We start from the raw sequence: 72089 nt of genomic DNA, 5'->3' as shown, positions 1-72089 counted from the left end.
GTAAACGAGTACCAGAATCTAGATGGCCACTGCCATTCATTGATCAGGGCCTAGCTCAGGTACATGGTTCAAATGTATTTACCACATTAGATCTCACCTCTGGATATTGGTGCGTGCCATTGGCAGAGGAGATACATTTATTTTCCTTTACATTTGACAGGACTCAATACGCCTGGCTTAGAGCTCCGTTCGGCTACATCAATAGTGGGAGTGAATTTGGCATATTTTTGAGAAAGGCCATGCCGGATGCAGCGGAAAGAGGAACAATAGTTTACGTGGATGATGTCCTGATAAAAAATGAAAGCCTGAAAAGCCATTTTGATGAAATAAGACATGTGCTTGGCCAATTGCAGAAAGCAGGCGCCAAAGTATCTTTGCAAAAAGCACAATGTTGCAAGAAAAAAAGTGAACTTTCTAGGGCATGAAGTGACTGAAAATGGGCTAAATCCACAAAAGAAGAAAATACAGGCCATACAAAGATTAAAAGATCCTAAAAATGTGAAAGGAGTAAAAAGTTTATTAGGGATGACAGGCTATAACAGAAAGTTCATTGAAAATTATGCAGAAATCACTCAACCATTGACTAAACTGCTTAAACTGAATACTCCCTGGAATTGGGAAAAAGAGCAGTCTGATGCAGTGGCTAAATTAAAGGAATGTCTTGTAAAGGCACCATGTTTAGCATACCCCATAAAGGACAGGGATTTCTTTATAGAAATAGGTTTTTCTGAACATTGTATGTCAGCAGTGTTATCACAAAAACACAATTTGAATCACAAAACCATTGCCTATGCAAGTAAGGCATTTTCCCGAGTTGAAATGAAATTTAATGAATGTGAAAAGGCCCTATTAACCACTGTGTGGGCGCTACAACATTTCCGCCCCATTGTTCAGGGAGAAAAGGTGATTATTGAAACAAATGATCAACCTTTGCAATTTTTAGAGAGTAAAAGAATTAGATCAGGTAATCTAGCGCAGTCCAGAATCACTTCATGGACGCTGGCATTACAAGGTTTTCCCGTAGAAGTGAGATATGGACAAAATAAAAAGAACCCAATTGCTCAAGGGTTAGCTGACTTACATGACTGCGCAGCTGAACAAATACCAAATGAAATGGAAGTGGAAACTAGTTTGCAGGAATTTGAACAATCACCACACAAAGCTTTTGATGAAAAAACATGCAAGGATTTGCCAACTGTATATATGGATGGTTGTGCTTTTCACATTGAAAATGACAGTAATAAACAATTAGTGGCAGGAATAGGAAATGTCTGGTTGAAATGTGAAGGCGTCCCCAGTATAGGGATGAGGATTGGAGCTAGGAGCAGTCAGGTGGCGGAATTGCGGCCATTTATAAAGCAATTGCTACTGCAGTTGATAAAAAGTTCAGTTATATTGTCCTGGTGACTGATTCTGACTATGCACGGAATAGCTTTGTGGAGTATTTGCCTGGTTGGAAAGCAAGAGGCATGGTTACATACAACAAAAAGCCACTTAAACATGGAAAAATGATACAAGCCATAGACAAATTGGTGTCAGAGAATAATTTAACAATATACTGGAGAAAAATTCGTGGGCATTTAAAAACACCAGGAGAGGATAAGGAGGGAAATGATAAGGCAGACCACCTGGCTAAGATTGGGGCTGTGATGGGAGAATTGCTACCTATTGATTATTTAATGGGTGAAATACAAATTGATGCAGTAACACGTTCTAAAGCACCAAAGGAGGTAGATCAACCAGTGGTACAGTGGAGACATGACACGCCAGACCAAGATTTGATTGAGGCACAAAAGAATGATCGAATTTTGGGAATCTATTATAATCATTTGATAGATCCTGAACAAAATTCTTTAACAGAAAATGATTGTATGGGAAAAGAAGAGTTGAGGGTGCTATTAAAGAACAAAACACGAATTAGATTACAGGATGGACTCATGATTAGAGAGTCCATAACAGGACAAATACAGTGGGTAGTACCCCTTTCATTCAGAGGGCTAATGCTACACCATGCACATGATGCCATAACTGCAGGCCATAGAGGTTCACAAAAAACATTAGAAATACTAAACGATTATGCTTACTGGCCACATATGTCCCAAGATGTGGAATTATATACTAGAGGATGTCTAGTATGCGCCCAATTTAAACCTGCTTGACCAATGCATAGAGCACCATTGATGAAAAGAGGCCTAACTCTCCCATGGTCAGATTTGCAAATAGACTATGTAGGTCCTTTAAAAAGGTCGAGCAGGGGAAACCGTTATATTTTAAGTGTGGTATGTTTGATGTCGAAGTGGATTGAATGCATTCCTGCACCAGATTGTAGTGCGCAAACAGCAGCCACATTTCTGGTGAACCATGTGTTCTCAAGGTTTGGGTTGCCACAAAGAATTGAGTCAGACAGAGGAAGTCATTTCACAAGTACTCTAATGAGTAAGGTATGGCAAATACTAGGTGTGAAAAGGAAACTACATATCGCATATCGGGCAGCGTCTTCAGGTACAGTTGAAAGGAGCAATAGGTCTGTTGTGAATATTTTAAAGAAATTTGTGGCAGAAGCAGGTTCCAGCTGGGATTTACGTTTACCGTTGGTTTTGATGGCAATCAGATCAACTCCTGCCAAAGCAACAGGTGTTAGCCCCCATGAGGTCGTGACAGGTAGGAAAATGGTGTTACCACAACACCTACTATACAGAACACATGAGCAGACACTTGTGAGTGCATCCACAGTTCATGAATATATTGATGAACTGAGGCGGCATTTGCAACATGCATTTGCTTTTGTGCAGAGAAATCTGGAAAGAGCTGCTGACAGTGCAAAGTCTTATTATGACATAAGACATCAGTAAAGGAATACAGTGTAGGGGATCAGGTGTACAAGTTTCATTTTGGAAAAAGTAAACAGAAAAAATCTAAATTTCTAGCAGCCTGGCAGGGGCCATTTCGAATTATAGATAAGGTCTCTCCTGTAGTTTATAAAATTTTGAAAAATGAAGGCGAAACGGCAATAGAGCAGTTCGTCCATGTAAATCAAATCAAACCATGCCATGCCAGACATGACATCAGGCAGCTTGAGCATGTAGAAACAGATAAAGTCCCTTGAACACAAAAAGAGAAAATAAATGGGTACAATCAGGAGGCAGTGACAGAGAAGTTAAAAAGTTGATTGTTACAATGGCACATAAACACTGTAATATATGTAAAAATATATAATATAAAATAAGTAAATAAATAAATAAATAAATAAATATATATAATGGAAGCTCATGGTTGATGTGCAGAGAGAAAATGTATTAAATATTGAATGCTGTTTTATATATGCTTGTTTTCTTTTTAACTTGTGTTTAATTTCAGAAAAAAAAAAAAAAAACGAAATGTTATTACCAAGCATGTTTTTTTTTTGGCAAAAGGGTGAAGTTAGTATTGTGCTATGTACTTAATTTGTTTCTTTTCTATTTGATTTAGAAAATTAACATTATTTGGTCGGAGGTTCCGGGATCAGAGCCCACGGTAGACGATGGAGTCCTGGAGCCCACGTGGACGGATTCCGGGAAAGCCCCAAAGAGGGGTGAAGACCAAGGCTGCAAAGCGATCAGCATTGAAGATGATACCGATGATATGGTTAATGATGATGATATTTGGAGGGATCTTCAAGAATTCAGAAGCACAGGTTGTCATTGAACCTGGACCAGCATCTGGTATCGCGGTGGAAGAGGCACCAGGATTCATCATGAGTGATAGAAGGATGATTTTCCAAAATATATACATACCATTGAATCCTGAGATTTTGATTGAAAAACATTTGAACAATACCGGAATTAAGATTGAACAGACTAAAGAGTGGCTGGAAATAAGAAAAGAGGACACTAAGCAGTCAATAAGAGATATATTAATGCAGTTGGAAAAAACATTTGTGAATTCAGCAGACATTAAGAAGAGGAGAGGAAAGAGAGGTGCGGTGATGCTCGCGATATCATTGGTAATGTCTATAGTTGGAGCCATAATAGGTACCACAATATCAACAGCCACTTCTATTTCGGTAGGAACACTGAGTACTAAAGCGCAACAACTGAGTATTGACCTAGAAATAATACAAAAAACATTAGATGGAATTAGAGGGGGACTGGATGAACAAGTAAGATTCATAAATGAAACTGCAATCATTCTAAATGAACAAGCGGATGTAATGCAACGGGCGACTAAAATAATACTTAAGCATGACAGAACTTTAAATGAAATATTGAACATAATGAGTCCTGTTGATAGACTATTAACGAATTATATGAGAGAAGTTCAAACTGCAGTTTCACAATTGATTCAAGGACATATCCCCTTGCATTTTGTTTCGTAGGATATTATTCGTCAAATGATAGAAAGATTGACCAGGAGGGAAATTGATATAATACAGGTAAAAATTGCATTCGAAATGGGTAATGCAATGCCGTTATATGTGGACTTGGAAAGACTAGAGATCGGATTTTTGCTATGCATCCCATATGTAGCCCCTGAACTTATTTATCAAACGAAGTGGGTACACAACGTGGGATTTTGGCAAGAGGACACATTTATTAAGATTAAGACTCCAGAAGTGGTGGCATTTCAGTCATGGGAATCTGAAGTTTATTTAATACCAAACCTGGAAACATGTTTCAAATTTAAAGAACAAAATTATATGTGTCCAGGTAAACCGTTTGTTCCTGGTGCCACAGATGCTATTTGTGGTTTGAAATCTGACCCAAGTATATCAGAAGGATGTGAAGTGATTATTATCAATATGGGGAGTGAAGAACTGGCACAGGCTAAGATGGTCAGAGGTAAATGGTTGGTCAGCACCTGTTTAAAGAACATGACGGTAGTACATTTAAACCATGGAACATACGTGGTTAAACAGGTGAAATATAATGTTTTTATTTACAGGTTCCAAAGGATACAATTGTGTCAATTGGGGGGTTAACATTGTTTCATGTAACAAATGATGTTTGGGAAAGCCAAGTGGAAAATATCGATTTTTTTCAAAGGGATACTTTTCCAATAGATCCGGATGTGGAATATTTATTGAATCACAAAGAAAGACATGTTATAAAATTGAATTTGAGAAAAAACAATATTACAATTAGTAATCTGGGGATAATAGAAGTGGAAAGATTTAATTGGGGAACCTGGGGGCAACGCTCAATAGTGGGTTTGGCTGTCCTGGTGCTAATCATGGGTGGATGGTTGATTGTGCTATCAGTAAAAATGAAAATGTTACTGATTTTAGTAGCTACGTCAGGAAGAGAAAGATATCCCAATACACATGCATTTTAAAAGAAAAAAAAAGAACAAGTTGTTTTTAGGAATTGGCTTGGATCGTAGCCAAGTTCTAAAAACAAAAGGAGGGTATGTAAGGATATTTGGCATGTTACAGCACAGAGTACAGCACTACTGCACAGGTAGCAATTTTTTTTTGATGCAGCACCACCACATGGGTGTGGTGCATTGCTATATGTGTTGCCAGAGTAACATGGACATATAAGTAAAGACAGGCTATTCAGTCAAAAACGATTTTTACATATAAGATGCAAATCTATTTTTACAGTTAAAAGCACACATGTGCACATTCAAAAATGCACATTATTTTTCACCTGAAATGCCTATGTTGCAAGAGTCACATTTTAAAATTAATAACTAACCTTATTAATAGCTAACCTGACTAATAAAACTTCATTTAACATAACCCACTAATAAAAATGTGTCTCCACTGCAGAATTAGGCCTACTCTGAAAGTGAACTTTTAAACGCACATTCATTTTTTTTTCTCTGCTGCCCTGTCCACATAACTACAGGAAGCAAATAGCTCGAAGGAACAGGAAATCAGTTTGTTACAATTTTTACTGTAGAAATGAGCCATTGTGTAGTGAGGGAGGAGATGACTTGATTGATTCTGATTGGAGCAGCGTCATAGCAAGTATCATGCTAGAGGCTTTGATTAGAGTTTTGCTGGGGAAGCTTGAGGAGAGGGGGAGACCAATCGAGATCTTGCAGAGCTGGGAGAAGGACCTGTTTCCTGGCTGAAGCATTCCTGCTGCAAAAGCTGAGAATTCCAGGCAATAACCCCGGTTTGAGAACGGCAGACGCTTGTTTTCACTGGGGTTAATCTTCAAGGGAGCCAAATTCAGAAAGAGAATAGCTGGAGAAAACTCATGCTGAACAGATAAGGTAATTACAGAAGTGTGGGAGCTGTGCGAAAGTGTGCGAAACTGTTCAGTCAGTGTATTCGAGGGAGTCCCAGTCCCTTATCAGCATATTTAATGTTACCAATTGAATATATTCTCGCAGTTCTCTGTTCATTTTATCACAAATAATGTTGTACTATTTCATTTATTTCTGTAAAAAAGGGTTAAACTGTGTTTAAAGGAAATTTCTATAATACAAAAATATCTGAAAACAGATAGCTAGTGTGTATTATTTCTCTCTTTCATTTTGCATGGGAAAAGGTTTAAACGTGGGTAGATTTTTAAACAGTGCAATTGTCATTTTAAAACAGATGTGTGCATGATTATATTCAGTATGGACAGTTGTGAGTGACTGTTTGTAGCATAGCTTGCTGGAGGTACATGAGCCAACGGGAAGAGAGACTCTCTGGACATAGTTCCATACCGTATATAAGGTAGTGGAAATTACCACAAAAATACCACAATAGCCCATGGTGGCACACAACACTAACACTGAAAATGTGGTATCTCTAAAATGTAGGCCTGAGGTCTCTCTAGTGATCAAGAACAATCTAGATAAAAAACAAGGGATGTTGGATATTGGGGCCACAAATAAACCAACCACTATACCAACCAACCACGCAAATTATCGCGCACATTATCTAAATAGGTCTGAATTCTGAAATAATGCAATGTATTATTGTTATGTGTGATCCAATATGAATACAGAGAGTGATTATTGCTAAAGGTATTTTGGCTGTAAGAAAATACCGCAAAGCCCCAAATATCCACAAAATACCCAACAGATTTATGGTGCGTTGGCCGGGAAAGTGATCATAGAGTACCTACTGGCCGTGGCAAGCGTGTCTGACACTGCAATTTGCACATTAAAGGGAACCCATTTTATAATAGCAGTGTGCCACTAAAAACAAATTTTAGAATGTCACAAAGGGAAACCACATTTTCAGACATAGTGCAATATTTAGAGGCAAAGTTGTTTGCACATGGGACGTGGTCGTTGAACAGCACCTTAGAATGGCGTGACCGCATACAGGGTGAGGTGCAGAAAGAAAAACTAGACAATATTTTTGCAGAAGGCAGCATAATTCAGGTCTGCCTTACAAGATTATTGAATGCAGCCGATAAAAGTGCAGAGAAAGACTGTTTAATACAGCTATGCGGCAAAATATGGTTTATTTTGAATAAGTCCCTGCGAATGCAGGAGAATGATACCCAGCTAATTAACAGATTAAAGACTGAATTAGATGGGGCAAGTAAAAATCAGGAAATGTTAAGAGCAGAATTGGATGTATGCCAAAAAGACATGCAATTAAAATGCAGAGACTTTGATGCTCAGTTATCCAAAAGCAAGAAACAATTTGAGGATAGTGAGCAAGAATTGGTACACTTAAAAGCCTTAGTGGACCACATTAGACAGGATAAAGATGAGGTTGTTTCAGAAATGCAGATTTTACAAAACGAACATTGTGAAAAAGAATGTGATCTCCAGAGTGCAGAACAAGAAATGATTAAAATGATTCAAGAAAGAGACAAGAGAAATAAAGAGTTCAATGAATGCCAAATGCAAATGTGCGACATGCAGGAGGTGATTAATAAGATGAGTGATGAAAACAACTATTTGCAAAATGAAGCAAACAGACTCCTTAAAAAGTGTAAGGACTTAGAACAGCAAATGTGCATTCCCAGGTTCCAGGAGAGGCGGCAGGGTACCACATTCAATGGAGTGGAGGTGAATTCTAGCTCTGCCCAAAGAGCTAGTGCTCCAGTGACTGGGCCGGTGACTGAACTTGGTTGCAGCGCCCTTGGGGGATTTGATACTCCCATTGGGGGCAGCCACCAATCTCATACACCTGAAAACAGGATTGAATCACAAAATAGTGCAATTCCATGCATTGCAACATGTAGCCCCATAAAAATAATGAAATCCATTAAAGCCCTGATCAAACCATTTAAAAAGGGAGGTGAATGCTGCATTGAGGATCACTTAGAAGCGGTGCATGACATTTTTAAAGCACTCCAGATACCTAAGGAACAGTACAGACAATATTTTCATTTAACTTTAGATGCCCCGACGGCCAGCATCATAAGGGGATTAAATGAACAGCAGAATATGACCTGGTTGGAGTTTGGAAAAGAAATTAGGCGTCATTTTTCTCCTTTTCAGTCATTGCAGGAGGCAAAGAAAGTCGCTTACACAATTACTGCTGGACCCAATACATCCCCTAGCCAATTTTTACAAGACTTAAAAAGAGCATTTTCTCGCTTTGATGTATCTTTTGACCCAAATTCCAATGAGTTTAAAACTGCATACTTCTATGGGCTACAGAAAGACATCATATCCCAATTGGTCCGTGAATTTGACCGTGACAAGTCCCTTGAATGGATTGTACATCAAAGCACAAAAATATATGAGGTACTCTATTGTCAGGGTAGAGAAAGTGATAAAATGAAAGATACTAGACCTAAATCTAAAGAACCCTCAGCCACAGTAATGGAAATCAGGTCAGCCAATATGTCCCTTGAGTCTGCTCAAAGCCAAGGTAAAAATAATGTGACACCTGAACAAAGGGGTAATCAACAAAGATCGCCATTCCTGTACCAATGTTCCAATCACATGATCCTAGTAATAGAGAGAGCTACATCAGCCCTAGGAATTTAGGGGACAGACCCCGGGTAGGATATCGGCCTGATATGGCAGGTATGAACAATAACCAGAGACAAAATCAAATCAAAGAAATGATGGTCCCTACCAGTCATTAGGGACACAGAGCAGATTTGATCCCAACACCATGATATATGGTAATCAGGATAGACCCCGATATGTGGATCGATTTACTGATAATGGAAATCAACATAGGGGCCAGTACCCACAATCTGAGAGACAGGACATGAGACAAAACTTGAACTACAATCCACGTCAGTACAATGATTCCCCACCAGGGGACTATAATCAAAGGATGGGTGCAACCCGCTCCCCTCCACAAATGAATCAAGAGTTCAGAAACCATCCCAACTGACATCAATCACCTGAGAGGTATCAGAATAGATCCAATCAGGGGGAAAACAACCAATATCGACCTAGGCCACAGAAAGAGGATCCTAGAGAGATGGAAAGGTTCCAGTGCCTTGAGGCCCAAGTGAAAATGTTAGCTGAGCAAATAGGAAAGCTCTATACAGCGCAAAAACAACCTTCCAAAGAGGGGGCTGATGGCCATAGCAATGACCGGGGGGCTTCCGAAAAGTGACTAAGTACTCATGATAACTGCAGTGCCAAAATGACAGATTGCTCTGATATAATTTTGCATAACGACTCTGAGATGCCTAATGGATTGAAAATGAAAGTGCCAGTAAATGAACTTGTGACAGAAAGTGCAAATACTTCTAAAAAGAGGTACGGTTTAACCTAGAGCTAAATAAAACAGTAAAGATTTGCACAAATGAAAAAGAAACATTAGGAATTCCAAAAGAACAAAGGGACAGATTTAAGAGAAATGACTCATGCATGGTGAATACCAGTGAACAGGGAGTAAGTGGGGATGCTATAGCTCCTTCCCTGGGCAAGCAAAACAATGACCAAACACAGACAGAAAAAGGAAATACTCAAAAGGAGGGTACAAGTCAATCACCTGAAGAATTCTTTGAGCCACATATTTTTGAAGAGGCTGAAAGGGCTGGTATCACACTAAATGATCACAAATGCACAAAATTAAAAAATGACAAATTGCTGAATGATGTTGTTACACATGTTCAGTTGGAAGGTTGTAATGTGGTCTCTGATGTTACCCAGATGGATGGGAGAACAGTGGCCACACTCCAAAAAACCTCTGATCATGGAGAAATGAATAAAGTCTCTCGCGCAGAAATGGGTAAAAAGGAGGGAAAAATGTCTTTCCATTTACCAATGTGCTTAGCCAAAAGTGAAAAAGACCTGAGAAAGGTGAGCCCTGAAATCAGTAAGAATTCACACTTCTTATGTGTATTAGAGGAAGTTGAGGACAGATATTATGCACCCATCACTGTAGAAGAAAAATGCTACACCTTTGCTATGATTGACACTGGCGCACAGGCCACAATTATGTCCAAGGAGCTGGTAAAGAGTATCAATGAAGGGAGACCCCCACAGAGTCAGATCACAGTGAAGGAAAATCAAGGTCCAGTGCATAACTTTAATGGGGAGGAGGTGCCCATCATAGGTGTAACTGAGGTTGACATAAAAATAGGAAAGTACAGAATGAAACAAGAGGTATTGATTACATCTATTTGTGAAATTCCATTTCTGATGGGGACAGATTGCCTGAAAAGATTGTCTCCTCTCATAGATGGGGTGAATGGAGTGCTGTGGTCCTTAACCAAAAAACCATTGAGGCCTAAGAAACTAAAATCACAAAACAGCAATATAAATAAATGTCACACCGTTGCCAAAACAAATGATGCTGTGGAGGTATATCTCCAGAATAGCTGCATACCTAGTGTCACTGTTATATTAATGTGTCAAGACAAAATGCAGAGCGACAATGAAAAACTACCTGTACAAATATACTTGGACCCAAGGAAAAATTGGCAGACTGCCATATATGAGCACACATTACGTTTTTATTTAAAAGAGAAAACATGCAAACATAATATTGCTCCTAAAACAGATTCAGAAAAACACATTACCACTCTGGCAGAAATACACATGGAAGATGAGCAACCATGGGTTTATGTTGGTATAAATGACTATTTTAAAACAATAAAAGCCACTTTAGCGCTTGGACATGAAAGGAGTTTCATTAATGAGAAATTGTTGCAAAAAATAATGGAGAGGGAAGAAATCCCGAAATTTAGGATTAAAAACCAATATGTTTCTGGGTTGGACAGTCCAGACTTTGAAAACCGAATTGCAGGCAGATGCATGCTTAAAATTAGCATTGGGCAGAAAACAATTTACCATAATGTATGGATAGTGAGTGGAGCACAAAATGAATTTTACAATGGCAATGACATCATGCACAGAATGTGTATGGTGTTAGATTTCCTTAATCAAAAAATATGGTCATGCCTAGGTGGTCTGGCACCTGAATTTGAAGACAAAATAAGGGCTTATCATTGTGCACAACTGGTTCCTTATGCAATCGAATTACAAATGAGGAAAGATACTATTATTCCTGCATTTACAAAACAGTTTGCAATAACACTGAAATGCAAAAATGGACAGCAGATGAAAGGCTCTAATGCATTTGTATGCCTGAATGAATCCATAAAACAGCAAGGCCTGTAGTATGAATACATACCATTGGTAGACATTGGTGAAGGATCTGTAAAAATGATGGTAAATAATAAAGGTTGTCAGGATATTCATTTAGAGGAAAACTCCCCATTAGGAATGGCCATACAAAAATCACATTATACGGCAGATTTAAATAACATGGTGATTGGAAATATCCCTGAAAAGTATGTAGATGCCAAGAGTGAGTTGTCAGAACACCTTGATTCTCAGCCCAAAGGAATATTTAAAATTCATTCTGTGTATCCTTATGATTCAAATGAGACAGTGTGCTGCCATCAAGAGGATTGCATAATATTTAATTTAAATGAAAATGAAACAGAAAATCAGCCCATTGAAGTGGAAGCTAATATGCCAAAATATTTAAAAGTGGCAGCTTTACAAAAAGACACAGCCACACAGTTAGAGGAAAGCGCCGAGATTCCCTTACCAGAAGATTTTCCAGAATTTTCCAAAATGGTAGAAGAGCAGATCTCCTTAGCGGATGCGTGTGAAAGCAATGAGGATAGGGACAATCTGAGGGAGATATTTATCGAGTTTAAGGATGTATTTGCAAAAGATGCTTATGATTGTGGTTTAACTGATTTACATGTGGCCACACTACCAGAAGGGTGTAGCAGAAATCCAGTGTTTGTACGCCAGTATAGACTACCGCTGGCATGTTTAGAATCATTGGCAGAGATTATTAAAAATTTGGAATCGTGGGGAATCATCAGGCCCATTCATAGCACATCCAATACACCTATTTTAGGTGTGTTAAAGCCAAATGGTCAATGGCGGCTATGTGCAGACTTGAGAGAGTTAAATAAACGAGTACCAGTATCTAGATGGCCACTGCCATTCATTGATCAGGGCTTAGCTCAGGTACATGGTTCAAATGTATTTACCACATTAGATCTCACCTCTGGATATTGGTGCGTGCCATTGGCAGAGGAGATACATTTATTTTCCTTTACATTTGACAGGACCCAATACGCCTGGCTTAGAGCTCCGTTCGGCTACATCAATAGTGGGAGTGAATTTGGCATATTTTTGAGAAAGGCCATGCCGGATGCAGCGGAAAGAGGAACAATAGTTTACGTGGACGATGTCCTGATAAAAAATGAAAGCCTGAAAAGCCATTTTGATGAAATAAGACATGTGCTTGGTCAATTGCAGAAAGCAGGCGCCAAAGTATCTTTGCAAAAAGCACAATGGTGCAAGAAAAAAGTGAACTTTCTAGGGCATGAAGTTACTGAACATGGGCAAAATCCACAAAAGAAGAAAATAGAGGCCATACAAAGATTAAAAGATCCTAAAAATGTGAAAGGAGTAAAAAGTTTATTAGGGATGACAGGCTATAACAGAAAGTTCATTGAAAATTATGCAGAAATCACTCAACCATTGACTAAACTGCTTAAACTGAATACTCCCTGGAAATGGGAAAAGAGCAGTCTGATGCAGTGGCTAAATTAAAGGAATGTCTTGTAAAGGCACCATGTTTAGCATACCCCATAAAGGACAGGGATTTCTTTATAGAAATAGGTTTTTCTGAACATTGTATGTCAGCAGTGTTATCACAAAAACACGATTTGAATCACAAAACCATTGCCTATGCAAGTAAGGCATTTTCCCAAGTTGAAATGAAATTTAATGAATGTGAAAAGGCCCTATTAACCACTGTGTGGGCGCTACAACATTTCCACCCCATTGTTCAGGGAGAAAGGTGATTATTGAAACAAATCATCAACCTTTGCAATTTTTAGAGAGTAAAAGAATTAGATCAGGTAATCTAGCGCAGTCCAGAATCACTTCATGGACGCTGGCATTACAAGGTTTTCCCGTAGAAGTGAGATATGGACAAAATAAAAAGAACCCAATTGCTCAAGGGTTAGCTGACTTACATGACTGCGCAGCTGAACAAATACCAAATGAAATGGAAGTGGAAACTAGTTTGCAGGAATTTGAACAATCACCACACAAAGCTTTTGATGAAAAAACATGCAAGGATTTGCCAACTGTATATGTGGATGGTTGTGCTTTTCACATTGAAAATGACAGTAATAAACAATTAGTGGCAGGAATAGGAAATGTCTGGTTGAAATGTGAAGGCGTCCCCAGTATAGGGATGAGGATTGGAGCTAGGAGCAGTCAGGTGGCGGAATTGGCACCCATTTATAAAGCAATTGCTACTGCAGTTGATAAAAAGTTCAGTGAAATTGTCCTGGTGACTGATTCTGACTATGCACGGAATAGCTTTGTGGAGTATTTGCCTGGTTGGAAAGCAAGAGGCATGGTTACATACAACAAAAAGCCACTTAAACATGGAAAAATGATACAAGCCATAGACAAATTGGTGTCAGAGAATAATTTAACAATATACTGGAGAAAAATTCGTGGGCATTTAAAAACACCAGGAGAGGATAAGGAGGGAAATGATAAGGCAGACCACCTGGCTAAGATTGGGGCTGTGATGGGAGAATTGCTACCTATTGATTATTTAATGGGTGAAATACAAATTGATGCAGTAACACGTTCTAAAGCACCAAAGGAGGTAGATCAACCAGTGGTACAGTGGAGTCATGACACGCCAGACCAAGATTTGATTGAGGCACAAAAGAATGATCGAATTTTGGGAATCTATTATAATCATTTGATAGATCCTGAACAAAATTCTTTAACAGAAAATGATTGTATGGGAAAAGAAGAGTTGAGGGTGCTATTAAAGAACAAAACACGAATTAGATTACAGGATGGACTCATGATTAGAGAGTCCATAACAGGACAAATACAGTGGGTAGTACCCCTTTCATTCAGAGGGCTAATGCTACACCATGCACATGATGCCATAACTGCAGGCCATAGAGGTTCACAAAAAACATTAGAAATACTAAAAGATTATGCTTACTGGCCACATATGTCCCAAGATGTGGAATTATATACTAGAGGATGTCTAGTATGCGCCCAATTTAAACCTGCTTCACCAATGCATAGAGCACCATTGATGAAAAGAGGCCTAACTCTCCCATGGTCAGATTTGCAAATAGACTATGTAGGTCCTTTAAAAAGGTCGAGCAGGGGAAACCGTTATATTTTAAGTGTGGTATGTTTGATGTCGAAGTGGATTGAATGCATTCCTGCACCAGATTGTAGTGCGCAAACAGCAGCCACATTGCTGGTGAACCATGTGTTCTCAAGGTTTGGGTTGCCACAAAGAATTGAGTCAGACAGAGGAAGTCATTTCACAAGTACTCTAATGAGTAAGGTATGGCAAATACTAGGTGTGAAAAGGAAACTACATATCGCATATCGGGCAGCGTCTTCAGGTACAGTTGAAAGGAGCAATAGGTCTGTTGTGGATATTTTAAAGAAATTTGTGGCAGAAGCAGGTTCCAGCTGGGATTTACGTTTACCGTTGGTTTTGATGGCAATCAGATCAACTCCTGCCACAGCAACAGGTGTTAGCCCCCATGAGGTCTTGACAGGTAGGAAAATGGTGTTACCACAACACCTACTATACAGAACACATGAGCAGACACTTGTGAGTGCATCCACAGTTCATGAATATATTGATGAACTGAGGAGGCATTTGCAACATGCATTTGCTTTTGTGCAGAGAAATCTGGAAAGAGCTGCTGACAGTGCAAAGTCTTATTATGACAAAAAGACATCAGTAAAGGAATACAGTGTAGGGGATCAGGTGTGCAAGTTTCATTTTGGAAAAAGTAAACAGAAAAATTCTTAATTTCTAGCAGCCTAGCTTGGGCCATTTCGAATTATAGATAAGGTCTCTCCTGTAGTTTATAAAATTTTGAAAAATGAAGGTGAAACGGCAATAGAGCAGTTCGTCCAGGTAAATCAAATCAAACCATGCCATCCCAGACATGACATCAGGCAGCTTGAGCATGTAGAAACAGTTAAAGTCCCTTGAACACAAAAAGAGAAAATAAATGGGTACAATCAGGAGGCAGTGACAGAGAAGTTAAAAAGTTGATTGTTATAATGGCACATAAACACTGTAATACATGTAAAAATATATAATATAAAATAAGTAAATAAATAAATAAATAAATATATATAATGGAAGCTCATGGTTGATGTGCAGAGAGAAAATGTATTAAATATTGAATGCTGTTTTATATATGCTTGTTTTCTTTTTAACTTGTGTTTAATTTCAGGAAAAAAAAAAAAAAAAATGTTATTACCAAGCATGTTTTTTTTGGCAAAAGGGTGAAGTTAGTATTGTGCTATGTACTTAATTTGTTTCTTTTCTATTTGATTTAGAAAATGAACATTGTTTGGTCGGAGGTTCCGGGATCAGAGCCCACGGGAGACGATGGAGTCCTGGAGCCCACGTGGACGGATTCCGGGAAAGCCCCAAAGAGGGGTGAAGACCAAGGCTGCAAAGCGATCAGCATTGAAGATGATACCGATGATATGGTTAATGATGATGATATTTGGAGGGATCTTCAAGAATTCAGAAGCACAGGTTGTCATTGAACCTGGACCAGCATCTGGTATCGCGGTGGAAGAGGCACCAGGATTCATCATGAGTGATAGAAGGATGATTTTCCAAAATATATACATACCATTGAATCCTGAGATTTTGATTGAAAAACATTTGAACAATACCGGAATTAAGATTGAACAGACTAAAGAGTGGCTGGAAATAAGAAAAGAGGACACTAAGCAGTCAATAAGAGATATATTAATGCAGTTGGAAAAAACATTCGTGAATTCAGCAGACATTAAGAAGAGGAGAGGAAAGAGAGATGCGGTGATGCTCGCGATATCATTGGTAATGTCTATAGTTGGAGCCATAATAGGTACCACAATATCAACAGCCAATTCTATTTCGGTAGGAACACTGAGTACTAAAGCGCAACAACTGAGTATTGACCTAGAAATAATACAAAAAACATTAGATGGAATTAGAGGGGGACTGGATGAACAAGTAAGATTCATAAATGAAACTGCAATCATTCTAAATGAACAAGCGGATGTAATGCAACGGGCGACTAAAATAATACTTAAGCATGACAGAACTTTAAATGAAATATTGAACATAATGAGTCCTGTTGATAGACTATTAACGAATTATATGAGAGAAGTTCAAACTGCAGTTTCACAATTGATTCAAGGACATATCCCCTTGCATTTTGTTTCGCAGGATATTATTCGTCAAATGATAGAAAGATTGACCAGGAGGGAAATTGATATAATACAGGTAAAAATTGCATTCGAAATGGGTAATGCAATGCCGTTATATGTGGACTTGGAAAGACTAGAGATCGGATTTTTGCTATGCATCCCATATGTAGCCCCTGAACTTATTTATCAAACGAAGTGGGTACACAACGTGGGATTTTGGCAAGAGGACACATTTATTAAGACTAAGACTCCAGAAGTGGTGGCATTTCAGTCATGGGAACCTGAAGTTTATTTAATACCAAACCTAGAAACATATGTCAAATTTAAAGAACAAAATTATATGTGTCCAGGTAAACCGTTTGTTCCTGATGCCACAGATGCTATTTGTGGTTTGAAATCTGACCCAAGTATATCAGAAGGATGTGAAGTGATTATTAGTAATATGGGGAGTGAAGAACTGGCACAGGCTAAGATGGTCAGAGGTAAATGGTTGGTCAGCACCTGTTTAAAGAACATGACGGTAGTACATTTAAACCATGGAACATACGTGGTTAAACAGGTGAAATATAATGTTTTTTATTTACAGGTTCCAAAGGATACAATTGTGTCAATTGGGGGGTTAACATTGTTTCATGTAACAAATGATGTTTGGGAAAGCCAAGTGGAAAATATCGATTTTTTTCAAAGGGATACTTTTCCAATAGATCCGGATGTGGAATATTTATTGAATCACAAAGAAAGACATGTTATAAAAATCAATTTGAGAAAAAAACAATATTACAATTAGTAATCTGGGGATAATAGAAGTGGAAAGATTTAATTGGGGAACCTGGGGGGAACGCTCAATAGTGGGTTTGGCTGTCCTGGTGCTAATCATGGGTGGATGGTTGATTGTGCTATCAGTAAAAATGAAAATGTTACTGATTTTAGTAGCTACGTCAGGAAGAGAAAGATATCCCAATACACATGCATTTTAAAAGAAAAAAAAGAACAAGTTGTTTTTAGGAATTGGCTTGGATCGTAGCCAAGTTCTAAAAACAAAAGGAGGGTATGTAAGGATATTTGGCGTGTTACAGCACAGAGTACAGCACTACTGCACAGGTAGCAATTTTCTTTTGATGCAGCACCCAAAATTCATGTGTGTGGTGCATTGCTATATGTGTTGCCAGAGTAACATGGACATATAAGTAAAGACAGGCTATTCAGTCAAAAACGATTTTTACATATAAGATGCAAATCTATTTTTACAGTTAAAAGCACACATGTGCACATTCAAAAATGCACACTATTTTTCACCTGAAATGCCTATGTTGCAAGAGACACATTTGAAAATTAATAACTAACCTTATTAATAGCTAACCTGACTAATAAAACTTCATTTAACATAGCCCACTAATAAAAATGTGTCTCCACTGCAGAATTAGGCCTACTCTGAAAGTGAACTTTTAAACGCACATTCATTTTTTTTTATCTGCTGCCCTGTCCACATAACTACAGGAAGCAAAGAGCTCGAAGGAACAGGAAATCAGTTTGTTACAATTTTTACTGTAGAAATGAGCCATTGTGTAGTGAGGGAGGAGATGACATGATTGATTCTGATTGGAGCAGCGTCATAGCAAGTATCATGCTAGAGGCTTTCATTAGAGTTTTGCTGGGGAAGCTTGAGGAGAGGGGGAGAACAATCGAGATCTTGCAGAGCTGGGAGAAGGACCTGTTTCCTGGCTGAAGCATTCCTGCTGCAAAAGCTGAGAATTCCAGGCAATAACCCCGGTTTGAGAACGGCAGACGCTTGTTTTCACTGGGGTTAATCTTCAAGGGAGCCAAATTCAGAAAGAGAATAGCCGGAGAAAACTCATGCTGAACAGATAAGGTAATTACAGAAGTGTGGGAGCTGTGCGAAAGTGTGCGAAACTGTTCAGTCAGTGTATTCGAGGGAGTCCCAGTCCCTTATCAGCATATTTAATGTTACCAATTGAATATATTCTCGCAGATCTCTGTTCATTTTATCACAAATAATGTTGTACCATTTCATTTATTTCTGTAAAAAAGGGTTAAACTGTGTTTAAAGGAAATTTCTATAATACAAAAATATCTGAAAACAGATAGCTAGTGTGTATTATTTCTCTCTTTCATTTTGCATGGGAAAAGGTTTAAAAGTGGGTAGATTTTTAAACAGTGCAATTGTCATTTTAAAACAGATGTGTGCATGATTATATTCAGTATGGACAGTTCTGAGTGACTGTTTGTAGCATAGCTTGTTGGAGGTACATGAGCCAACGGGAAGAGAGACTCTCTGGACATAGTTCCATACCGTATATAAGGTAGTGGAAATTACCACAAAAATACCACAATAGCCCATGGTGGCACACAACACTAACACTGAAAATGTGGTATCCCTAAAATGTAGGCCTGAGGTCTCTCTAGTGATCAAGAACAATCTAGATAAAAAACAAGGGATGTTGGATATTGGGGCCACAAATAAACCATCCACTATACCAACCAACCACGCAAATTATCGCGCACATTATCTAAATAGGTCTGAATTCTGAAATAATGCAATGTATTATTGTTATGTGTGATCCAATATGAATACAGAGAGTGATTATTGCTAAAGGTATTTTGGCAGTAAAAAAATACCGCAAAGCCCCAAATATCCACAAAATAACCAACAGGCCCATTGAACTTGTGCACTGTGGTATGAAATATCAACGGTAAAACACATTTCGCTTTGACAGTTCAAGCCGACCCAGGAGCGCTCCCTGATCTGCAACAAGCATCTGAGGGAGCGCTCTGTTTTTTCACTGACTGGCTCGGCTCCTTCATGATGGCTGACAGTATGGACAGGCCATTATGGACGAGCCTCCCCTGTCTAGCCCTTAATTGCGAGTGTTAATAGGGAACATTCGGAATGTAGTGAATAAGGCTGCCTTGTCAGTTATCACTTTGCACAAGTAAATCGTAAAGGAAAATATGCATGCATAAATATTTCTTCTATTTTGTTCACAATGCATGATTTAGGAAGTTTAAAGAATCCATGCTGCCAAATGCATTTAACAGCAAGCAGAAACTGCACTCTTACCACATTTCACTGTAGCATAAAAACGCATTTGTATTCACTCATCCATAATAGCAAGGTCCATTTCACTACCTTGCTTAGTGCTGAATAGGTTTATGATATACAACATTTGCTACAGAATAAATAATGATTGCTGACTAAGAGCATTCTGTGAGGATTTGGAATCACTTCAGCTCTAGGGCCTTCGATAGCTCAGTTGGTAGAGCGGAGGACTGTAGTGGAAATTCGGATATCCTTAGGTCGCTGGTTCAAATCCGGCTCGAAGGACATTTTGTACTTTTTTCTTTTTTAATGAATCTGAATTTTAAACATGGATGATATTCAAACTCATGGGAGCAATTGTACTTCCAACCGCTGCCCGGTCTGCGCAGTATTGTGGCATGAGCTTGAGCTACTGCGGGTGGCAGGGTGAGCCATACGAGATCTTTTATGGGCCATAAGAGATCGAAGCATCGTCAAAAGCTTGTAGAGATAGACACGGATGTAAATAAATTGCCGTGAATTGTGACTAGGGGAAGTGATGGTCGGGTAGTGAGAGAACCCGAAGAGGGATAAGTATCCGCATTCGAACCTGGCCGCCATCTTAGAATGGGGTGTATTATTTCTACTCAATGGAACTCTGTCCGTAACAAACGCAGGTGTACAAAACAGCTGGCGCTATCGATAACCCAGGCTTGATACTGGAAATACAAATCACACACGTTATTTTGTATTCGTATTCTTTGAAAGCTAATGTCAATTTTCATTTCTGAGATAATTATTAACCCTGTCAAAATGTGTCTTACTGCCGAGCCTGATTTATTCGTACACAGAGCCTGATTTATTCGTACACAGAAACAAACTGTTTTCTGCGCTGACTCTGGGCTTTGAAATGCTGAAGACACAGCTCTGAGGTGAAGAACTTTCATTATTAGTCCGCATTCACGCACCTTCTCCTGGAATAAAACACGGTACGGCGTGGCTACCTGGTCCACCATCATCACGCAGCCCTGTGCATTTAAGGACTGGACTGACTGAAGTGAGATTCAGACAGGCGATCCTAACTGGTACAATAATAAGAACGTTCGTTGTAGGAGATTGATGTATTGTACTGTGAGAAGTCCCAGCCTCTAAGCAATTTTTTTTATATCCTAAATGGATTATACACAGAGTGCTCCATGACCTAATCACAAAAGTATACACCAATCACACTGATGTGGAGTACCTCGGAACCGTATATCAGTTCTATAGTCATGCTTTGTTTCCTATCTGCGGTATGTAGCTCAGTGGTAGAGGTCATGCTTTGCATGTATGAGGCCCCGGGTTCAATCCCCGGCATCTCCATGGGATATTTTTATTTATGCTTTCTGGTCTCAAAATGTACACCTATTGGACACTTCACAATTCGGCATTTCTACGCTGTATTCTTTGCACATGTAAGACTCGTGCTCCCACATAAGGTTTCATTATACCAAACTTTCTGCTGAACTCCATGTGCAAAGGCTTTAAATAAGTAGTAAAGGTGGAGCTCCAAAACTTGTGCTCTCCCATACCTTTCATTTGTGTTGTACAAACTAATTTTGTGCAAACATACTTCACATTTTGATATCCCTGTGGCCTAAATGTTCCTGTATCCAGGTATAATATTTATTTTAACATTTTTATGTATAGTGCTTTATGTGGGACCCCGCTGCTCTTAACATAGTTGGTGTTACCACAAAATGTAATAGCACTTAATTTATTAACCTCAGAAGGATGAAGGGCTGATATAGCCCTGCTGAAATGTGAACTTTGAAATTCCAGGTTGGCACATGTCTGAGTTGGGTTTTTACCTTGCTGAGCTGTGACAAGTATACTGTTTAAATCAACTGTGCAGTTAAAAAGAAACATATATTAGGATACTTGCCCACTAGCATCTGCTGTCCTTCAAGTGCTTTTATTAAAAACAACATAACCATACTATTGTCATGTCTAGTAGTGGCCCATGACATATTCCTCCTGCTTCTAAGCACTGTATTAAGTGTTATATGAATAAGAAATGGACCCAGATCCAATGCATTAACGCATGCTCTACTTTGCAAAGCATATTGTCAGGCCTAGTACGATAGTCGCTTGTTTTGTTCCTCCCCTACCTTTCTGCACCCCTCTCCCTCACCTTTTGTTTTCTCCAGCTCTACCAGGAATGTCGTCAAGCCTAGTATTGCAGTCGCCTGTCTGTTTCCGTTTCCTTACCACTCCCCCCCTTCCTTCCTTATCTATGTCTTAGCTCTTGCACTATCTGAAATGCCGTCAGGCCGAGTACGATAGTTAATTTCACATCCTTACTGTTCATGGCCTGTAAGAAAGTCATTGGATTTTCCCTTGTTCCCTCCCTTTCCTTGAAGCGCTTTGAAACACATTGTCTATAGGCGCTATATAAAAAACTATCATATCATGTCACATTGAAGGATAATTTGCTGGTAAAATAGCTCAGAGGGTTTAGTGCTCACTGCTGGAATCTATGTATGATCTGCACAGGTTTGAATCCTGGCCAGGTTTACTCAAACTTTAATTCTTCTGAGGTCAACAAAAAAGTATTAATTTCAGTTGCCATGTAAGTATTTCACAACCAAGTGTTTCGTTGCTTCCTTGAGATATGTGTTGATCTTATTTATATCGGCAGCTGTGAAGCTGCATTAAAATGGGTTTTGAATGCATTGTTAAAGAGGTGGTGGCACCTGCACACAACTCGCTGGAGACAAATATAAAGGACCTTTCTTCTCTGACTACTTGTAGTAGCTCAGATTTGCCAACCATATCTTTAATAGTGGATACCTGCACAATCTAATTTCCTGCCTTTTCCATTTAATTGGCTAATCAGATATTTGCAGATCTCAGAGCTATACATTGAGACACCATACTCCCTTAGCTTTGCATCTTGTCATGATTTTGCTAGTGACAGGCACAGGTATATTTAAAAAGAAAGTGTAAATTGTGGGTTTATTTTATGGCTACCCCTGTGCAAGCTGTATCAGGGCCACAGGTTAGTGGGTGTGGTGAGGGACACAAACATCTATTCATGATTTTCTTAATCAGTAGTTTTCCTCTTTCTGCTGACTTCCCCTTGATTCGTTTTTGTGCACGTTCCCGAGAATAGAAAAAATTAGTTTGCTCCCCCTGCGCCTACCGCATGACGACCCTGCTGCTGGAAAACACACAATATTGGAACGCTCTGCCCGGGGCTAGTTGGTCATAGTTAGGCAGACCGTCGGATTTCCAAAGCCATAGATATCACAGGCTCTGGATCTCCTGGAGAGAAAGAAACGAGGAGAGCAGGTCTAGTGGTAGGCGGCTGCCTTGGGCCTCGCTCTCCTAGAGGCCTTGCAGTACCTACTGACTTCTAAAACCGTGAATAGGGGAATTTTGAGTTTCCGTAAAGCCACTTCCCCCAAAGCTTGTATCGCAGCCATGCAAATCCTGTTTACATTCTCCAGACCATGTCCATGAAACCCTGTGAGACAGGTTAGGTGGAGAGGGTGTTGGGAGTGTGGAGGCAAGGTGCGCAATGGGAGACGGGTTGCGTGGAAGGGGAGACCAGCCCCAAAATAGACAGGTGGAAGGGAGAGTGCATAAGACTGACCCTGCTGGGGTAGGCCTTCACGGCTGCCTTCTGCAAAGTCAGTCTTATGTCTGCGGTTTTAGACGTAGACCAGCAAATCACTTAAAATGTCTCTGCACATTGAAAGGGCAGCTCTTGTTCTTTTGTGAATGGAAGCAACTCCTCTAATTCAGCATTAACCAGTGCTTTCAGTGGGAGGATGATTTGAGGGCTGCTCAGTTAAGGTTGCGTGGCCTAAGTGGCGGTGGTGGTTAGGCAAACTTGCTTGGCAGTGGGGGTACCCAGCAAGGCCCTGGCTCGGGAGTACTTTTTGGAGACAGCCACGGCTCTACCCCAGCTAATCTTGGTGGTGTATCAGAATAAAGAAGCTGGAACTTCTTGGTAAGCAGTACGGTACTTTATTCTACTTAAACAATGACCCTGTGCTCCCTTCGACATCCGACGTACACTCTCAACCGTCTCTCACTACTCACACCCATTTCACACCAGGCATCATACATTCCACAACACTATGCACTCACCATTCCAACCACCACTCACGCGGGAGGGAGCACAGATGAGAGCACTACACACAACCCTTTCCCCAACAAAAAACAAGCTTAGAACAATATGATCAGAACACACAAAACATGAACACAATTTACATTGTTGTAAACTAAAAAGAAACAACAGTGTTGATGCGAAATCTCATGGAAAAGTTCCTAGCTCCTCAGTTCATCACGTAGTTTTCGGACCACACCGGAGGTTTCCTCATTCTTCCTCTCGACTCAATGCCTTGGCTGGTCGTAAAAAATCTCTTGCTCATCTCTCGAATTGGTAACTCTCTCGTCTGCAATCCTGTTAGCCTCCTTTGCAACATCCACATCACACAACCCATTTCTATCATTGACTTCACTGTCAAATTCTTCACAACCCTCACATGCCTTCCCATCTTCATCTACTTACTCGATTAATGTTCCAAATGGAACCATCCTGCATCCTGACAGCATTGTGAAACACTTCCTTTACTCTCAAAGGCCTGGAATACTTAGATTCTCCCTTTCTCACCAACCTTCCCTTCTTTATCCTCACTAAATCACCAGGCACTACTCGAGCCTGTCCAAAACCGCCACTCATTTCCTCACAGAAATTGGCACTTAGGTTTCTCCTGGCACTCTGCTCTCTCCTCATCTTCCTCACATTCACCCATACAGGATTCAAGGTTGAGTTGGGTTCTCTGCCTCTCATCAACAAAAATGTAGACTTCCCAGAGTCAGCCCGAACAGATGTCCTAACGGTCCATCATTTTTCCTGTATTGCCTTTTCTACTGACATGTTGTTTCTGATGGCCTGTTCCACAGTTTCAACAACAACAACAACTCTATTACACCTCTCCACAGGCCCATTGGTTTGTGGATGATAGTAAGCTGAACATTTCCATTGAATGGGGAGGCAGATTCATGTATCATGATATTATAAGAAAACATGTTCACGCTGGCTCTGCCAATATATGGCAGTATCCTTCTGTAATCATGATTTCAAGTATTGTAATGATGCATTCTCATCCTTATGTTTACAACTATGCCTCATCCATGGTCCAACAATATGGACAGGTCCACCATTGATCAATCTCTTGGACTGTATAAAACATAATAGCAAAAATTGTAAGGAGGTAAACGCAACTTAATTCTTTGCAACCATGTTCCAATCATATCCTGATAATATAGATGTGCTTGTGCATAGCACATAACTACCTTCAGGTATACCCCAAAAAAGGTACAACTATTAAAGGCTTTTTATCTTTTGTTTACCCCATACGCACATCTAATTTTCTACATGCATCCCGAAGCACCAAAACAAACAAAATGGTGGCCGGCGCGTGATGGCATCATTACATCATTGTAAAAGCCTCAAAGGCATAACAAATTACTATCTCTATATATGAGACATTCTCAAAATGTCCTTCCAGAAGACTGTGCAATTCTAACCCAGTCAAAATCTTCAAGCTTAGTATCCTTCTGCCAGGACAAACTCCTGTTGACTTTGCCTTTAAAAATGCCATGCTGCAATGCGAACATCAATCCAAACAGGCTGTACAATGTAAGCCAGTCTAGACACTTAATAACACTTATGTTTGATTTACCCCTGATTCCCAGAATAAAATGACATGCCACAGTAAGAAATGGATAGACCTGCTGCCAAGAAATGGCAGTCTAGCCACGTAATAACAGATCATCCTTTATTTTGACAACCAGATTCTTTACTGGGTGTCTATGATAGGTGCCATGAAAGAAATGCTGTTATTGCCGTACCCTGCATTCACTATCTTTCACACACAGCATTCACTTACTCATTCACAAGTGCACCCATACATCATAGTAAACTCACTCATTCACACACTCATTTTATAATTCATAGTGAATGTAAATCTTACCCGCTCAAAGCCCCGGTCTGGGCTCCGCTCTGCTGCTGCCTCCAGAAAGCCCTCTGGCTTCTGTGCAGCACAAACATGAACCAGGAAGCAAAGAGCACTTCCTGATTCCTGCACATGCACGCAGGAGCTGAAGACCTCCATTGAGAGCGCTCTGATCCGTTTGGATGTGCAGAGAGACGCAGGTCCGGCCCCTCGCAATTTCAAACATGCGGTACCAGTGACTGCATCCCCAATGGGCCATTAAAGGCTGGGGAAGCAAAATGCTGCAGTCTTGCATGGCCCATTGAACTTGTGCACTGTGGTATGAAATATCAATGGTAAAACACATTTCGCTTTGACAGTTCAAGCCGACCCAGGAGCGCTCCCTGAGCTGCAACAAGCATCTGAGGGAGCGCTCTGTTTTTTCACTGACTGGCTCGGCTCCTTCATGATGGCTGACAGTATGGACAGGTCAGCGCCCCATCGCCCATTATGGACGAGCCTCCCCTGTCTAGCCCTTAATTGCGAGTGTTAATAGGGAACATTCGGAATGTAGTGAATAAGGCTGCCTTGTCAGTTATCACTTTGCACAAGTAAATCGTAAAGGAAAATATGCATGCATAAATATTTCTTCTATTTTGTTCACAATGCATGATTTAGGAAGTTTAAAGAATTCATGCTGCCAAATGCATTTAACAGCAAGCAGAAACTGCACTCTTACTTGTTTTAAACCACATTTCACTGTAGCATAAAAATGCATTTGTATTCACTCATCCATAATAGCAAGGTTCATTTCACTACCTTGCTTAGTGCTGAATGGGTTTATGATATACAACATTTGCTACAGAATAAATATTGATCGCTGACTAAGAGCATTCTGTGAGGATTTAGAATCACTTCAGCCCTAGGGCCTTCGATAGCTCAGTTGGTAGAGTGGAGGACTGTAGTGGAAATTTAGATATCCTTAGGTCGCTGGTTCAAATCCGGCTCGAAGGACATTTTGTACTTTTTTCTTTTTTAACACATTTTAAAAATGGATGATATTCAAACTCATGGGAGCAATTGTACTTCCAACCCCTGCCCGGTCTGCGCAGTATTGTGGCATGTGTGATGTTACGAGCGGGGGCGGTGTGGTGAGAAAACCGGCCCTCGCCGCTCGCAACGTTCGGGCCTTCTTCCGGCACCTCGAACTCGCGGGCGCACAGAAGGACGCGACCACCAGGTATGGATTCTAATCCCGGACTGGTGCCGTGACGCCAGTTCCGGTTCTAACTTTATTTCCTGCTTCCGTGTCACATGACCTCCGTCTCACGGGGCACGTGACACCACATTCCTCCCCAAATTGGAGGTGCCTGCACGGCTGGCAAACTATACATTTTAACTGGTATTTAACACTAGGGTCAAAATTTCAGTTACAAACATGCACCGTAACATTTCGGTCAAAACTTGCGGATGTATTCAGGGTTCGCCTCGGCGTGATCTTGGCTGGCCTATTCTGTCCACCACGTATCCTTTGAGGCGGGATGACGGCTGGGGCATCTCCCTCAGATGATATTGTGTGTTTTTTTTTTCGGGTACTCCTGTTGTGGGGGACAGGGTCTCGTCCCCTCCTGTTTGCTGATGTGAACTGTCTGATGTTCCTGGGGTGTCTGTGTTCCTTGGCACCGCTTGGTCGGAGGGTGAGGGCGGTGTTTCTGTTTCTTCTCTCGGAGGTGTCGACCGTTCTTCCCACTGTTCTGGGGGTACTTTCCTGAAGTGCGACACGTTTCTCGTCACTGTCTCTCCTCCTCGAGTGGCTGTGACCATGCTGTGGTTTGCGGTGCGCACTGTCCATGGTTGGAGTTCGAAGTTGAGGGACCTGGTTCCTGACGATGACGGTGTCCCCTGGTACCAGCTCTCTGTGGCGGGCTCGCCTGGCGATGCTTTCTTGCTCATTTCGCCTCTGCCGCCTGGCGTCTTTGGCGGGGATGTCGGGTTCCGGTGCTATCCATCGGGGGTGTATGGGCAGCTCCGCCTGTATGGGTACGCCTAGCATGAGGGCTGCCGGGCTGATGCCTGTGGAGGAGTGTGGGGTTTGTCTGTGTGTTCTCAGGAACCGGTAAACTGTTTTCAGCCTCGGGCGTCCTTGTTCTTTTGCGATCCTGATGACTTTGTTGAGCGACCCCATGAATCTTTCGGCGTCTCCATTCGCTTGGGGCCACCTTGGGGTGATTCGCTGGTGTTTGACGTTTACTTCTTTGAAATATTCGCGTAATTCTTGACTGGTGAATGATGGTCCGTTGTCACTTCTCACTTTTCTCGGTATCCCGTGAGTGGCAAATATTTTTTCGAGTGCGAGGATGGTGGTCTCTACATTGGTGGATGCTACGTGCTCCACCTCCGGGTATCGGCTGAACTCATCGATCACCACGAGGAGGTATCCCTCCCCGGCAATCGTGCAGTGGTCCATGCTGACCGCGTCCCAGCGTTTGCAGCTCCTTGGGGCACTGCTGATGGGTTCGGGATTTTCCGGTCTCCTGGATGCTTGGCAGGCTGCGCAAGCATCTACTAACTCTACCACTTTTTGTTGCATGTTCGGCATCCACATCCTGGACTTCAGATAGGCGTTGGTCTTAACCATACCTTGGTGTCCACTGTGTGCTAGGAGGAGGGCCCTTTCTTCTAGTGACTCGGGCACTATGATCCTGTGTCCCTTGAGCAGGACACCTTCCGGGGCTACCGAGAGTTCATGTCGAATTCCAAACAGGGCTCTGAGTTTGGCTTGGGCTGGCGCGGTGCGCTGGGCCATTGACGTGAGAAAGGTCTTCCAGTTTCCTGATCGGATGGTATCGGCAGTATGTTGAAGGATGGTGTCTGCTTCTGTTTCGGTGGCTACTTCGTGCAGGGTCAGGGCCCTTGACCTTGCGCAGGTGACTATGTGGCAGACGTGCTCGTCGGTTTCTTTCGCTTGACGCCTCTCGCTGTCGGTAGCAGGCCGCGGGTGGCGGGATAAGTAGTCTGCTGGGTTGTCAGTTCCAGGGCGGTATTCCACCTCAATGTTGTAGGGTTGCAACTGCAGCATCCATTTCTCTATGCGCGCCGGTGGGTGGGGAGCAGACCCCCGGAATATTGGGATCAGCGGTTTGTGGTCTGTAAGGACTTTTGCTCGTTTGCCTAGCAGGTACACTTTGAAGTGTCAGCATCCCCATAGAATGGCTAGGGCTTCCTTTTCTATGTGGGCATAGTTTTGTTCAGGTTTCGTGAGAGCTCTGCTGGCAAACGCCACGGGGAACACGTTTCCTTCGTTGTCGGTCTGTGTTAAGACTGCTCCGAGGCCGACAGGGCTGGCGTCGACCATAAGTTCGGTTTGCCGGTCGGTGTTGAAGAACGCCATGGTGGTGGACGCCGAAAGGGTGTCTTTAATCTGTTGGAACGCCTTCTGGTGAGTTTCGGTCCATGCCCACGTTTGGTCTTTCTTCGTGAGTTCCCTGAGCGGGCTTGCTGTGCTGGCGAGGTCGGGGATGAAACGTGCACAATATGCTGCCATTCCCATGAAGCTTCGGACTTCGGAGGCTGATTGAGGTGCTTTGGTGTCTTTTATGTCCTGTACCTTGGATGGGTCTGGGGACACGCCCTTGGCGCTGAAAATATGTCCGAAGAAGCATATCTCCTCTTTGTTGAACTCGCACTTTTCTGCGTTAAGCGTCAGGCCTGATTCTTCTAATCTTGATAGGACTGCTTCCAGTCGTTTGCGGTGATCTCTTTTGTTCGACGCGTACACAAGGATGTCGTCACTGATGTTGGTAGTGCCTTCTAGCCCTGTGATGACCTTGCGGATTTCATGCTGGAACACTTCCTCAGCGGATGATATTCCAAAGTTGAGGCGTTTGTACCTCATCAGGCCGAGGTGAGAGGAGAATGTAGTGATATATCTCGACTCTCTGGCCAGTCTCAGTTGGTGGTAGCCTGATCTGAGGTCGAGTTTGCTGAAGATGGTGGCTCCGGTAAGGTCTACGATGAGCTTGTCTATCGTGGGCGTTACATGACGTTCCCTCCCAATGGCTGCGTTGGGAAGCCTCATGTCGATACAAATTCTTACCGCGTCTGGTTGTTTGGGCTTCTGGGCTACTACCACGGGCGAGACCCACGGGGTGGGTCCTGACGTTCTTTCAATGATCCCTTCATCTTCTAGCTTGGTTAGTTCTTTCTCTACGGCTCCCCTCAAGTGGAACGGGATTCGACGATGCCTTACTGCCTTGGGTTCGATGGTGGGGTCTATGTGGAGCTTGATGGTTCGCCCTTTTAGGCACCCGATGCCTTGGAACAATTTCTTGTGTTTTTCTAACAGGTTGTCAAGATTGTCATGTTGGAGTCCGAAGGCGAAGTGGATCAGCTCTAGCTTTTCTGCTGTCCTGCAGCTCATCAGTGTTTCGCAGCCGGCGTCTACTACGTAGATGCGTGCTCTGCAGTTAGTGTTTTTGTGAGTGAAGTCTGACTTGAATGATCCTCGTACGGGCAATGGCTTCTTGCTCCCGTAGGCATATAGCTGAACTTTTCTCCTCTGGAGCGTAGGCTTCGGGCAGAGTTTGTTGAATGCCGTCTCCGGCATGACGTTCACGGTTGCGCCGGTGTCTATGACTACCTTCAGGGGTGCTCCGTTGGAAAGAACTGTGCACGATGGTCTTTTCCTTTTTCGTGTTCGATGAGGTTCAATTGCTGAGATGAGGTGTACCCTGTGAATCCGCCTGCTCCCCTTCTTCCGTCTAGGTTTGTCTCTCCTCTCTGGGGACGAGTCGTCATCGCTGTTGACGCTGCTGCACGTGTCAGGGGATCTCTGGAGGTCGTCGACGGCTCTTGCTTGACCTTTCCGTTCTTGTTGGCGGGATGATCTCTAGGCGCAAACTTTTTCCTGCGATCTTGCGAGGGCTGTTGCGTTGCGTCATGTTTGTTCGGTGGATTCAGGCAGACTGCAGCATAGTGGTTAAGGCGATTGCACTTCCTGCACGTGGAACCCCATGCTGGGCACAAATCACTTTTGTGCCATGGGCCTCCGCACCACTTGCAGTTTCTGTCTCGCCCTTGTGTCGTGGTGGGCCTTTGGCTCTGTTTCGTGCGACTGTTCTGATGCTTGGAAATGGCTGCAACGTCTTCTGTGGGTTTGGGGTTGTCTAGCAGCATTCTTTGGATGGCGGCTTCCATGATCGCTACTTGATCATCTGTTTGCTCGCAGAGACGCGCCATTTCTAGGATGCGAGAGAGACGGATGTTTTTCTCGGACAGGATGGCCCGTCTCAGTTTTTCTGAGGATATCCCGTTGATGATCTGGAGACGGATGGCGAACTCTTCATCCGGGAACTCGCATCCTACTGCCATTTCTCGTAGGCGAGCATGGAATTTGTCTACGGTCTCTTTCTCGCGCTGCCTCGCCATGCAGAAATGAAAGCGTTCATAGTCCGGGTTGAGGTCAGGTTTGAACATGTTCGTAAGTGCGGCTTTGGCTGCGTCATAGTTGTTGTCGTTGCCCCGGTTCGGGGTGGCGTTGAACAGACGTAAGGTGGCTGCTCCAATGTTGAGTAGGAGGAAAATGCGCCTCTTTTTCGCTATGGTAATGTCTCTCGCATCCAGGTGCATCTCAAATTGTTGTAGCCAGATCTCCCACCTTATGGCTGCACCCGTGGTAAAAGGGTCAAAAGGTGGCATAAACGTCGTTTGTGTTGGGTCCGGGGGGTCCAGGGTGAGGCTCCTTCTGGATGACGCGCCTATGCTGGCTCTCGTGGGACTGGTGTTTGGGCTGGACATGTTTTGGAACGCCTCTTGCCGTATTGTATGTTTGCTTCTCCCTTGCCACTGTACTCCTTACTTGGTTTTAGGGTGTGGTACCTCTCACTGCGCGGTGGGCCTTGTGTTCTTGGTCCTCTGCACGTGGAGTGTTTGGAGGTGTTGGGGGGCGAGATGCTCGCTGCGCTTCGGCTTGTTGGGTGCCTCCCACTGTTTTCACGGAGGCAGAGGATTTCTCTGGAGCGGTTGTGTGGATCTTTTTTTTTTTTTTCTCTGCTTGCACGTCGTGGGCGGGTTGATGCTCCCCGGCTCCGCGTGTGTTTCAGGGTGCGGGCCGATCCCGCTTCGTCGCCAGTGTGATGTTACGAGCGGGGGCGGTGTGGTGAGAAAACCGGCCCTCGCCGCTCGCAACGTTCGGGCCTTCTTCCGGCCCTGGGGCGCTGCGCGCAACACCTCGAACTCGCGGGCGCACAGAAGGACGCGACCACCAGGTATGGATTCTAATCCCGGACTGGCGCCGTGACACCTCTCACTGCGCGGTGGGCCTTGTGTTCTTGGTCCTCTGCACGTGGAGTGTTTGGAGGTGTTGGGGGGCGAGATGCTCGCTGCGCTTCGGCTTGTTGGGTGCCTCCCACTGTTTTCACGGAGGCAGAGGATTTCTCTGGAGCGGTTGTGTGGATCTTTTTTTTTTTTTTTTCTCTGCTTGCACGTCGTGGGCGGGTTGATGCTCCCCGGCTCCGCGTGTGTTTCAGGGTGCGGGCCGATCCCGCTTCGTCGCCAGTGTGATGTTACGAGCGGGGGCGGTGTGGTGAGAAAACCGGCCCTCGCCGCTCGCAACGTTCGGGCCTTCTTCCGGCCCTGGGGCGCTGCGCGCAACACCTCAAACTCGCGGGCGCACAGAAGGACGCGACCACCAGGTATGGATTCTAATCCCGGACTGGCGCCGTGACGCCAGTTCCGGTTCTAACTTTATTTCCTGCTTCCGTGTCACGTGACCTCCGTCTCACGGGGCACGTGACACCACATTATGAGCTTGAGCTACTGCGGGTGGCAGGGTGAGCCATACGAGATCTTTTATGGGCCATAAGAGATCGAAGCATCGTCAAAAGCTTGTAGAGATAGACACGGATGCAAATAAATTGCCGTGAATTGTGACTAGGGGAAGTGATGGTCGGGTAGTGAGAGAACCCGAAGAGGGATAAGTATCCGCATTCGAACCTGGCCGCCATCTTAGAATGGGGTGTATTATTTCTACTCAATGGAACTCTGTCTGTAACACACGCAGGTGTACAAAACAGCTGGCGCTATCGATAAGCCAGGCTTGATCCTGGAAATACAAATCACACACGTTATTTTGTATTCGTATTCTTTGAAAGCTAATGTCAATTTTCATTTTTGAGATAATTATTAACCCTGTCAAAATGTGTCTTACTGCCGAGCCTGATTTATTCGTACACAGAAACAAACTGTTTTCTGCGCTGACTCTGGGCTTTGAAATGCTGAAGACACAGCTCTGAGGTGAAGAACTTTCATTATTAGTCCGCATTCACGCACCTTCTCCTGGAATAAAACACGGTACGGCGTGGCAACCTGGTCCACCATCATCACGCAGCCCTGTGCATTTAAGGACTGGACTGACTGAAGTGAGATTCAGACAGGCGATCCTAACTGGTACAATAATAAGAACGTTCGTTGTAGGAGATTGATGTATTGTACTGTGAGAAGTCCCAGCCTCTAAGCAATTTTTTTTATATCCTAAATGGATTATACACAGAGTGCTCCATGACCTAATCACAAAAGTATACACCAATCACACTGATGTACAATACCTTGGAACCGTATATCAGTTCTATAGTCATGGGTTGTGATGTATCTAGGGGATGTAGCTCAGTGGTAGAGCGCATGCTTTGCATGTATGAGGCCCCGGGTTCAATCCCCGGCATCTCCAGGGGAAATTTTTATTTATGCTTTCTGGTCTCAAAATGTACACCTATTGGACACTTCACAATTCGGCATTTCTACGCTGTATTCTTTGCACATGTAAGACTCGTGCTCCCACATAAGGTTTCATTATACCAAACTTTCTGCTGAACAGGGCTGTCACAGGTTTTTGTGAGGCCCTCTTGCAATTTTTTTGCACTGTCAGCAGCGGCACCACCAATAGGAAACGTGAATACTATCCCATTGAGTTTGTGTGGAGGGCATAGCTATGATGATGAGGCTTCTGGATGCTGCTGGGCTAAACTAAAATCTTTCTGTTGATCAATTGCACTTACAATCAAAGCGATTTCTAAGGTAAATCTCGAGAATAAACACACTGAAAATCTTGCAAAGATCATGTCACAGTCGCCCAACATATGTCACCTTCCACCAGTATGGAGGGTCATGAACCATGAGTCTACATGTACCATCTAGTCACATGAACTCTGTGCACATCACTGCTAATGTGAGCTTCAGTATGGCATTTCCACCACCCCTGCAAGAAGCATTCCAAATTTCATATGTGTTTTTGGCCTTGGCTTATTTGCTATATTCACAAAGGTACAACTGGAGTGCAGCGTTTTTCTCTGAATGCCAGTCAGACTGGATTCCAAGATCCAGACCTTATTGAGAGTCAAATTGATTGGTTTATGTTTCTGATGCCTGTCATTTAGTGCAAACAGAGTTTAAGAAGAGGGCTCCTGGAGGATCAATCCCATTCTACCCAGGGGGGAATTAGTTTGTACAACACAAATGAAAGGGTTGGGAGAGCAAAAGTTTTGGAGCTCCACCTTTACTACTTATTTAAAGCCTTCGCACATGGAATGTACAGATAGACACAGAAAAACAAACACCTCGGTTTCAAAAACAAAGAGCATTTTATAAATAGTTTTTGATGTCTTTCTATAGTTTTGACATAATGCTGAACATCATTCGTTTACAAGGAACATAAACAACAACAGTTTGTGTCATGAGGCAAACAGACAACGAACAAGTTAGTATTCTTGTTCAACCATTCGAAAACAGTAGACAATAATACACAAGCTACTGTCGCGCTCCCAGAAGGGGTGCGACAGGGGTCAAAATTAGGTGGACAAGTAAGAAAGCAAGTCTCTAGTACATGCGTTTGCATTCAACAGTCAAAGTTGATAACACTGTGCTTTGAGGGAGAGGGTGTCTACACCTGGTGTTTCGGCCGCGAAAGGGGGCTCTGATGAGCCTATTGATGTTGGGGCCTTGCTGTGTCTATCTGTACATTCCATGTGCAAAGGCTTTAAATAAGTAGTAAAGGTGGAGCTCCAAAACTTGTGCTCTCCCATACCTTTCATTTGTGTTGTACAAACTAATTTTGTGCAAACATACTTCACATTTTGATATCCCTGTGGCCTAAATGTTCCTGTATCCAGGTATAATATTTATTTTAACATTTTTATGTATAGTGCTTTATGTGGGACCCCGCTGCTCTAAACAAAGTTGGTGTTACCACAAAATGTAATAGTACTTAATTTATTAACCTCAGAAGGATGAAGGACTGATATAGCCCTGCTGAAATGTGAACTTTGAAATTCCAGGTTGGCACATGTCTGAGTTGGGTTTTTACCTTGCTGAGCTGTGACAAGTATACTGTTTAAATCAACTGTGCAGTTAAAAAGAAACATATATTAGGATACTTGCCCACTAGCATCTGCTGTCCTTCAAGTGCTTTTATTAAAAATAATGTAACCATACTATTGTCATGTCTAGTAGTGGCCCATGACATATTCCTCCTGCTTCTAAGCACTGTATTAAGTGTTATATGATTAAGAAATGGACCCAGATCCAATGCATTACCGCATGCTCTACTTTGCAAAGCATATTGTCAGGCCTAGTACGATAGTCGCTTGTTTTGTTCCTCCCCTACCTTTCTGCACCCCTCTCCCTCACCTTTTGTTTTCTACAGCTCTACCAGGAATGTCGTCAGGCCTAGTATTGCAGTCGCCTGTCTGTTTCCGTTTCCTTACCACTCCCCCCTTCCTTCCTTATCTATGTCTTAGCTCTTGCACTATCTGAAATGCCGTCAGGCCGAGTACGATAGTTAATTTCACATCCTTACTGTTCATGGCCTGTAAGAAAGTCATTGGATTTTCCCTTGTTCCCTCCCTTTCCTTGAAGCGCTTTAAAACACATTGTCTATAGGCGCTACATAAATAAACTATCATATCATGTCACATTGAAGGATAATTTGCTGGTAAAATAGCTCAGAGGGTTTAGTGCTCACTGCTGGAATCTATGTATGATCTGCACAGGTTTGAATCCTGGCCAGGTTTACTCAAACTTTAATTCTTCTGAGGTCAACAAAAAAGTATTAATTTCAGTTGCCATGTAAGTATTTCACAACCAAGTGTTTCGTTGCTTCCTTGAGATATGTGTTGATCTTATTTATATCGGCATCTGTGAAGCTGCATTAAAATGGTTTTTGAATGCATTGTTAAAGAGGTGATGGCACCTGCACACAGCTAGCTGGAGACAAATATAAAGGACCTTTCTTCTCTGACTACTTGTAGTAGCTCAGATTTGCCGACCATATCTTTAGTAGTGGATACCTGCACAATCTAATTTCCTGCCTTTTCCATTTAATTGGCTAATCAGATATTTGCAGATCTCAGAGCTATACATTGAGACACCATACACCCTTAGCTTTGCATCTTGACAGGCATAGGTATATTTAAAAAGAAAGTGTAAATTGTGGGTTTATTTTATGGCTACCCCTGTGCAAGCTGTATCAGGGCCACAGGTTAGTGGGTGTGGTGAGGGACACAAACATCTAGTCATGATTTTCTTAATCAGTAGTTTTCCTCTTTCTGCTGACTTCCCCTTGATTCGTTTTGTGCACGTTCCCGAGAATAGAAAAAAAGTAGTTTGCTCCCCCTGCTCCTGCCTCATGACGACCCTGCTGCTGGAAAACACACAATAGTGTAACGTTCTGCCTGGATTTCCAAAGCCATAGATATCACAGGCTCTGGATCTCCTGGAGAGAAAGAAACGAGGAGAGCAGGTCTAGTGGTAGGCGGCTGCCTTGGGCCTCGCTCTCCTAGAGGCCTTGCAGTACCTACTGACTTCTAAAACCGTGAATAGGGGAATGTTGATTTTCCGTAAAGCCACTTCCCCCAAAGCTTGTATCGCAGCCATGCAAATCCTGTTTACATTCTCTAGACCATGTCCATGAAACCCTGTGAGACAGGTTAGGTGGAGAGGGTGTGGGGAGTGTGGAGGCAAGGTGCGCAATGGGAGACGGGTTGCGTGGAAGGGGACACCAGCCCCAAAATAGACAGGTGGAAGGGAGAGTGCATAAGACTGACCCTGCTGGGGTAGGCCTTCACGGCTGCCTTCTGCAAAGTCAGTCTTATGTCTGCGGCTTTAGACGTAGACCAGCAAATCACTTAAAATGTCTCTGCACATTGAAAGGGCAGCTCTTGTTCTTTTGTGAAAGGAAGCAACTCCTCTAATTCAGCATTAACCAGTGCTTTCAGTGGGAGGATGATTTGAGGGGGGCTCAGTTAAGGTTGCGTGGCCTATGTGGCGGGGAGGCAAAATTGCTTGGCAGTGGGGGTACCCAGCAAGGCACTGGCTCGGGAGTACTTTTTGGAGACAGCCACGGCTCTGCCCCAGCTAATCTTGGTGGTGTATCAGAATAAAGAAGCTGGAACTTCTTGGTAAGCAGTACGGTACTTTATTCTACTTAAACAATGACCCTGTGCTCCCTTCGACATCCGACGTACACTCTCAACCGTCTCTCACTACTCACACCCATTTCACACCAGGCATAATACATTCCACAACACTACGCACTCACCATTCCAACCACCACTCACGCGGGAGGGAGCACAGATGAGAGCACTACACACAACCCTTTCCCCAACAAAAAACAAGCTTAGAACAATATGATCAGAACACACAAAACATGAACACAATTTACATTGTTGTAAACTAAAAAGAAACGACAGTGTTTCTGCGAAATCTCATGGAAAAGTTCCTAGCTCCTCAGTTCATCACGTAGTTTTCGGACCACACCGGAGGTTTCCTCATTCTTCCTCTCGACTCAATGCCTTGGCTGGTCGTAAAAAATCTCTTGCTCATCTCTCGAATTGGTAACTCCCTCGTCTGCAATCCTGTTAGCCTCCTTTGCAACATCCACATCACACAACCCATTTCTATCATTCACTTCACTGTCAAATTCTTCACAACGCTCACATGCCTTCCCATCTTCATCTACTTACCCGATTAATGTTCCAAATGGAACCATCCTGCATCCTGACAGCATTGTGAAACACTTCCTTTACTCTCAAAGGCCTGGAATACTTAGATTCTCCCTTTCTCACCAACCTTCCCTTCTTTATCCTCACTAAATCACCAGGCACTACTCGAGCCTGTCCAAAACCGCCACTCATTTCCTCACAGAAATTGGCACTTAGGTTTCTCCTGGCACTCTGCTCTCTCCTCATCTTCCTCACATTCACCCATACAGGATTCAAGGTTGAGTTGGGTTCTCTGCCTCTCATCAACAAAAATTTAGACTTCCCAGAGTCAGCCCGAACAGATGTCCTAACGGTCAATCATTTTTCCTGTATTGCCTTTTCTACTGACATGTTGTTTCTGATGGCCTGTTCCACAGTTTCAACAACAACTCTATTACACCTCTCCACAGGCCCATTGGTTTGTGGATGATAGTAAGCTGAACATTTCCATTGAATGGGGAGGCAGATTCATGTATCATGATATTATAAGAAAACATGTTCACGCTGGCTCTGCCAATATATGGCAGTATCCTTCTGTAATCATATTTTCAAGTATTGTAATGATGCATTCTCATCCTTATGTTTACAACTATGCCTCATCCATGTTCCAACAATATGGACAGGTCCACCATTGATCAATCTCTTGGACTGTATAAAACATAATAGCAAAAATTGTAATGAGGTAAACGCAACTTAATTCTTTGCAACCATGTTCCAATCATATCCTGATAATATAGATGTGCTTGTGCATAGCACATAACTACCTTCAGGTATACCCCAAAAAGGGTACAACTATTATAGGCTTTTTATCTTTTGTTTACCCCATATGCACATCTAATTTTCTACATGCATCCCGAAGCACCAAAACAAACAAAATGGTGGCCGGCGCGTGATGGCATCATTAACACGATGACATTATCGTGCATGCTAATGCTGGTGCCATTTTCCCCATTAAACGCTGTCCTCTGGTCACAGAGGTCCACCCACAGCGGATCCTGTTGACCATAGGCAGCGGTACTCCGAAAATAAAAGTAAGGTAAGTACCAAGATTAGACCTGCCAACATTTATCTTTTAATGATAGTCAAATGGTGAATCTCTTAGCAGTAAGGATACTGATTAGCTTTTTTCATCCCAGTAGACAAATCAGACAACAGGAAAACACAGGAGATGTGGGTCTAGACCCTGCTACCATAAGATATGTGATATTAATGATACCTTAAACATCACTAGACACTCAGAAAAGTCTGTAAAAGAATCCAGAACCAGACAGCAATACCTGTATTTTCAGATTCGAGGATTCCACTGGAACTGAAGAGATCTAGACAACAGATCATAGGACAGCGCATCAGTGCTAGAAATTCATCATATATGAAGCATTCACGGGAGCATTAGAAACACAGGCAGGTAAATAAAAACAATGTAAGAAATACCTCAATGTGATACTATATTTACATTCCTAAGCAATTACCATTATACTTGGTTATCTTTTGCAGAAAATTGGTCCCTGAAGGAATGGCTATGTCTTAACAATAAATGCTTCATTTTTTCAATGAAGAATTAATATCTTTATTTTGTACTTTTAATGAAAATATTGTAAAAGCCTCAAAGGTATAACAAATTACTATCTCTATATATCAGACATTCTCAAAAGGTCCTTCCAGAAGACTGTGCAATTCTAACCCAGTCAAAATCTTCAAGCTTAGTATCCTTCTGCCAGGACATACTCCTGTTGACTTTGCCTTTAAAAATGCCATGCCGCAATGCGAACATCAATCCAAACAGGCTGTACAATGTAAGCCAGTCTAGACACTTAATAACACTTATGTTTGATTTACCCCTGAATCCCAGAATAAAATGACATGCCACAGTAAGAAATGGATAGACCTGCTGCCAAGAAATGGCAGTCTAGCCACGTAATAACAGATCATCCTTTATTTTGACAACCAGATTCTTTACTGGGTGTCTATGATAGGTGCCATGAAAGAAATGCTGTTATTGCCGTACCCTGGATTCACTAACTTTCACACACAGCATTCACTTACTCATTCACAAGTGCACCCATACATCATAGTAAACTCACTCATTCACACACTCATTTTATAATTCATAATGAATGTAAATCTTACCCGCTCAAAGCCCCGGTCTGGGCTCCGCTCTGCTGCTGCCTCCAGAAAGTCCTCTGGCTTCTGTGCAGCACAAACATGAACCAGGAAGCAAAGAGCACTTCCTAATTCCTGCACATGCACGCAGGAGCTGAAGACCTCCATTGAGAGCGCTCTGGTCCGTTTGGATGTGCAGAGAGACGCAGGTCCGGCCCCTCGCAATTTCAAACATGCGGTACCAGTGACTGCATCCCCAATGGGCCATTAAAGGCTGGGGAAGCAAAATGCTGCAGTCTTGCATGGCCCATTGAACTTGTGCACTGTGGTATGAAATATCAACGGTAAAACACATTTCGCTTTGACAGTTCAAGCCGACCCAGGAGCGCTCCCTGAGCTGCAACAAGCATCTGAGGGAGCGCTCTGTTTTTTCACTGACTGGCTCGGCTCCTTCATGATGGCTGACAGTATTGGCAGGTCAGCGCCCCATCGCCCATTATGGACGAGCCTCCCCTGTCTAGCCCTTAATTGCGAGTGTTAATAGGGAACATTCGGAATGTAGTGAATAAGGCTGCCTTGTCAGTTATCACTTTGCACAAGTAAATCGTAAAGGAAAATATGCATGCATAAATATTTCTTCTATTTTGTTCACAATGCATGATTTAGGAAGTTTAAAGAATCCATGCTGCCAAATGCATTTGACAGCAAGCAGAAACTGCACTCTTACTTGTTTTAAACCACATTTCACTGTATTTGTATTCACACATCCATAATAGCAAGGTCCATTTCACTACCTTGCTTAGTGCTGAATGGGTTTATGATATACAACATTTGCTACAGAATACATGATGATCGCTGACTAAGGCATTCTGTGAGGATTTAGAATCACCTCAACCATAGGGCCTTCGATAGCTCAGTTGGTAGAGCGGAGGACTGTAGTGGAAATTCAGTTATCCTTAGGTCGCTGGTTCAAATCCGGCTCGAAGGACTTTTTTGTACTTTTTTCTTTTTTACTACATTTTAAACATGGATGATATTCAAACTCATGGGAGCAATTGTACTTCCAACCCCTGCCCGGTCTGCGCAGTATTGTGGCATGAGCTTGAGCTACTGCGGGTGGCAGGGTGAGCCATACGAGATCTTTTATGGGCCATAAGAGATCGAAGCATCGTCAAAAACTTGTAGAGATAGACAGGGATGTAAATAAATTGCCGTGAATTGTGACTAGGGGAAGTGCGCTGACTCTGGGCTTTGAAATGCTGAAGACACAGCTCTGAGGTGAAGAACTTTCATTATTAGTCCGCATTCACGCACCTTCTCCTGGAATAAAACACGGTACGGCGTGGCTACCTGGTCCACCATCATCACGCAGCCCTGTGCATTTAAGGACTGGACTGACTGAAGTCAGATTCAGACAGGCGATCGTAACTGGTACAATAATAAGAACGTTCGTTGTAGGAGATTGATGTATTGTACTGTGAGAAGTCCCAGCCTCTAAGCAATTTTTTTTATATCCTAAATGGATTATACACAGAGTGCTCCATGACCTAATCACAAAAGTATACACCAATCACACTGATGTAGAGTACCTTGGAACCGTATATCAGTTCTATAGTCATGCATTGTTATGTATCCAGGGGATGTAGCTCAGTGGTAGAGCGCATGCTTTGCATGTATGAGGCCCCGGGTTCAATCCCGGGCATCTCCAGGGGAAATTTTTATTTATGCTTTCTGGTCTCAAAATGTACACCTATTGGACACTTCACAATTCGGCATTTCTACGCTGTATTCTTTGCACATGTAAGACTCGTGCTCCCACATAAGGTTTCATTATACCAAACGTTCTGCTGAACAGGGCTGTCACAGGTTTTTGTGAGGCCCTCTTGCAATTTTTTTGCACTGTCAGCAGCGGCACCACCAATAGGAAACGTGAATACTATCCCATTGAGTTTGTGTGGAGGGCATAGCTATGATGATGAGGCTTCTGGATGCTGCTGGGCTAAACTAAAATCTTTCTGTTGATCAATTGCACTTACAATCAAAGCGATTTCTAAGGTAAATCTCGAGAATAAACACACTGAAAATCTTGCAAAGATCATGTCACAGTCGCCCAACATATGTCACCTTCCACCAGTATGGAGGGTCATGAACCATGAGTCTACATGTACCATCTAGTCACATGAACTCTGTGCACATCACTGCTAATGTGAGCTTCAGTATGGCATTTCCACCACCCCTGCAAGAAGCATTCCAAATTTCATATGTGTTTTTGGCCTTGGCTTATTTGCTATATTCACAAAGGTACAACTGGAGTGCAGCGTTTTTCTCTGAATGCCAGTCAGACTGGATTCCAAGATCCAGACCTTATTGAGAGTCAAATTGATTGGTTTATGTTTCTGATGCCTGTCATTTAGTGCAAACAGAGTTTAAGAAGAGGGCTCCTGGAGGATCAATCCCATTCTACCCAGGGGGGAATTAGTTTGTACAACACAAATGAAAGGGTTGGGAGAGCAAAGGTTTTGGAGCTCCACCTTTACTACTTATTTAAAGCCTTCGCACATGGAATGTACAGATAGACACAGAAAAACAGACACCTCGGTTTCAAAAACAAAGAGCATTTTATAAATAGTTTTTGATGTCTTTCTATAGTTTTGACATAATGCTGAACATCATTCGTTTACAAGGAACATAAACAACAACAGTTTGTGTCATGAGGCAAACAGACAACGAACAAGTTAGTATTCTTGTTCAACCATTCGAAAACAGTAGACAATAATACACAAGCTACTGTCGCGCTCCCAGAAGGGGTGCGACAGGGGTCAAAATTAGGTGGACAAGTAAGAAAGCAAGTCTCTAGTACATGCGTTTGCATTCAACAGTCAAAGTTGATAACACTGTGCTTTGAGGGAGAGGGTGTCTACACCTGGTGTTTCGGCCGCGAAAGGGGGCTCTGATGAGCCTATTGATGTTGGGGCCTTGCTGTGTCTATCTGTACATTCCATGTGCAAAGGCTTTAAATAAGTAGTAAAGGTGGAGCTCCAAAACTTGTGCTCTCCCATACCTTTCATTTGTGTTGTACAAACTAATTTTGTGCAAACATACTTCACATTTTGATATCCCTGTGGCCTAAATGTTCCTGTATCCAGGTATAATATTTATTTTAACATTTTTATGTATAGTGCTTTATGTGGGACCCCGCTGCTCTAAACAAAGTTGGTGTTACCACAAAATGTAATAGTACTTAATTTATTAACCTCAGAAGGATGAAGGACTGATATAGCCCTGCTGAAATGTGAACTTTGAAATTCCAGGTTGGCACATGTCTGAGTTGGGTTTTTACCTTGCTGAGCTGTGACAAGTATACTGTTTAAATCAACTGTGCAGTTAAAAAGAAACATATATTAGGATACTTGCCCACTAGCATCTGCTGTCCTTCAAGTGCTTTTATTAAAAATAATGTAACCATACTATTGTCATGTCTAGTAGTGGCCCATGACATATTCCTCCTGCTTCTAAGCACTGTATTAAGTGTTATATGATTAAGAAATGGACCCAGATCCAATGCATTACCGCATGCTCTACTTTGCAAAGCATATTGTCAGGCCTAGTACGATAGTCGCTTGTTTTGTTCCTCCCCTACCTTTCTGCACCCCTCTCCCTCACCTTTTGTTTTCTACAGCTCTACCAGGAATGTCGTCAGGCCTAGTATTGCAGTCGCCTGTCTGTTTCCGTTTCCTTACCACTCCCCCCTTCCTTCCTTATCTATGTCTTAGCTCTTGCACTATCTGAAATGCCGTCAGGCCGAGTACGATAGTTAATTTCACATCCTTACTGTTCATGGCCTGTAAGAAAGTCATTGGATTTTCCCTTGTTCCCTCCCTTTCCTTGAAGCGCTTTAAAACACATTGTCTATAGGCGCTACATAAATAAACTATCATATCATGTCACATTGAAGGATAATTTGCTGGTAAAATAGCTCAGAGGGTTTAGTGCTCACTGCTGGAATCTATGTATGATCTGCACAGGTTTGAATCCTGGCCAGGTTTACTCAAACTTTAATTCTTCTGAGGTCAACAAAAAAGTATTAATTTCAGTTGCCATGTAAGTATTTCACAACCAAGTGTTTCGTTGCTTCCTTGAGATATGTGTTGATCTTATTTATATCGGCATCTGTGAAGCTGCATTAAAATGGTTTTTGAATGCATTGTTAAAGAGGTGATGGCACCTGCACACAGCTCGCTGGAGACAAATATAAAGGACCTTTCTTCTCTGACTACTTGTAGTAGCTCAGATTTGCCGACCATATCTTTAGTAGTGGATACCTGCACAATCTAATTTCCTGCCTTTTCCATTTAATTGGCTAATCAGATATTTGCAGATCTCAGAGCTATACATTGAGACACCATACACCCTTAGCTTTGCATCTTGACAGGCATAGGTATATTTAAAAAGAAAGTGTAAATTGTGGGTTTATTTTATGGCTACCCCTGTGCAAGATGTATCAGGGCCACAGGTTAGTGGGTGTGGTGAGGGACACAAACATCTAGTCATGATTTTCTTAATCAGTAGTTTTCCTCTTTCTGCTGACTTCCCCTTGATTCGTTTTGTGCACGTTCCCGAGAATAGAAAAAAAGTAGTTTGCTCCCCCTGCTCCTGCCTCATGACGACCCTGCTGCTGGAAAACACACAATAGTGTAACGTTCTGCCTGGATTTCCAAAGCCATAGATATCACAGGCTCTGGATCTCCTGGAGAGAAAGAAACGAGGAGAGCAGGTCTAGTGGTAGGCGGCTGCCTTGGGCCTCGCTCTCCTAGAGGCCTTGCAGTACCTACTGACTTCTAAAACCGTGAATAGGGGAATGTTGATTTTCCGTAAAGCCACTTCCCCCAAAGCTTGTATCGCAGCCATGCAAATCCTGTTTACATTCTCCAGACCATGTCCATGAAACCCTGTGAGACAGGTTAGGTGGAGAGGGTGTGGGGAGTGTGGAGGCAAGGTGCGCAATGGGAGACGGGTTACGTGGAAGGGGACACCAGCCCCAAAATAGACAGGTGGAAGGGAGAGTGCATAAGACTGACCCTGCTGGGGTAGGCCTTCACGGCTGCCTTCTGCAAAGTCAGTCTTATGTCTGCGGTTTTAGACGTAGACCAGCAAATCACTTAAAATGTCTCTGCACATTGAAAGGGCAGCTCTTGTTCTTTTGTGAAAGGAAGCAACTCCTCTAATTCAGCATTAACCAGTGCTTTCAGTGGGAGGATGATTTGAGGGGGGCTCAGTTAAGGTTGCGTGGCCTATGTGGCGGGGAGGCAAAATTGCTTGGCAGTGGGGGTACCCAGCAAGGCACTGGCTCGGGAGTACTTTTTGGAGACAGCCACGGCTCTGCCCCAGCTAATCTTGGTGGTGTATCAGAATAAAGAAGCTGGAACTTCTTGGTAAGCAGTACGGTACTTTATTCTACTTAAACAATGACCCTGTGCTCCCTTCGACATCCGACGTACACTCTCAACCGTCTCTCACTACTCACACCCATTTCACACCAGGCATAATACATTCCACAACACTACGCACTCACCATTCCAACCACCACTCACGCGGGAGGGAGCACAGATGAGAGCACTACACACAACCCTTTCCCCAACAAAAAACAAGCTTAGAACAATATGATCAGAACACACAAAACATGAACACAATTTACATTGTTGTAAACTAAAAAGAAACGACAGTGTTTCTGCGAAATCTCATGGAAAAGTTCCTAGCTCCTCAGTTCATCACGTAGTTTTCGGACCACACCGGAGGTTTCCTCATTCTTCCTCTCGACTCAATGCCTTGGCTGGTCGTAAAAAATCTCTTGCTCATCTCTCGAATTGGTAACTCCCTCGTCTGCAATCCTGTTAGCCTCCTTTGCAACATCCACATCACACAACCCATTTCTATCATTCACTTCACTGTCAAATTCTTCACAACGCTCACATGCCTTCCCATCTTCATCTACTTACCCGATTAATGTTCCAAATGGAACCATCCTGCATCCTGACAGCATTGTGAAACACTTCCTTTACTCTCAAAGGCCTGGAATACTTAGATTCTCCCTTTCTCACCAACCTTCCCTTCTTTATCCTCACTAAATCACCAGGCACTACTCGAGCCTGTCCAAAACCGCCACTCATTTCCTCACAGAAATTGGCACTTAGGTTTCTCCTGGCACTCTGCTCTCTCCTCATCTTCCTCACATTCACCCATACAGGATTCAAGGTTGAGTTGGGTTCTCTGCCTCTCATCAACAAAAATTTAGACTTCCCAGAGTCAGCCCGAACAGATGTCCTAACGGTCAATCATTTTTCCTGTATTGCCTTTTCTACTGACATGTTGTTTCTGATGGCCTGTTCCACAGTTTCAACAACAACTCTATTACACCTCTCCACAGGCCCATTGGTTTGTGGATGATAGTAAGCTGAACATTTCCATTGAATGGGGAGGCAGATTCATGTATCATGATATTATAAGAAAACATGTTCACGCTGGCTCTGCCAATATATGGCAGTATCCTTCTGTAATCATATTTTCAAGTATTGTAATGATGCATTCTCATCCTTATGTTTACAACTATGCCTCATCCATGTTCCAACAATATGGACAGGTCCACCATTGATCAATCTCTTGGACTGTATAAAACATAATAGCAAAAATTGTAATGAGGTAAACGCAACTTAATTCTTTGCAACCATGTTCCAATCATATCCTGATAATATAGATGTGCTTGTGCATAGCACATAACTACCTTCAGGTATACCCCAAAAAGGGTACAACTATTATAGGCTTTTTATCTTTTGTTTACCCCATATGCACATCTAATTTTCTACATGCATCCCGAAGCACCAAAACAAACAAAATGGTGGCCGGCGCGTGATGGCATCATTAACACGATGACATTATCGTGCATGCTAATGCTGGTGCCATTTTCCCCATTAAACAATGTCCTCTGGTCACAGAGGTCCACCCACAGCGGATCCTGTTGACCATAGGCAGCGGTACTCCGAAAATAAAAGTAAGGTAAGTACCAAGATTAGACCTGCCAACATTTATCTTTTAATGATAGTCAAATGGTGAATCTCTTAGCAGTAAGGATACTGATTAGCTTTTTTCATCCCAGTAGACAAATCAGACAACAGGAAAACACAGGAGATGTGGGTCTAGACCCTGCTACCATAAGATATGTGATATTAATGATACCTTAAACATCACTAGAAACTCAGAAAAGTCTGTAAAAGAATCCAGAACCAGACAGCAATACCTGTATTTTCAGATTCGAGGATTCCACTGGAACTGAAGAGATCTAGACAACAGATCATAGGACAGCGCATCAGTGCTAGAAATTCATCATATATGAAGCATTCACGGGAGCATTAGAAACACAGGCAGGTAAATACAAACAATGTAAGAAATACCTCAATGTGATACTATATTTACATTCCTAAGCAATTACCATTATACTTGGTTATCTTTTGCAGAAAATTGGTCCCTGAAGGAATGGCTATGTCTTAACAATAAATGCTTCATTTTTTCAATGAAGAATTAATATCTTTATTTTGTACTTTTAATGAAAATATTGTAAAAGCCTCAAAGGTATAACAAATTACTATCTCTATATATCAGACATTCTCAAAAGGTCCTTCCAGAAGACTGTGCAATTCTAACCCAGTCAAAATCTTCAAGCTTAGTATCCTTCTGCCAGGACATACTCCTGTTGACTTTGCCTTTAAAAATGCCATGCCGCAATGCGAACATCAATCCAAACAGGCTGTACAATGTAAGCCAGTCTAGACACTTAATAACACTTATGTTTGATTTACCCCTGAATCCCAGAATAAAATGACATGCCACAGTAAGAAATGGATAGACCTGCTGCCAAGAAATGGCAGTCTAGCCACGTAATAACAGATCATCCTTTATTTTGACAACCAGATTCTTTACTGGGTGTCTATGATAGGTGCCATGAAAGAAATGCTGTTATTGCCGTACCCTGGATTCACTAACTTTCACACACAGCATTCACTTACTCATTCACAAGTGCACCCATACATCATAGTAAACTCACTCATTCACACACTCATTTTATAATTCATAATGAATGTAAATCTTACCCGCTCAAAGCCCCGGTCTGGGCTCCGCTCTGCTGCTGCCTCCAGAAAGTCCTCTGGCTTCTGTGCAGCACAAACATGAACCAGGAAGCAAAGAGCACTTCCTAATTCCTGCACATGCACGCAGGAGCTGAAGACCTCCATTGAGAGCGCTCTGGTCCGTTTGGATGTGCAGAGAGACGCAGGTCCGGCCCCTCGCAATTTCAAACATGCGGTACCAGTGACTGCATCCCCAATGGGCCATTAAAGGCTGGGGAAGCAAAATGCTGCAGTCTTGCATGGCCCATTGAACTTGTGCACTGTGGTATGAAATATCAACGGTAAAACACATTTCGCTTTGACAGTTCAAGCCGACCCAGGAGCGCTCCCTGAGCTGCAACAAGCATCTGAGGGAGCGCTCTGTTTTTTCACTGACTGGCTCGGCTCCTTCATGATGGCTGACAGTATTGGCAGGTCAGCGCCCCATCGCCCATTATGGACGAGCCTCCCCTGTCTAGCCCTTAATTGCGAGTGTTAATAGGGAACATTCGGAATGTAGTGAATAAGGCTGCCTTGTCAGTTATCACTTTGCACAAGTAAATCGTAAAGGAAAATATGCATGCATAAATATTTCTTCTATTTTGTTCACAATGCATGATTTAGGAAGTTTAAAGAATCCATGCTGCCAAATGCATTTGACAGCAAGCAGAAACTGCACTCTTACTTGTTTTAAACCACATTTCACTGTAGCATAAAAATGCATTTGTGTTCACACATCCATAATAGCAAGGTCCATTTCACTACCTTGCTTAGTGCTGAATGGGTTTATGATATACAACATTTGCTACAGAATACATGATGATCGCTGACTAAGGCATTCTGTGAGGATTTAGAATCACCTCAACCATAGGGCCTTCGATAGCTCAGTTGGTAGAGCGGAGGACTGTAGTGGAAATTCAGTTATCCTTAGGTCGCTGGTTCAAATCCGGCTCGAAGGACTCTTTTGTACTTTTTTCTTTTTTACTACATTTTAAACATGGATGATATTCAAACTCATGGGAGCAATTGTACTTCCAACCCCTGCCCGGTCTGCGCAGTATTGTGGCATGAGCTTGAGCTACTGCGGGTGGCAGGGTGAGCCATACGAGATCTTTTATGGGCCATAAGAGATCGAAGCATCGTCAAAAACTTGTAGAGATAGACAGGGATGTAAATAAATTGCCGTGAATTGTGACTAGGGGAAGTGCGCTGACTCTGGGCTTTGAAATGCTGAAGACACAGCTCTGAGGTGAAGAACTTTCATTATTAGTCCGCATTCACGCACCTTCTCCTGGAATAAAACACGGTACGGCGTGGCTACCTGGTCCACCATCATCACGCAGCCCTGTGCATTTAAGGACTGGACTGACTGAAGTCAGATTCAGACAGGCGATCGTAACTGGTACAATAATAAGAACGTTCGTTGTAGGAGATTGATGTATTGTACTGTGAGAAGTCCCAGCCTCTAAGCAATTTTTTTTATATCCTAAATGGATTATACACAGAGTGCTCCATGACCTAATCACAAAAGTATACACCAATCACACTGATGTAGAGTACCTTGGAACCGTATATCAGTTCTATAGTCATGCATTGTTATGTATCCAGGGGATGTAGCTCAGTGGTAGAGCGCATGCTTTGCATGTATGAGGCCCCGGGTTCAATCCCGGGCATCTCCAGGGGAAATTTTTATTTATGCTTTCTGGTCTCAAAATGTACACCTATTGGACACTTCACAATTCGGCATTTCTACGCTGTATTCTTTGCACATGTAAGACTCGTGCTCCCACATAAGGTTTCATTATACCAAACGTTCTGCTGAACAGGGCTGTCACAGGTTTTTGTGAGGCCCTCTTGCAATTTTTTTGCACTGTCAGCAGCGGCACCACCAATAGGAAACGTGAATACTATCCCATTGAGTTTGTGTGGAGGGCATAGCTATGATGATGAGGCTTCTGGATGCTGCTGGGCTAAACTAAAATCTTTCTGTTGATCAATTGCACTTACAATCAAAGCGATTTCTAAGGTAAATCTCGAGAATAAACACACTGAAAATCTTGCAAAGATCATGTCACAGTCGCCCAACATATGTCACCTTCCACCAGTATGGAGGGTCATGAACCATGAGTCTACATGTACCATCTAGTCACATGAACTCTGTGCACATCACTGCTAATGTGAGCTGCAGTATGGCATTTCCACCATCCCTGCAAGAAGCATTCCAAATTTCATATGTGTTTTTGGCCTTGGCTTATTTGCTATATTCACAAAGGTACAACTGGAGTGCAGCGTTTTTCTCTGAATGCCAGTCAGACTGGATTCCAAGATCCAGACCTTATTGAGAGTCAAATTGATTGGTTTATGTTTCTGATGCCTGTCATTTAGTGCAAACAGAGTTTAAGAAGAGGGCTCCTGGAGGATCAATCCCATTCTACCCAGGGGGGATTTAGTTTGTACAACACAAATGAAAGGGTTGGGAGAGCAAATGTTTTGGAGCTCCACCTTTACTACTTATTTAAAGCCTTCGCACATGGAATGTACAGATAGACACAGAAAAACAGACACCTCGGTTTCAAAAACAAAGAGCATTTTATAAATAGTTTTTGATGTCTTTCTATAGTTTTGACATAATGCTGAACATCATTCGTTTACAAGGAACATAAACAACAACAGTTTGTGTCATGAGGCAAACAGACAACGAACAAGTTAGTATTCTTGTTCAAACATTCGAAAACAGTAGACAATAATACACAAGCTACTGTCGCGCTCCCAGAAGGGGTGCGACAGGGGTCAAAATTAGGTGGACAGGTAAGAAAGCAAGTCTTTAGTACATGCGTTTGCATTCAACAGTCAAAGTTGATAACACTGTGCTTTGAGGGAGAGGGTGTCTACACCTGGTGTTTCGGCCGCGAAAGGGGGCTCTGATGAGCCTATTGATGTTGGGGCCTTGCTGTGTCTATCTGTACATTCCATGTGCAAAGGCTTTAAATAAGTAGTAAAGGTGGAGCTCCAAAACTTGTGCTCTCCCATACCTTTCATTTGTGTTGTACAAACTAATTTTGTGCAAACATACTTCACATTTTGATATCCCTGTGGCCTAAATGTTCCTGTATCCAGGTATAATATTTATTTTAACATTTTTATGTATAGTGCTTTATGTGGGACCACGCTGCTCTAAACATAGTTGGTGTTACCACAAAATGTAATAGTACTTAATTTATTAACCTCAGAAGGATGAAGGGCTGATATAGCCCTGCTGAAATGTGAACTTTGAAATTCCAGGTTGGCACATGTCTGAATTGGGTTTTTACCTTGCTGAGCTGTGACAAGTATACTGTTTAAATCAACTGTGCAGTTAAAAAGAAACATATATTAGGATACTTGCCCACTAGCATCTGCTGTCCTTCAAGTGCTTTTATTAAAAATAATATAACCATACTATTGTCATGTCTAGTAGTGGCCCATGACATATTCCACCTGCTTCTAAGCACTGTATTAAGTGTTATATGAATAAGAAATGGACCCAGATCCAATGCATTACCGCATGCTCTACTTTGCAAAGCATATTGTCAGGCCTAGTACGATAGTCGCTTGTTTTGTTCCTCCCCTACCTTTCTGCACCCCTCTCCGTCACCTTTTGTTTTCTCCAGCTCTACCAGGAATGTCGTCAGGCCTAGTATTGCAGTCGCCTGTCTGTTTCCGTTTCCTTACCACTCCCCACTTCCTTCCTTATCTATGTTTCAGCTCTTGCACTATCTGAAATGCCGTCAGGCCGAGTACGATAGTTAATTTCACATCCTTACTGTTCATGGCCTGTAAGAAAGTCATTGGATTTTCCCTTGTTCCCTCCCTTTCCTTGAAGCGCTTTGAAACACATTGTCTGTAGGCGCTGTATAAATAAACTATCATATCATGTCACATTGAAGGATCATTTTCTGGTAAAATAGCTCAGAGGGTTTAGTGCTCACTGCTGGAATCTATGTATGATCTGCACAGGTTTGAATCCTGGCCAGGATTACTCAAACTTTAATTCTTCTGAGGTCAACAAAAAAGTATTAATTTCAGTTGCCATGTAAGTATTTCACAACCAAGTGTTTCGTTGCTTCCTTGAGATATGTGTTGATCTTATTTATATCGGCATATGTGAAGCTGCATTAAAATGGGTTTTGAATGCATTGTTAAAGAGGTGATGGCACCTGCACACAGCTCGCTGGAGACAAATATAAAGGACCTTTCTTCTCTGACTACTTGCAGTAGCTCAGATTTGCCGACCATATCTTTAGTAGTGGATACCTGCACAATCTAATTTCCTGCCTTTTCCATTTAATTGGCCAATCAGATATTTGCAGATCTCAGAGCTATACATTGAGACACCATACACCCTTAGCTTTGCATCTTGTCATGATTTTGCTAGTGAGAGGTGTTAGGAAAGATTTCGTAATTGTAGGTAATTTTCCTTCCATGTGGCAACCCCTAAACTTTTTGCTGTTGTTTTTCACCTTGTTCTTGACTTTGCCAGAGAAGTGCAGCCTTCTGCCGCACTCCTCTGGGCTTTCGCTCCTTTCTTACGGAGAAACTGACATGCCCTTAAGACTGTCAGTACCGGGGAACGATGTTTCCCGTAGTTTCTTTTATCATGTTGGGGGTTTCGTGCAACATGACACAAGAGGGCACTGTAAGCTAAGTTACAGCTCTCTTGGGTCTCTAGCCTTCTACAGGCCCTAGATACTCGTTTAGGATTGTATCTGATCGGTGCAAGTGATTCAGGTACGGGAATGGTGGCAGCAATCCTTTCTTGTGTTTTGAGCTCCTTTTGGCGTTCTAAGCGCGTTTTTCGCGCTTAACCCAAAATGGTGGCCTGGCTCCCAAAATGGCCAGACCACGAGGCTCCTTTGTCCTGTCCGCTGACCGTCTTGCTCCCTTCACCTTCCCCAGGTCGAGCCGACCCGGGGCCTTCCTTATTTGGGCATGTACTTTCCCGCGAAACACGGATGCTTTTGCGGGCTTCTACATGTCTTGTGTGTGCCTCCAGGATGTGGGCTGGGATGTCTGGTCCCAATACACATCCTGGGTGCCAGAGAGTCGAGGGTGGTGTGAATGCCTGGGACCACCGTGGTCCGTGATTGGTCCACGAATGGTGTGAGTGTTGATGAGCGGATCTCCCATTGGGTCCCCTCCGTTTTGGCGCGAAGGGAACCGTGGATAAGAGGGGGCTGGAAACACCACTACCATGTCGATCTCCTGAGTTCTCACGAACGAAGGAATACAGGAGCCAAGTATCCTGCAACCAAGAGGCTGGACCGAGGAATCGCTGGTGACCCGCTGAAGGACTTCTCCTCTGCACTGCTGTCGCCTTGTGAAACCCTTTTCACCTTTGATCGAACCAGAAGGCCTGTACTGGTACTTCGACCCTTGGAATAGAGGGAACAGCTATTCTCAGCATCTTCACCATCTCCTGCCAGTAAGCCTTCGGAAGCGTCTCTGGGCCATCCAGCTGACTGACCAGCTTACACGGGAGTCTTGCTCTGTAACCGCCGCCAGGTTGTGTAGTATTTCGAGTCCTTGTCACTCTCACACGCTTCGTACACTTGGCGTTCCCAGGTCTGAAGTGAGTAGTGTACATTTGGCTCAGATACACACGGCCGCTCCGTTGCCCTGCTGTGGTAACAAACTGTGCGGGTTTCTTCGATTGGGACGTCTTTTTACTCAACACGACGACGAGGCGTCCCCTGCTCTTCTGAACCTACCAGCTGCTGAAACTGACGCGGAGAAGCCTGGGTCTGCTTGCATCGGGGACCGGTGAGTAGCATAGCTAGGATCTGGTCGCCCTCCTGCAGGAGCCCATTGCTTTTCCCCGCTGTGTCAAACAGCACCCTTTTCCGTACTCGCGCTCTGCTTCTGCCCACTGTGGAGGCTGCGCTTGAGTCGCGGAACTTGTTCTTCTTCTTTTGTGCACTAAACTGAACTGCCTGATTTCCCTCAAAGAGCTTCTCCTTTTTCCCGTTGGCACCAGCGCGTGCAGGTACTTTTGAGCACAAGGCTCCACTCTTCGCAGGGATCGGACTTCCATCTAGTTAGGTGCCTCTGAAGGCGAAGTGGGTCTAAGCATTATTGCGCACTGCCTGTTTTTCCTCCCTTTTAGGTGGACTACACATTTCGTGCATATAACGCTTGAGACTTGTTGTATTTGTATATATATTGTGTTGATACGGTATGTGTTGGTTTACTATCGTTATATTGTGATTTTCTCGCTACGGTCATTGTTTTAAAGGCCTTGAAATAAATGTGTATATATTTTTAATATAACAACTGTTTGGAGTAGTTTGTAAGTGATCTTGCTTTGTGTGCTCATTGCGGGCTTTCAGTCACCCTCACCCCTCTTGAGACCTAGTCTTGACCGCCGCGATCGCTACCTTGATTGGTCTGGCTCGTCCAGAGGTTACGCTGTTCCAAGTAATTAGGTTGGCCTTCTGAACTTCTGCGCCACCAGGACAGAGTTCAGAAATCCGTCTTAACAAATTGGTGTACAGCGGTGGGATACGACTGAAGGTATCCAGTGTTGCGCACGAACTAAGGCATTTCAGGTTATTCCAACCAGGACACGTAGTGAATGGTTGTAGTATAACTTTAAAAAGGCCATAGTCCTATCTAACAGTATGGAAACAAATACCTTGTTAACTTTAAATGCTTCCAAATCAGAAACATTGAAAAAGATGTGTGCAGAGAGAGGTGTTTCCTCTCAAAGCACGAAATTGGAAATGATCCAAAGAATCATGGTGTGGCAAGAAGCGCAGCTTGACGCTATAACTTCTGAGGACAGTGCGGAAGGTGGTGGGGCTGCTCTCACTGGTAGAACCGACGGTTCTGCCGCTGCACTGATCCATCGCGACCACGAGGACAGGGAGGACGAGATGTCTAATGTTTCCTCTGCCAGTGCTGATGGGGAGGCTATGCTTGAATTCAAGAAGCAAGAGCAACGGTTTAGGCAGCAGGAGCTTGAATTCAGCATAGCCAAACTAAAAATCGAACAGGCAGAAAAACAAAAAGACAGGGATCACCAGTTGGAACTGGCCAAGCTTCAGGTTGCAAATGGGTCCAAGGGTCCTGTACATGGGTCTGGGGCCTCCTCTCATCCACGGTTTCCGAAAGATCTGCTCAGTGTGTATGAGGAAAGGAATGACATTATGGACTGGCTGAATGCGTTTGAGTATGCATGCGAAGTTCAACAAGTTGACAATGCTGATAAGATTGCCTGGTTACTCAGCAGACTGCCCCATTCTGGCTGTAGTGCCATTATGGAAATGTCGAAGGCTGAGCGAGCTGATTTCGCAATGTTAAAGCAAACTCTCATTTTAAAGTTTGGGAAGACTCCGGCCCAATATTTGAAACGTTTCAGAGAGTATAAGAAAAAGGAAGGTGGTACTTGGGTATCTTATGTCACTGAGTCCTTGAAAAACTTAACTGGCTGGGTCGAAGGTTATAAGGTTTCTACCTTCGAAGGCATGATAAATCTTGTCATGCTGGAACACATTTTTGCATCTTCTTCCCCGGAGCTTAAGCAGCATTTGGCCGATTCGAAGGAGATAGATCCTAAGAAGCTGGCCATTGCAGCCGACTTATGGTGTCACATCGAGTGTCCCATAAGGACAAAACTCATCCTGGTAAGCAGGAGGAAGGGAAAAAGTCCAAAGATAAGGAGGGTGGAGAATCTGATAAATCTTCTTCTCATAAGGGCCACAAAAAGAAAAATAAGGGTAAGACACAAGAGAACTCACAGGGTAGTGGAGGTTAGCCTCCGAAACAGAACTCTGGTTACAATAAGCCTCCCTATGTAAACAGACCGAATGGATCTTGTTTTGCTTGTGGAGCAACTGACCACATGAAGGGGGATCCCTGGTGTAAGGTTAGACCTTTGGGGGTCCACTCCGCTAATCTGGCCTTCTCCTCCTACGAGGAAGAAGAGATCACAGGAGCATCCTTCTGCTCAGACTCATTTCCCAGCGGGATAGAGGCTGAGGTAGTTTTAGTGTCCCTGGGTTCCTGGGAGCCTAAAGTCGCAGAGGCTTATGCTAGGATTCCGGATAATACCAAGCACTACTTTAAAGACAGTGTGCTGATCAATGGAGTAGATACTCCAGCTCTTAGGGATAGTGGGTGCAGTCGCACTGTAGTGGATTCTACCTTGGTAGACTCAGAGGAAGTTGCCAGAGCTACTCTGATGCCCACTAAGTTGGCTGACGGCCCACTCCGTATGTTCCCAGTAATACCTGTAAATCTTACTTTAAATGGTACAGCAGTCAGGATTCCAGTGAGCATTCAGAGAAACGTACCGGGAAAGGTCTTGTTAGGTAATGATCTCAGAGCTTTAGGGCTCGTAGGAGACACTGCCGAAAGACCCTACACACAGTCTCAAGCACGGGCAGCATTGGCCAAGACCAATACGCTGCCCCAGCCGAAGGGGAAACCCAAGGCGAAAGGAGTCGACAAGTCAAGACGAGGGAAAGAGAATATTCCCCCGAGCTCGCCTACCACTGCGGTGGAGGAAGTTGGTCAATCGCCCGGGCCTGACGAGGAGGTGGCGATGCCTGAAGTATTTGACCCCAACGATCATCCTGAACTAAAAGACTTGTTAGTTGAAGGAGGTCCTGATAGGGACGAATTCAGTAAAGGCCAAAGTGAGTGCCCATCTCTGGAAGGCCTAAGGAGACAGGCCTGCTCCCAGCTTGAGGGTGAACCTCCTGGGACGCACAGGATTTATTGGGAAGGTGGACTCCTGTATAGTGAGCCCACAGAGTCTACAGAAGGAGACCATAGGAGGTTGGTGGTTCCCCTTGCTGTTAGGCCCTTCCTCCTGCAGTTGGCGCATGAAGTTCCCCTTGCTGGTCACCTTGGTATGAAGAGGACCAAGCAAAGGTTATCCATGCACTTCTACTGGCCCAAGATGGGGTGCAAGTAGAAAGTCACTGCAGGAGTTGTGCCTCCTGCCAGTTGTCTGGTAAGGTTGGCGCGACAATCCAAGCTCCGTTGGTACCGCTCCCAGTTGTGGGGGTACCATTTGAAAGGGTAGGGATCGACATCGTTGGTCCCCTTGACCCGCAAACATCCTCGGGCAATAGGTTTATCCTGGTGCTGGTCGACCATGCAACCAGATATCCTGAGGCCATCCCATTGAAAACTGTAACTGCCAAGTCAGTTGCAAAAGCTTTACTTGGCATATTTACTAGGGTTGGCTTCCCTAAAGAAGTTGTGTCGGATCGTGGCAGCAACTTTATGTCGAAGTATATGCAGGCTATGTGGAAAGAATGTGGGGTCACCTACAAGTTCTCTTCTGCATACCACCCCCAGACCAATGGTCTGGTGGAACGTTTCAACAGAACGTTAAAGAGCATGATTGGGGCTCTGGAGGAACCTCAGAGAAGAAAATGGGATCTTCTTTTACCATGCTTACTGTTTACCTACCGAGAGGTACCACAGGAGGGTGTTGGCTTCAGCCCCTTCGAACTTCTGTTCGGTCATCCCTTACGGGGACCCTTAGCCATCGTCAAAGAGGGATGGGAGATGCCCACTCCCCCTGTTACTACCAACGTAGTTGATTATGTGCTAGGGCTCAGAAAACGGATGGTACTTCTGATGGGCTTGGCTAGTGATAAATTGAAGGCAGGACAAGCGCTGGTGAAACATTGGTACGACCAGAAAGCTTCCCTCATCAACTTTACACCTGGTCAGCAAGTCCTGATCATGAATCCCATAAGGCCTCGAGCTTTACAGGACAAATGGTCAGGCCCTTACACAGTGGTGGAGCCCCTGGGTGAGGTTAACTATTTAGTGGACCTTGGAAGGCCTGGACAGGCTCCAAAAGTGTTTCACGTGAATAGGCTGAAGGCTTCCGTCCCAAGAGTCAAAATCGCAGCACTGCTACTGGCTTCAGATGTTGAGGAAGAGGAGTCTGAACCTCTCCCCGACCTGTTCCAAAGCGGTCCTTCAGATAGCTCCTTTGAGGGTGTCCGAGTGGCCCCTCACCTGACTTCTGATCAGCAGGCTGAGGTGAAAAGTTTGCTTAGGCAGTTTTCCCCCCTGTTTTCACAGTCGCCTGGTTTGACACCTTGGTGCAAACATAACATAGACACAGGAGACAGTGTACCTACCAAAAGTAGGGGATACAGGATGTCAGACAAAGTACGGTCTTATATTAAGATCGAGGCAGACTATGGCACCATAGCTGCCCCTCTGACTGCCCTCACAACTCCGAAGAAACCCAAGAAGGTAACTTGGACCGATGAGTGTGAGAAGGCCTTCAATGGCTTAAAAGACTCCTTGTGCCAGGCCCCTGTCCTCAGGGCCCCTGATTATCAAAGACCTTTTATCGTGCAGACGGACGCCTCTGACACTGGGATAGGAGCTGTACTATCACAAGTAGATGAGAAGGGTAAGGAACACCCTATTGGTTTTATTAGCCGCCAGCTTAAGGACAGAGAGCTCAGATGGTCCACGGTAGAAAAAGAATGTTTCTCTGTTGTGTGGGCCCTAAGGAAGCTGAGGCCCTACCTCTATGGGACCCCCTTCACTGTGCAAACTGACCATAAGCCCTTAAAGTGGCTAATGAACATGAAGGGGGAGAATCCAAAGTTGCTTAGGTGGTCCATTAGTCTACAAGGCTTCGACTTCACTATTGAGCATAGGCCAGGTGTCCAACATAGCAATGCTGATGGGTTGTCCAGAATGTTTAGCCGACCTGAACAAGAGACTCATCCAGGGGTGGATTAGTACCCCTGTCCATAGTCTGGGAGGGGCGAGTGTTAGGAAAGATTTCGTAATTGTAGGTAATTTTCCTTCCATGTGGCAACCCCTAAACTTTTTGCTGTTGTTTTTCACCTTGTTCTTGACTTTGCCAGAGAAGTGCAGCCTTCTGCCGCACTCCTCTGGGCTTTCGCTCCTTTCTTACGGGGAAACTGACAGGCCCTTAAGACTGTCAGTACCGGGGAACGATGTTTCCCGTAGTTTCTTTTATCATGTTGCGGCTTTCGTGCAACATGACACAAGAGGGCACTGTAAGCTAAGTTACAGCTCTCTTGGGTCTCTAGCCTTCTACAGGCCCTAGATACTCGTTTAGGATTGTATCTGATCGGTGCAAGTGATTCAGGTACGGGAATGGTGGCAGCGATCCTTTCTTGTGTTTTGAGCTCCTTTTGGCGTTCTAAGCGCGTTTTTCGCGCTTAACCCAAAATGGTGGCCTGGCTCCCAAAATGGCCAGAACACGAGGCTCCTTTGTCCTGTCCGCTGACCGTCTTGCTCCCTTCACCTTCCCCAGGTCGAGCCGACCCGGGGCCTTCCTTATTTGGGCATGTACTTTCCCGCGAAACACGGATGCTTTCGCGAGCTTCTACATGTCTTGTGTGTGCCTCCAGGATGTGGGCTGGGATGTCTGGTCCCAATACACATCCTGGGTGCCAGAGAGTCTAGGGTGGTGTGAATGCCTGGGACCACCGTGGTCCGTGATTGGTCCACGAATGGTGTGAGTGTTGATGAGCGGATCTCCCATTGGGTCCCCTCCGTTTTGGCGCGAAGCGAACCGTGGATGAGAGGGGGCTGGAAACACCACTACCATGTCGATCTCCTGAGTTCTCACGAACGAAGGAATACAGGAGCCAAGTATCCTGCAACCAAGAGGCTGGACCGAGGAATCGCTGGTGACCGGCTGAAGGACTTCTCCTCTGCACTGCTGTCGCCTTGTGAAACCCTTTTCACCTTTGATCGAACCAGAAGGCCTGTACTGGTACTTCGACCCTTGGAATAGCGGGAACAGCTATTCTCAGCATCTTCACCATCTCCTGCCAGTAAGCCTTCGGAAGCGTCTCTGGGCCATCCAGCTGACTGACCAGCTTACACGGGAGTCTTGCTCTGTAACCGCCGCCAGGTTGTGTAGTATTTCGAGTCCTTGTCACTCTCACACGCTTCGTACACTTGGCGTTCCCAGGTCTGAAGTGAGTAGTGTACATTTGGCTCAGATACACACGGCCGCTCCGTTGCCCTGCTGTGGTAACAAACTGTGCGGGTTTCTTCGATTGGGACGTCTTTTTACTCAACACGACGACGAGGCGTTCCCTGCTCTTCTGAACCTGCCAGCTGCTGAAACTGACTCGGAGAAGCCTGGGTCTGCTTGCATCGGGGACCGGTGAGTAGCATAGCTAGGATCTGGTCGCCCTCCTGCAGGAGCCCATTGCTTTTCCCCGCTGTGTCAAACAGCACCCTTTTCCGTACTCGCGCTCTGCTTCTGCCCACTGTGGAGGCTGCGCTTGAGTCGCGGAACTTGTTCTTCTTCTTTTGTGCACTAAACTGAACTGCCTGATTTCCCCCAAAGAGCTTCTCCTTTTGCCCGTTGGCACCAGCGCGTGCAGGTACTTTTGAGCACAAGGCTCCACTCTTCGCAGGGCTCGGACTTCCATCTAGTTAGGTGCCTCTGAAGGCGAACTGGGTCTAAGCATTATTGCGCACTGCCTGTTTTCCCTCCCTTTTAGGTGGACTACACATTTCGTGCATATAACGCTTGAGACTTGTTGTATTTGTATATATATTGTGTTGATATGGTATGTGTTGGTTTACTATCGTTATATTGTGATTTTCCCGCTACGGTCATTGTTTTAAAGGCCTTGAAATAAATGTGTATATATTTTTAATATAACAACTGTTTGGAGTAGTTTGTAAGTGATCTTGCTTTGTGTGCTCATTGCGGGCTTTCAGTCACCCTCACCCCTCTTGAGACCTAGTCTTGACCGCCGCGATCGCTACCTTGATTGGTCTGGCTCGTCCAGAGGTTACCCTGTTCCAAGTAATTAGGTTGGCCTTCTGAACTTCTGCGCCACCAGGACAGAGTTCAGAAATCCGTCTTAACAACAGGCACAAGTATATTTAAAAAGAAAGTGTAAATTGTGGGTTTATTTTATGGCTACCACTGTGCAAGCTGTATCAGGGCCACAGGTTAGTGGGTGTGGTGAGGGACACAAACATCTATTCATGATTTTCTTAATCAGTAGTTTTCCTCTTTCTGCTGACTTCCCCTTGATTCGTTTTGTGCACGTTCCCGAGAATAGAAAAAAGTAGTTTGCTCCCCCTGCGCCTGCCTCATGACGACCCTGCTGCTGGAAAACACACAATATTGTAACGTTCTGCCTGGATTTCCAAGGCCATAGATATCACAGGCTCTGGATCCCCTGGAGAGAAAGAAACGAGGAGAGCAGGTCTAGTGGTAGGCGGCTGCCTTGGGCCTCGCTCTCCTAGAGGCCTTGCAGTACCTACTGACTTCTAAAACCGTGAATAGGGGAATGTTGATTTTCCGTAAAGCCACTTCCCCCAAAGCTTGTATCGCAGCCATGCAAATCCTGTTTACATTCTCCAGACCATGTCCATGAAACCCTGTGAGACAGGTTAGGTGGAGAGGGTGTGGGGAGTGTGGAGGCAAGGTGCGCAATGGGAGACGGGTTGCGTGGAAGGGGACACCAGCCCCAAAATAGACAGGTGGAAGGGAGAGTGCATAAGACTGACCCTGCTGGGGTAGGCCTTCACGGCTGCCTTCTGCAAAGTCAGTCTTATGTCTACGGTTTTAGACGTAGACCAGCAAATCACTTAAAATGTCTCTGCACATTGAAAGGGCAGCTCTTGTTCTTTTGTGAAAGGAAGCAACTCCTCTAATTCAGCATTAACCAGTGCTTTCAGTGGGAGGATGATTTGAGGGGGGCTCAGTTAAGGTTGCGTGGCCTAAGTGGCGGGGAGGCAAAATTGCTTGGCAGTGGGGGTACCCAGCAAGGCACTGGCTCGGGAGTACTTTTTGGAGACAGCCACGGCTCTGCCCCAGCTAATCTTGGTGGTGTATCAGAATAAAGAAGCTGGAACTTCTTGGTAAGCAGTACAGTACTTTATTCTACTTAAACAATGACCCTGTGCTCCCTTCGACATCTGACGTACACTCTCAACCGTCTCTCACTACTCACACCCATTTTACACCAGGCATCATACATTCCACAACACTACGCACTCACCATTCCAACCACCACTCACGCGGGAGGGAGCACAGATGAGAGCACTACACACAACCCTTTCCCCAACAAAAAACAAGCTTAGAACAATATGATCAGAACACACAAAACATGAACACAATTTACATTGTTGTAAACTAAAAAGAAACGACAGTGTTTCTGCGAAATCTCATGGAAAAGTTCCTAGCTCCTCAGTTCATCACGTAGTTTTCGGACCACACCGGAGGTTTCCTCATTCTTCCTCTCGACTCAATGCCTTGGCTGGTCGTAAAAAATCTCTTGCTCATCTCTCGAATTGGTAACTCTCTCGTCTGCAATCCTGTTAGCCTCCTTTGCAACATCCACATCACACAACCCATTTCTATCATTCACTTCACTGTCAAATTCTTCACAACCCTCACATGCCTTCCCATCTTCATTTACTTACCCGATTAATGTTCCAAATGGAACCATCCTGCATCCTGACAGCATTGTGAAACACTTCCTTTACTCTCAAAGGCCTGGAATACTTAGATTCTCCCTTTCTCACCAAACTTCCCTTCGTTATCCTCACTAAATCAACAGGCACTACTCGAGCCTGTCCAAAACAGCCACTCATTTCCTCACAGAAATTGGCACTTAGGTTTCTCCTGGCACTCTGCTCTCTCCTCATCTTCCTCACATTCACCCATACAGGATTCAAGGTTGAGTTGGGTTCTCTGCCTCTCATCAACAAAAATTTAGACTTTCCAGAGTCAGCCCGAACAGATGTCCTAACGGTCAATCATTTTTCCTGTATTGCCTTTTCTACTGACATGTTGTTTCTGATGGCCTGTTCCACAGTTTCAACAACAACTCTATTACACCTCTCCACAGGCCCATTGGTTTGTGGATGATAGTAAGCTGAACATTTCCATTGAATGGGGAGGCACATTCATGTATCATGATATTATAGGAAAACATGTTCACGCTGGCTCTGCCAATATATGGCAGTATCCTTCTGTAATCATGATTTCAAGTATTGTAATGATGCATTCTCATCCTTATGTTTACAACTATGTCTCATCCATGTTCCAACAATATGGACAGGTCCACCATTGATCAATCTCTTGGACTGTATAAAACATAATAGCAAAAATTGTAATGAGGTAAACGCAACTTAATTCTTTGCAACCATGTTCCAATCATATCCTGATAATATAGATGTGCTTGTGCATAGCACATAACTACCTTCAGGTACACCCCAAAAAAGGTACAACTATTATAGGCTTTTTATCTTTTGTTTACCCCATATGCACATCTAATTTTCTACATGCATCCCGAAGCACCAAAACAAACAAAATGGTGGCCGGCGCGTGATGGCATCATTAATACGATGACATTATCGTGCATGCTAATGCTGGTGCCATTTTCCCCATTAAACGCTGTCCTCTGGTCACAGAGGTCCACCCACAGCGGATCCTGTTGACCATAGGCAGCGGTACTCCGAAAATAAAAGTAAGGTAAGTACCAAGATTAGACCTGCCAACATTTATCTTTTAATGATAGTCAGATGGTGAATCTCTTAGCAGTAAGGATACTGATTAGCTTTTTTCATCCCAGTAGACAAATCAGACAACAGGAAAACACAGGAGATGTGGGTCTAGACCCTGCTACCATAAGATATGTGATATTAATGATACCTTAAACATCACTAGAAACTCAGAAAAGTCTGTAAAAGAATCCAGAACCAGACAGCAATACCTGTATTTTCAGATTCGAGGATTCCACTGGAACTGAAGAGATCTAGACAACAGATCATAGGACAGCGCATCAGTGCTAGAAATTCATCATATATGAAGCATTCACGGGAGCATTAGAAACACAGGCAGGTAAATACAAACAATGTAAGAAATACCTCAATGTGATACTATATTTACATTCCTAAGCAATTACCATTATACTTGGTTATCTTTTGCAGAAAATTGGTCCCTGAAGGAATGGCTATGTCTTAACAATAAATGCTTCATTTTTTCAATGAAGAATTAATATCTTTATTTTGTACTTTTAATGAAAATATTGTAAAAGCTTCAAAGGTATAACAAATTACTATCTCTATATATCAGACATTCTCAAAAGGTCCTTCCAGAAGACTGTGCAATTCTAACCCAGTCAAAATCTTCAAGCTTAGTATCCTTCTGCCAGGACATACTCCTGTTGACTTTGCCTTTAAAAATGCCATGCCGCAATGCGAACATCAATCCAAACAGGCTGTACAATGTAAGCCAGTCTAGACACTTAATAACACTTATGTTTGATTTACCCCTGATTCCCAGAATAAAATGACATGCCACAGTAAGAAATGGATAGACCTGCTGCCAAGAAATGGCAGTCTAGCCACGTAATAACAGATCATCCTTTATTTTGACAACCAGATTCTTTACTGGGTGTCTATGATAGGTGCCATGAAAGAAATGCTGTTATTGCCGTACCCTGCATTCACTAACTTTCACACACAGCATTCACTTACTCATTCACAAGTGCACCCATACATCATAGTAAACTCACTCATTCACACACTCATTTTATAATTCATAATGAATGTAAATCTTACCCGCTCAAAGCCCTGGTCTGGGCTCCGCTCTGCTGCTGCCTCCAGAAAGCCCTCTGGCTTCTGTGCAGCACAAACATGAACCAGGAAGCAAAGAGCACTTCCTAATTCCTGCACATGCACGCAGGAGCTGAAGACCTCCATTGAGAGCGCTCTGGTCCGTTTGGATGTGCAGAGAGACGCAGGTCCGGCCCCTCGCAATTTCAAACATGCGGTACCAGTGACTGCATCCCCAACGGGCCATTAAAGGCTGGGGAAGCAAAATGCTGCAGTCTTGCATGGCCCATTGAACTTGTGCACTGTGGTATGAAATATCAACGGTAAAACACATTTCGCTTTGACAGTTCAAGCCGACCCAGGAGCGCTCCCTGAGCTGCAACAAGCATCTGAGGGAGCGCTCTGTTTTTTCACTGACTGGCTCGGCTCCTTCATGATGGCTGACAGTATGGGCAGGTCAGCGCCCCATCGCCCATTATGGACGAGCCTCCCCTGTCTAGCCCTTAATTGCGAGTGTTAATAGGGAACAATCGGAACGTAGTGAATAAGGCTGCCTTGTCAGTTATCAGTTTGCACAAGTAAATCGTAAAGGAAAATATGCATGCATAAATATTTCTTCTATTTTGTTCACAATGCATGATTTAGGAAGTTTAAAGAATCCATGCTGCCAAATGCATTTAACAGCAAGCAGAAACTGCACTCTTACTTGTTTTAAACCACATTTCACTGTAGCATAAAAATGCATTTGTATTCACGCATCCATAATAGCAAGGTCCATTTCACTACCTTGCTTAGTGCTGAATGGGTTCATGATATACAACATTTGCTACAGAATAAATAATGATCGCTGACTGAGAGCATTCTGTGAGGATATCTTGAGCCCTAGGGCCTTCGATAGCTCAGTTGGTAGAGCGGAGGACTGTAGTGGGAATCCAGATATCCTTAGGTCGCTGGTTCAAATCCGGCTCGAAGGACATTTTGTACTTTTTTCTTTTTTACTACATTTTAAACATGGATGATATTCAAACTCATGGGAGTAATTGTACTTCCAACCCCTGCCCGGTCTGCGCAGTATTGTGGCATGAGCTTGAGCTACTGCGGGTGGCAGGGTGAGCCATACGAGATCTTTTATGGGCCATAAGAGATCGAAGCATCGTCAAAAGCTTGTAGAGATAGACACGGATGTAAATAAATTGCCGTGAATTGTGACTAGGGGAAGTGATGGTCGGGTAGTGAGAGAACCCGAAGAGGGATAAGTATCCGCATTCGAACCTGGCCGCCATCTTAGAATGGGGTGTATTATTTCTACTCAATGGAACTCTGTCCGTAACAAACGCAGGTGTACAAAACAGCTGGCGCTATCGATAACCCAGGCTTGATCCTGGAAATACAAATCACACACGTTATTTTGTATTCGTATTCTTTGAAAGCTAATGTCAATTTTCATTTTTGAGATAATTATTAACCCTGTCAAAATGTGTCTTACTGCCGAGCCTGATTTATTCGTACACAGAAAAAAACTGTTTTCTGCGCTGACTCTGGGCTTTGAAATGCTGAAGACACAGCTCTGAGGTGAAGAACTTTCATTATTAGTCCGCATTCACGCACCTTCTCCTGGAATAAAACACGGTACGGCGTGGCTACCTGGTCCACCATCATCACGCAGCCCTGTGCATTTAAGGACTGGACTGACTGAAGTGAGATTCAGACAGGCGATCCTAACTGGTACAATAATAAGAACGTTCGTTGTAGGAGATTGATGTATTGTACTGTGAGAAGTCCCAGCCTCTAAGCAATTTTTTTTATATCCTAAATGGATTATACAGAGTGCTCCATGACCTAATCACAAAAGTATACACCAATCACACTGATGTACAATACCTTGGAACCGTATATCAGTTCTATAGTCATTGATTGTTATGTATCTAGGGGATGTAGCTCAGTGGTAGAGCGCATGTATGAGGCCCCGGGTTCAATCTCCAGGGGAAATTTTTATTTATGCTTTCTGGTCTCAAAATGTACACCTATTGCACACTTCACAATTCTGCATTTCTATGCTGTATTCTTTGCACATGTAAGACTCGTGCTCCCACATAAGGTTTCATTATACCAAACGTTCTGCTGAACAGGGCTGTCACAGGTTTTTGTGAGGCCCTCTTGCAATTTTTTTGCACTGTCAGCAGCGGCACCACCAATAGGAAACTTGAATACTATCCCATTGAGTTTGTGTGGAGGGCATAGCTATGATGATGAGCTTCTGGATGCTGCTGGGCTAAACTAAAATCTTTCTGTTGATCAATTGCACTTACAATCAAAGCGATTTCTAAGGTAAATCTCGAGAATAAACACACTGAAAATCTTGCAAAGATCATGTCACAGTCGCCCAACATATGTCACCTTCCACCAGTATGGAGGGTCATGAACCATGAGTCTACATGTACCATCTAGTCACATGAACTCTGTGCACATCACTGCTAATGTGAGCTTCAGTATGGCATTTCCACCATCCCTGCAAGAAGCATTCCAAATTTCATATGTGTTTTTGGCCTTGGCTTATTTGCTATATTCACAAAGGTACAACTGGAGTGCAGCGTTTTTCTCTGAATGCCAGTCAGACTGGATTCCAAGATCCAGACCTTATTGAGAGTCAAATTGATTGGTTTATGTTTCTGATGCCTGTCATTTAGTGCAAACAGAGTTTAAGAAGAGGGCTCCTGGAGGATCAATCCCATTCTACCCAGGGGGGAATTAGTTTGTACAACACAAATGAAAGGGTTGGGAGAGCAAAAGTTTTGGAGCTCTACCTTTACTACTTATGTAAAGCCTTACATTACTCATTTTGTGCAAACATACTTCACATTTTGATATCCCTGTGGCCTAAATGTTCCTGTATCCAGGTATAATATTTATTTTAACATTTTTATGTATAGTGCTTTATGTGGGACCCTGCTGCTCTAAACATAGTTGGTGTTACCACAAAATGTAATAGTACTTAATTTATTAACCTCAGAAGGATGAAGGGCTGATATAGCCCTGCTGAAATGTGAACTTTGAAATTCCAGGTTGGCACATGTCTGAGTTGGGTTTTTACCTTGCTGAGCTGTGACAAGTATACTGTTTAAATCAACTGTGCAGTTAAAAAGAAACATATATTAGGATACTTGCCCACTAGCATCTGCTGTCCTTCAAGTGCTTTTATTAAAAATAATATAACCATACTATTGTCATGTCTAGTAGTGGCCCATGACATATTCCTCCTGCTTCTAAGCACTGTATTAAGTGTTATATGAATAAGAAATGGACCCAGATCCAATGCATTACCGCATGTTCTACTTTGCAAAGCATATTTTCAGGCCTAGTACGATAGTCGCTTGTTTTGTTCTTCCCCTACCTTTCTGCACCCCTCTCCCTCACCTTTTGTTTTCTCCAGCTCTACCAGGAATGTCGTCAGGCCTAGTATTGCAGTCGCCTGTCTGTTTCCGTTTCCTTACCACTCCCCCCTTCCTTCCTTATATATGTCTTAGCTCTTGCACTATCTGAAATGCCGTCAGGCCGAGTACGATAGTTAATTTCACATCCTTACTGTTCATGGCCTGTAAGAAAGTCATTGGATTTTCCTTTGTTCCCTCCCTTTCCTTGAAGCGCTTTGAAACACATTGTCTATAGGCGCTATATAAATAAACTATCATATCATGTCACATTGAAGGATAATTTGCTGGTAAAATAGCTCAGAGGGTTTAGTGTTCACTGCTGGAATCTATGTATGATCTGCACAGGTTTGAATCCTGGCCAGGTTTACTCAAACTTTAATTCTTCTGAGGTCAACAAAAAAGTATTAATTTCAGTTGCCATGTAAGTATTTCACAACCAAGTATTTCGTTGCTTCCTTGAGATATGTGTTGATCTTATTTATATCGGCATCTGTGAAGCTGCATTAAAATGGTTTTTGAATGCATTGTTAAAGAGGTGATGGCACCTGTACACAGCTCTCTGGAGACAAATATAAAGGACCTTTTTTCTCTGACTACTTGTAGTAGCTCAGATTTGCCGACCATATCTTTAGTAGTGGATACCTGCACAATCTTATTTCCTGCCTTTTCCATTTAATTGGCTAATCAGATATTTGCAGATCTCAGAGCTATACATTGAGACACCATACACCCTTAGCTTTGCATCTTGTCATGATTTTGCTAGTGACAGGTGTTAGGAAAGATTTCGTAATTGTAGGTAATTTTCCTTCCATGTGGCAACCCCTAAACATTTGCTGTTGTTTTTCACCTTGTTCTTGACTTTGCCAGAGAAGTGCAGCCTTCTGCCGCACTCCTCTGGGCTTTCGCTCCTTTCTTACGGGGAAACTGACATGCCCTTAAGACTGTCAGTACCGGGGAACGATGTTTCCCGTAGTTTCTTTTATCATGTTGCGGCTTTCGTGCAACATGACACAAGAGGGCACTGTAAGCTAAGTTACAGCTCTCTTGGGTCTCTAGCCTTTTCACCTTTGATCGAACCAGAAGGCCTGTACTGGTACTTCGACCCTTGGAATAGCGGGAACAGCTATTCTCGGCATCTTCACCATCTCCTGCCAGTAAGCCTTCGGAAGCGTCTCTGGGCCATCCAGCTGACTGACCAGCTTACACGGGAGTCTTGCTCTGTAACCGCCGCCAGGTTGTGTAGTATTTCGAGTCCTTGTCACTCTCACACGCTTCGTACACTTGGCGTTCCCAGGTCTGAAGTGAGTAGTGTACATTTGGCTCAGATACACACGGCCGCTCCGTTGCCCTGCTGTGGTAACAAACTGTGCCGGTTTCTTCGATTGGGACGTCTTTTTACTCAACACGACGACGAGGCGTTCCCTGCTCTTCTGAACCTGCCAGCTGCTGAAACTGACTCGGAGAAGCCTGGGTCTGCTTGCATCGGGGAACGGTGAGTAGCATAGCTAGGATCTGGTCGCCCTCCTGCAGGAGCCCATTGCTTTTCCCCGCTGTGTCAAACAGCACCCTTTTCCGTACTCGCGCTCTGCTTCTGCCCACTGTGGAGGCTGCGCTTGAGTCGCGGAACTTGTTCTTCTTCTTTTGTGCACTAAACTGAACTGCCTGATTTCCCTCAAAGAGCTTCTCCTTTTGCCCGTTGGCACCAGCGCGTGCAGGTACTTTTGAGCACAAGGCTCCACTCTTCGCAGGGCTCGGACTTCCATCTAGTTAGGTGCCTCTGAAGGCGAACTGGGTCTAAGCATTATTGCGCACTGCCTGTTTTCCCTCCCTTTTAGGTGGACTACACATTTCGTGCATATAACGCTTGAGACTTGTTGTATTTGTATATATATTGTGTTGATATGGTATGTGTTGGTTTACTATCGTTATATTGTGATTTTCTCGCTACTGTCATTGTTTTAAAGGCCTTGAAATAAATGTGTATATATTTTTAATATAACAACTGTTTGGAGTAGTTTGTAAGTGATCTTGCTTTGTGTGCTCATTGCGGGCTTTCAGTCACCCTCACCCCTCTTGAGACCTAGTCTTGACCGCCGCGATCGCTACCTTGATTGGTCTGGCTCGTCCAGAGGTTACCCTGTTCCAAGTAATTAGGTTGGCCTTCTGAACTTCTGCGCCACCAGGACAGAATTCAGAAATCCGTCTTAACAAATTGGTGTACAGCGGTGGGATACGACTGAAGGTATCCAGTGTTGCGCACGAACTAAGGCATTTCAGGTTATTCCAACCAGGACACGTAGTGAATTGTTGTAGTATAACTTTAAAAAGGCCATAGTCCTATCTAACAGTATGGAAACAAATACCTTGTTAACTTTAAATGCTTCCAAATCAGAAACATTGAAAAAGATGTGTGCGGAGAGAGGTGTTTCCTCTCAAGGCACGAAATTGTAAATGATCCAAAGAATCATGGTGTGGCAAGAAGCGCAGCTTGACACTATAACTTCTGAGGACAGTGCGGAAGGTGGTGGGGCTGCTCTCACTGGTAGAACCGACGATTCTGCCGCTGCACTGATCCATCGCGACCACGAGGACAGGGAGGACGAGATGTCTAATGTTTCCTCTGCCAGTGCTGATGGGGAGGCTATGCTTGAATTCAAGAAGCAAGAGCTGCGGTTTAGGCAGCAGGAGCTTGAATTCAGCATAGCCAAACTAAAAATCGAACAGGCAGAAAAACAAAAAGACAGGGATCACCAGTTGGAACTGGCCAAGCTTCAGGTTGCAAATGGGTCCAAGGGTCCTGTACATGGGTCTGGGGCCTCCTCTCATCCACGGTTTCCGAAAGATCTGCTCAGTGTGTATGAGGAAAGGAATGACATTATGGACTGGCTGAATGCGTTTGAGTATGCATGCGAAGTTCAACAAGTTGACAATGCTGATAAGATTGCCTGGTTACTCAGCAGACTGCCCCATTCTGGCTGTAGTGCCATTATGGAAATGTCGAAGGCTGAGCGAGCTGATTTCGCAATGTTAAAGCAAACTCTCATTTTAAAGTTTGGGAAGACTCCGGCCCAATATTTGAAACGTTTCAGAGAGTATAAGAAAAAGGAAGGTGGTACTTGGGTATCTTATGTCACTGAGTCCTTGAAAAACTTAACTGGCTGGGTCGAAGGTTATAAGGTTTCTACCTTCGAAGGCATGATAAATCTTGTCATGCTGGAACACATTTTTGCATCTTCTTCCCCGGAGCTTAAGCAGCATTTGGCCGATTCGAAGGAGATAGATCCTAAGAAGCTGGCCATTGCAGCCGACTTATGGGTGTCACATCGAGTGTCCTGAAGTGGGAGAATGGAAGACCAGGCTCCCGTCCTTCCCCTCTCGCGCCTGGCCTAAAGGGTCACGGCCCAGGCACCCGCCACGAGAAGAGTTTGCCCATCTACCAGACGACCAAATACCCTGGTACAGGAACATACGGATGTGTCCATCTGCCTGCCCAGCAGCCCGCCCTGTCCATGCCGACACCTGCGGCACGGATCAACTAGACTAAAACCTACACGTCGTTAGAGATGCCATGACGACCTAGCCAACGGTCAGCACACCTGTGCAAATATACACACGGGACACTCCCGCACCAATCTACATGAAGAATATACTCAGTGCTATGACCTAGGCGACAGACATACTCACGGACGTGCATCTTTATTATTTTCCACATAGGCTCTCAAAATGCAGAAACGCAAGACGCATCATGAACTCATCTAAAAAGCTTGCTTACGCTTCTCCTAAAACCAGGTGCCATAATGAGAAATATAACGAAGACACGATACTGGTCATAAGACAATATAATACTATAACCTAAAGCGCCTGTGCACCAAACGGTTCCACCTATACACCAGGCCTAAGTAGGCCGCACGCAAGAGCTTCCATGGACGTTAAAAGAACAAGAGTCAGGTTGCTGATCCTGCAGAATGAGCCCGGCGAAAGCAAACAGCCAAGGTCGCAATGTTGCAAACCCACATTCCGAGAGCAGACCATCAAGGGCACGATGTTGCAACCTCGCACGCCGCACACCAACGTTAAAGTCACACCTGCAAATTAAACCAGGCACACAGTGGAAAAACAATATTAATTGTGCAGAA

The 72089-nt window shown here is 43.6% G+C and overlaps 8 non-coding genes across 8 annotated transcripts; all 8 read left to right on the top strand.

Moving 5' to 3' along the window:
* The first annotated feature begins 19871 nt into the window (after positions 1-19871).
* On the top strand, positions 19872-19957 carry TRNAY-GUA (transfer RNA tyrosine (anticodon GUA)). The gene is given in 2 exon segments: positions 19872-19908; positions 19922-19957. It is a non-coding gene; the product is annotated as a tRNA-Tyr (tRNA).
* A 6612-nt stretch (positions 19958-26569) lies between these two features.
* On the top strand, positions 26570-26655 carry TRNAY-GUA (transfer RNA tyrosine (anticodon GUA)). The gene is given in 2 exon segments: positions 26570-26606; positions 26620-26655. It is a non-coding gene; the product is annotated as a tRNA-Tyr (tRNA).
* Positions 26656-33292: 6637 nt separating this feature from the next.
* TRNAA-UGC (transfer RNA alanine (anticodon UGC)) lies at positions 33293-33364 on the top strand. Its single transcript has one exon. It is a non-coding gene; the product is annotated as a tRNA-Ala (tRNA).
* Positions 33365-40672: 7308 nt separating this feature from the next.
* TRNAY-GUA (transfer RNA tyrosine (anticodon GUA)) lies at positions 40673-40758 on the top strand. Its single transcript is given in 2 exon segments — positions 40673-40709; positions 40723-40758. It is a non-coding gene; the product is annotated as a tRNA-Tyr (tRNA).
* Positions 40759-41406: 648 nt separating this feature from the next.
* TRNAA-UGC (transfer RNA alanine (anticodon UGC)) lies at positions 41407-41478 on the top strand. The gene has a single exon. It is a non-coding gene; the product is annotated as a tRNA-Ala (tRNA).
* A 7321-nt stretch (positions 41479-48799) lies between these two features.
* Positions 48800-48885, top strand: TRNAY-GUA (transfer RNA tyrosine (anticodon GUA)). Its single transcript is given in 2 exon segments — positions 48800-48836; positions 48850-48885. It is a non-coding gene; the product is annotated as a tRNA-Tyr (tRNA).
* A 648-nt stretch (positions 48886-49533) lies between these two features.
* Positions 49534-49605, top strand: TRNAA-UGC (transfer RNA alanine (anticodon UGC)). Its single transcript has one exon. It is a non-coding gene; the product is annotated as a tRNA-Ala (tRNA).
* A 15805-nt stretch (positions 49606-65410) lies between these two features.
* Positions 65411-65496, top strand: TRNAY-GUA (transfer RNA tyrosine (anticodon GUA)). The gene is given in 2 exon segments: positions 65411-65447; positions 65461-65496. It is a non-coding gene; the product is annotated as a tRNA-Tyr (tRNA).
* The last annotated feature ends 6593 nt before the right edge of the window (positions 65497-72089 follow it).

This window comes from Ambystoma mexicanum (assembly GCF_040938575.1).
Source record: "Ambystoma mexicanum isolate Mex_15411 chromosome 12 unlocalized genomic scaffold, UKY_AmexF1_1 Mex_chr12_unloc.2, whole genome shotgun sequence".
In the NCBI taxonomy this organism is placed as follows: domain Eukaryota; kingdom Metazoa; phylum Chordata; class Amphibia; order Caudata; family Ambystomatidae; genus Ambystoma; species Ambystoma mexicanum.
The sequence above is the reverse complement of the archived record's forward strand: the minus strand, read 5'-3'. Positions and strand labels throughout refer to the sequence as shown.